Here is a 70,687-nt window from a genome sequence, read left to right as displayed (position 1 = left end):
GCCGGCAAGGAACGCGCCGATGACATCTGAATCGGTGATGTTAGGCAGCTCGGTGCGCTGCTTCGAGAATCGCTGGATGTAGTCCCGGAGAGACTCTCTCGGCTGCTGTCGGCAGCTTCGGAGGTCCCAGGAGTTTCCAGGGCGCACGTACTTGCCCTGGAAATTGCCGGCGAAGGCTTGGACCAGGTCGTCCCAGTTGGAGATCTGCCCCGGAGGCAGGTGCTCCAACCAGGCGCGAGCGGTGTCGGAGAGGAACAAGAGGAGGTTGCGGATGATGAGGTTGTCATCATCCGTTCCACCCAGCTGGCAAGCCAGCCGGTAGTCCGCGAGCCATAGTTCCGGTCTCGTCTCCCCCGAGTACTTGGTGATGGTAGTCGGGGTTCGGAACCGGGTCGGGAACGGCGCCCGTCGTATGGCGCGGCTGAAAGCCTGCGGATCGGGTGGTTCGGGCGAGGGACTCCGATCCTCCCCGCTGTCGTAGCGTCCCCCACGCCTGGGGTGGTAGCCTCGGCGCACCCTCTCATCAAGGTGGGCCCGACGGTTGCGGTGATGGTGCTCGTTGCCGAGGCGACCCGGAGCCGTAGGCGCCGTGTTGCGCGTGCGCCCGGTGTGGACCAAGGCTTCCCGCATGAATCGGGAAGTCGCGGCGCGATGTTCTGAGGGGTACCTAAGAGCACCTAGAGGGGGGTGAATAGGTGATCCTGTAAAACTTCAAAAACTTATAGCCACAAAAACTTGGTTAATTGTTAGCACAATAATTGCCAAGTGGCTAAAGAGGAATCCTCAACAAAACACAATAACCAACAAGGATCAATCACAGAGATGGCACGGTGGTTATCTCGTGGTTCGGCCAAGACCAACGCTTGCCTACTCCACGTTGTGGCGTCCCAACGGACGAGGGTTGCAATCAACCCCTCTCAAGCGGTCCAAAGACCCACTTGAATACCACGGTGTTTTGTTTGCTTTTTCTCAATCCCGTTTGCGAGGAATCTCCACAACTTGGAGCCTCTCGCCCTTACACTTGAAATTTACAAAGAACACGGAGCAAGGGAGGGATTAGCAACGCACACAAGACACAAGAATCAGAGTGTCAACACGCACACAAGTCGCAACAAGAGCTCGCAACACAACTCAATGAGTTCACAACTCCACTAGAGCTCTATATGCTATCACAATGAAAAGAACGCGCGAAATCGATGTCTTGGTGCTTAGAAATGATTAGGAGATGCTTGGTATTCTCCTCCATGCGCCTAGGGGTCCCTTTTATAGCCCCAAGGCAGCTAGGAGCCGTTGAGAGCAATCAGGGAAGGCAATTCTTGCCTTCTGTCGACTGGCGCACCGGACAGTCCGGTGCACACCGGACACTGTCCAGTGCCCGATTTCCTTCCTTAAATAGCGAAGCCGACCGTTGGCAGCCTGAGAGCCGTTGGCGCACCGGACATGTCCGGTGCACACCGGACAGTCCGGTGCCATCTTCTAGCCGTTGGCTCGGCCACGTGTCCCGCGCAGATTGCGCGGCCGACCGTTGGCCCGGCCGACCGTTGGCTCACCGGACAGTCCGGTGCACAACGGACAGTCCAGTGAATTATAGCCGTACGTCGCCGGTGAATTCCCAAGAGCGGCCACTTCGCTCGAGCCAGCCTAGCGCACCGGACACTGTCCGGTGCACCACCGGACAGTCCGGTGCTCCCAGACTCAGCAGATTCTTGGCTGCTCGAGCCAAGACATTTCTAATTGGATTTTTCCTGTTTCCAACACTTAGACACGATACATTAGTCCATAAAACAATGTACTAAGTCTGAGAAACATACCTTTATTCTTGATTTGTACTTTGTCCACCTTTTTACACTTAGGCACTTGTGTTGGACACTAAATCACCAAAACACTTAGAAATGGCCCGAGGGCACATTTCCCTTTCAATCTCCCCCTTTTTGGTGATTTATGCCAACACAACATAAAGCAAGTAGAACAAGTACAAAATCAAATCAAATAAGACCTCAAAATTGTTTTGATTCAATTTTGACATATATGGATCACTCTATGCCACCACTTGGTTTGTTTTTGCAAATCAAACTCAAATTCCTATCTCTAAGTCAAAACCACTTGTAGAGACATAAAGAGAGGTTTTCCAAAGAAATTTGATCAAGAATTTCAAAAACTCCCCCTTTTTCCCATAATCAACACTTCTCCCCACAAGAGGCCAACTTTTGACATAAGAGACAATAAAAGAGTTTTGACAAACCAAAAACTCTAATCTACTATTTTCAAAATTTCTCAAGTGGTAGCTGATCCATCTATTGCTTTGGCCTTTATTTTCTCCCCCTTTGGCATCAAGCACCAAAACGGGATCAATCTTGGCCCTTTAACCCCATTGCCTCACCAAAATTTTCAAATAAGAACACAAAGGCACTAAGAGTATAAAGATGAACTTGGAGAAGTTACTCTTTCTCATCGGAGTGCAGTGGAAGTCTTGCGTGTACTTCGTTTGGGAGATGAAAGTGCCATCCTTGAGTTGCTTCACTTGGAACCCAAGGAAGTAGTTCAACTCGCCCATCATCGACATCTCGAATTTCTACGTCATCACCCTGCTAAACTCTTCACAAGACTTTTGATTAGTAGAACCAAATATTATGTCATCGACATAAATTTGGCATACAAAAAGATCACCGTCGCAAGTCTTAGTAAAAAGAGTTGGATCGGCTTTCCCGACCTTGAAAGCATTAGCAATTAAAAAGTCTCTAAGGCATTCATACCATGCTCTTGGGGCTTGCTTAAGTCCATAGAGCGCCTTAGAGAGCTTACACACGTGGTCGGGGTACCGTTCATCTTCGAAGCCAGGGGGTTGCTCTACGTACACCTCCTCCTTGATCGGCCCGTTGAGGAAAGCGCTCTTCACATCCATTTGGTACAACCAGAAGGAATGGTGAGCGGCATATGCTAGCAAGATACAAATTGATTCTAGCCTAGCCACGGGAGCAAAAGTCTCCTCAAAGTCCAAACCTGCGACTTGGGCAGAACCTTTTGCCACAAGCCGAGCCTTGTTCCTTGTCACCACCCCGTGCTCGTCCTGTTTGTTGCGGAACACCCACTTGGTTCCCACAACATTTTGCTTGGGGCGAGGCACCAGTGTCCAAACTTCATTGCGCTTGAAATTGTTGAGTTCCTCCTGCATGGCCAACACCCAGTCCGGATCTAGCAAGGCCTCTTCTACCTTGAAAGGCTCAATAGAAGAAACAAAAGAGTAATGCTCACAAAAATTAACTAATCTTGAACGAGTAGTTACTCCCTTGCTAATATCACCCAATATCTGGTCGACGGGATGATCCCTTTGAATCGTCGCTCGAACTTGGGTTGGAGGTGCCTGAGGTGCTTCTTCCTCTTCAACTTGAACATCCTGTGCTCCCCCTTGATCATGCGCCTCCACTTGAGGTACCTGTTCGTCATCTTGGGTTGGGGGATGCACCATAGTTGAGGAAGACGGTTGATCTTGCTCCAAATCTTCCTGAGGTCGTACATCTCCAATCGCCATGGTGCGTATCGCGGCCGTTGGAACGTCTTCTTCATCTACATCATCAAGATCAACAACTTGCTCTCTTGGAGAGCCATTAGTCTCATCAAATACAACGTCGCTAGAGACTTCAACCAAACCTGATGATTTGTTGAAGACCCTATACGCCTTTGTATTTGAATCATAACCTAATAAAAACCCTTCTACGGCTTTGGGAGCAAATTTGGAATTCCTACCCTTCTTCACTAGAATGTAGCATTTACTCCCAAATACACGAAAGTACGATACATTGGGTTTGTTACCAGTCAGCAGCTCATATGAAGTCTTCTTAAGGAGGCGGTGAAGGTAGACCCTGTTGATGGCGTGGCAAGCCGTGTTCACGGCTTCCGACCAAAAGCACTCGGGGGTCTTGAACTCTCCAAGCATAGTCCTCGCCATATCTATGAGCGTCCTGTTCTTCCTTTCTACCACACCATTTTGCTGAGGTGTGTAGGGAGCGGAGAACTCGTGCTTGATCCCCTCCTCCTCAAGGAACTCCTCCACTTGAAGGTTCTTGAATTCGGACCCGTTGTCGCTCCTTATCTTCTTCACCTTGAGCTCAAACTCATTTTGAGCTCTCCTTAGGAAGCGCTTGAGGGTCCCTTGGGTTTCAGACTTATCCTGCAAAAAGAACACCCAAGTGAAGCGGGAAAAGTCATCAACAATAACTAGACCATACTTACTTCCTCCTATGCTCAGATAGGCGACGGGTCCGAAGAGGTCCATATGCAGCAGCTCCAGAGGTCTTGACGTGGTCATCACATTCTTGCTGTGATGTGCTCCTCCCACTTGTTTACCTGCTTGACAAGCTGCACAAGGTCTATCTTTTTCGAAATGAACATTGGTTAGACCTATCACGTGTTCTCCCTTTAGAAGCTTGTGGAGGTTCTTCATCCCCACATGTGCTAAGCGGCGATGCCACAACCAGCCCATGCAAGTCTTAGCCATTAAGCATGCATCTAGACCGGCCTCTTCTTTTGCAAAATCAACTAAGTAAAGTTTGCCGTCTAGTACACCCTTAAAAGCTAGTGAACCATCACATCTTCTAAAGACAGACACATCTACATTTGTAAATAAACAATTATATCCCATATTACATAATTGACTAACAGATAGTAAATTATATCCAAGAGACTCCACTAAAAACACATTAGAGATAGAGTGCTCATTGGAGATTGCAATTTTACCTAGCCCTTTTACCTTGCCTTGATTCCCATCACCGAATATTATTGAATCTTGGGAATCTTTGTTTTTGACGTAGGAGGTGAACATCTTCTTCTCCCCCATCATATGGTTTGTGCATCCACTGTCAATAATCCAGCTTGAACCCCCGGATGCATAAACCTGCAAGGCAAATTTAGGCTTGGGTCTTAGGTACCCAACTCATGTTGGGTCCTACAAGGTTAGCACAAATATCCTTAGGGACCCAAATGCAAGTTTTGTCTCCCTTGCATCTTGCCCCTAATTTTCTAGCAACTATCTTCCTATCCTTTCTACAAATAGCAAAAGAAGCATTTAAAGCATGATATATTGTAGAAGGTTCATTTACTTTCCTAGGAACATTAACAACATTTCTCCTAGGCATATTATGAACAACATTTCTCCTACCAACATTTCTATCATGCACATAAGAAGAACTAGAAGCAAACATGGCATGAGAATCAAAGGCATTATATGCATTACAACTCCTATAAGCATTTCTAGATTGTCTCCTATCATGGTACATAAAGGCATGGTTCTTTTGCACACTACTAGCCATAGGAGCCTTCCCTTTCTCCTTGGCGGAGATGGGAGCCTTATGGCTTGTCGAGTTCTTGGCTTCCCTCTTGTAGCCAAGTCCATCCTTAATTGAGGGGTGTCTACCAATCGTGTAGGCATCCCTTGCAAATTTTAGCTTGTCAAATTCATTCTTGCTAGTCTTAAGTTGGGCATTAAGACTAGCTAATTCCTCATTTAATTTGGAAATTGAAACTAAATGATCACTACAAGCATCAATGTCAAAATCTTTACACCTATTACAAGTTTCAACAATTTCTACACAAGAATTAGATTTACTAGCTACTTCTAGTTTAGCATTTAAATCATCATTAAAACTTTTTAACGTAGCAATAGTTTCATGACAAGAAGATAATTCACTAGAGAGCATTTCATTCCTTTTAATTTCTAGAGCAAGAGACTTTTGTGCTTCTACAAATTTATCATGTTCTTCATACAACAAATCCTCTTGCTTTTCTAAAAGCATATTCTTATCATTCAAGGCATCAATCAATTCATTAATTTTGTCTACCTTGGTTCTATCTAGGCCCTTAAACAAACATGAATAATCTATTTCATCCTCATCACTAGATTCGTCCTCACTTGAAGAAGCATAAGTAGAGTTTTGAGTACATACCTTCTTCTCTCTTGCCATAAGGCATGTGTGACGCTCGTTTGGAAAGAGGGCCGATTTGTTGAAGGCGGTGGCGGCGAGTCCCTCATTGTCAGAGTCGGAAGAGGAGCAATCCGAATCCCACTCCTTGCCTAGATGCGCCTCGCCTTTTGCCTTCTTATACTTCTTCTTCTTCTCCCTCTTGTTCCCTTGTTCCTGATCACTATCATTGTCGGGACAGTTAGCAATAAAATGACCAAGCTTACCGCATTTGAAGCATGAGCGCTTCCCCTTGGCTTTGGTCTTGCTTGGCTGTCCCTTGCGACCCTTAAGCGCCGTCTTGAATTTTTTGATGATGAGGGCCATCTCTTCATCATTAAGTCCGGCCGCCTCAATCTGTGCCACCTTGCTAGGTAGCGCCTCCTTGCTTCTTGTTGCCTTGAGAGCAAGGGGTTGCGGCTCGTTGATCGGACCATTCAAGGCGTCGTCCACGTACCTTGCCTCCTTGATCATCATTCGCCCGCTAATGAATTTTCCGAGGACTTCTTCGGGCGACATTTTGGTGTACCTGGGATTCTCACGAATATTATTCACCAAATGAGGATCAAGAACGGTAAAGGACCTTAGCATCAGTCGGACGACGTCGTGGTCCGTCCATCGCGTGCTTCCGTAGCTCCTTATTTTGTTGATAAGGGTCTTGAGCCGGTTGTATGTTTGAGTTGGCTCCTCGCCCCTTATCATCGCGAACCTTCCAAGCTCGCCCTCCACCAACTCCATTTTGGTGAGCAAGGTGACGTCGTTCCCCTCATGAGAGATCTTGAGGGTATCCCAGATCTGCTTGGCACTGTCCAAGCCGCTCACCTTGTGATACTCGTCCCTGCACAAAGAGGCTAGCAACACAGTAGTAGCTTGTGCATTTTTATGAATCTGTTCATTAATAAACACAGGGCTATCCGAGCTATCAAATTTCATTCCACTTTCCACAATCTCCCAAATGCTTGGATGGAGAGAAAACAGGTGAGTACGCATTTTGTGGCTCCAAAATCCGTAGTCCTCTCCATCAAAGTGAGGGGGCTTGCCAAGTGGAATGGGGAGCAATTGAGCATTTGAGCTATGCGGAATGCGCGAATAATCGAAAGAAAAGTTTGAGTTAACCGTCTTTCGTCTGTCGTAGTCGTCGTTGTCCTTTTGGGAGGAGGAAGATTCGTCGCTGTCGTAGTAGACAATTTCCTTGATGCGCCTTGTCTTCTTCTTCCTCCCGTCTTTTCTTTTGTGACCCGAGCCTGAGTCGGTGGGCTTGTCATCATTTGGCTCATTGACGAAGGACTCCTTCTCCTTGTCGTTGATCACCATCCCCTTGCCCTTAGGATCCATCTCTTCGGGCAGTTAGTCCCTTTCTTGAAGAGAACGGCTCTGATACCAATTGAGAGCACCTAGAGGGGGGGGTGAATAGGTGATCCTGTAAAACTTCAAAAACTTATAGCCACAAAAACTTGGTTAATTGTTAGCACAATAATTGCCAAGTGGCTAAAGAGGAATCCTCAACAAAACACAATAACCAACAAGGATCAATCACAGAGATGGCACGGTGGTTATCCCATGGTTCGGCCAAGAGCAACGCTTGCCTACTCCACGTTGTGGCGTCCCAACGGACGAGGGTTGCAATCAACCCCTCTCAAGCGGTCCAAAGACCCACTTGAATACCACGGTGTTTTGTTTGCTTTTTCTCAATCCCGTTTGCGAGGAATCTCCACAACTTGGAGCCTCTCGCCCTTACACTTGAAATTTACAAAGAACACGGAGCAAGGGAGGGATTAGCAACGCACACAAGACACAAGAATCAGAGTGTCAACATGCACACAAGTCGCAACAAGAGCTCGCAACACAACTCAATGAGTTCACAACTCCACTAGAGCTCTATATGCTATCACAATGAAAAGAACGCGCGAAATCGATGTCTTGGTGCTTAGAAATGATTAGGAGATGCTTGGTATTCTCCTCCATGCGCCTAGGGGTCCCTTTTATAGCCCCAAGGCAGCTAGGAGCCGTTGAGAGCAATCAGGGAAGGCAATTCTTGCCTTCTGTCGACTGGCGCACCAGACAGTCCGGTGCACACCGGACACTGTCCGGTGCCCGATTTCCTTCCTTAAATAGCGAAGCCGACCGTTGGCAGCCTGAGAGCCGTTGGCGCACCGGACATGTCCGGTGCACACCGGACAGTCCGGTGCCATCTTCTAGCCGTTGGCTCGGCCACGTGTCCCGCGCAGATTGCGCGGCCGATCGTTGGCCCGGCCGACCGTTGGCTCACCGGACAGTCCGGTGCACACCGGACAGTCCGGTGAATTATAGCCGTACGTCGCCGGTGAATTCCCGAGAGCGGCCACTTCGCTCGAGCCAGCCTGGCGCACCGGACACTGTCCGGTGCACCACCGGACACTGTCCGATGCACCACCGGACAGTCCGGTGCTCCCAGACTCAGCAGATTCTTGGCTGCTCGAGCCAAGACATTTCCAATTGGATTTTTCCTGTTTCCAGCACTTAGACACGATACATTAGTCCATAAAACAATGTACTAAGTCTGAGAAACATACCTTTATTCTTGATTTGTACTTTGTCCACCTTTTTACACTTAGGCACTTGTGTTGGACACTAAATCACCAAAACACTTAGAAATGGCCCGAGGGCACATTTCCCTTTCAGTACCCCTGCCTTTGGGAGGCGGAGCTTTTGGCCCGTTGGACCGCGGCGTCCTCCAGGAGATTCTTGAGCTCTCCCTGAATTCGCCGCCCCTCGGTGGTTGATGGCTCCGGCATCGCGCGGAGAAGCATTGCCGCTGCAGCCAGGTTCTGGCCGACTCCACTGGAAGTGGGTGGCGGCCTTACCCTGACATCGTCGGCGATGCGGTGCTGGATACCCTGGGGTAGATGACGCACTTCTCCGGCCAGAGGTTGGCCCGCCCATTCCTGCCCGACGTCCCGGCGGATCGGCTCAAGTGTTCCTGCTCCCTCGTCGAGCCTGGCCTGCACCCCGTGGATTTGCTCGAGCTGTGGATCATGACCCCCCACCGGAACGGGGACCACAGCTAGCTCCCGTAGGATGTCAACGCGAGGCACAGGCCTAGGGAGATCACCGTTCTCCGGCATACCAAGATGGTTGCCTTCGGAGGGACCCCCTAGATCGATGTGGAAACATTCACAACTTGGGCCGCAGTCCTTGTCGCCGAGGCTGCGGCTACCGTCAGAACAGTCGGAGAGGCAGTAGTCGCATGCGGTCGTGAAGTCCCGCATGGCACTGGTGTTACCAAGTCCGGAGAAATCCCAACAGAAGTCGGGTTCGTCATCTTCCTCGGACCCCGAGGGCTCGTAGGTCGAGACGTCCGTCAGCCGGTCCTAGGGTGACTGCATACGATACCCCAGAGGGTTTGGACTCGCCTCTACGAGAGCGTCCACCGAAGCGAAGTCGCTTGGCGGGTCGAGGCTGAATCCAAAAGGTGTGAGGTGGGAATCGGTTGGTACCTCTTGGTCGATGGGCGGTGACGAAGTCACGTCCGGAGCAGACTGCACCGCCGTCTCAGGTACGAGGGTGACGCCCAGCAAGTCCTTCGCGAGAGTGCTGGCATCGTCCGTTAGCTTGGAGTTGGCGTGTTGCGGGGAGACGGCGCTCGTCTTCATCTCAGGCGCGAGGTTGAAGCCCGACGTGCCCCCCGTTGGGGCGCCGGCGCCGTCGACTCGCTCGACAGCCGACGAGGTGTCGCCTCCTGCTTGGCCTTGGTTGCCCCGCCTCCTCCTCCGTCGGCGGGGGAGGGGACGGGGCGAGCTCGAATGTTGTTCTTCCACCACGCGGGGAAGACGTCGTCGATTCCGCCACCGGCAGGCGGGCTATCGGCCGCCATTGTCGCTGTCGCGCGGCGGGGGAAGGAGTATCATGTCATAGCTGCCGTCGAGGGACATGAACTCAAGACTCCCGAAACGGAGCACCGTCCCGGGCTGGAAAGGTTGCTGGAGACTGCCCATCTGGAGCTTGACGGGAAGCTGTTCGTCAATACGCAGCAGGCCCCTACCTGGCGCGCCAACTGTCGGTGTTTCGAAACCCGAGGGTCCCTGGACCGATGAGTAAATTGTCGCCACGTGCCCCAGCCCAGATGGGTCGGCGCGAGACGGAGCGCGAAGGGGGAGGCAGCCGGAGGGAGACGGGCGTGAGAGGTGGAATCCCGCGGCCTTCGTGTTTGTCCCGCGCCCAGGTCGGGTGCGCTTGCAGTAGGGGGTTACAAGCGTCCACACAGGAGGGAGCGAGCGGCCTCACGCGAGCGCCGTCCCGTCCTTCCCCGCGCGGCCAACCCTCTGTAAGAGGGCCCTGGTCCTTCCTTTTATAGGCGCAAGGAGAGGATCCAGGTGTACAATGGGGGGTGTAGTAGTGTGCTAACGTGTCTAGCGGAGGAGAGCTAGCGCCCTAAGTACATGCCATCGTGGCAGCCGGAGAGGTTTTGGCACCCGGTTCGTGTGGTGTCGTGGCCGTCGGAGGAGCGCTGGAGCCTGGCGGAAGGACAGCTGTCGGGGCTGTCGAGTCCTTGCTGACGTCCTCTTGCTTCCGTAAGGGGGCTGAGAGCCGCCGTCGTCATAGAGCGTGCGGGGCGCCATCATTACTTGTCTGGCGGAGCGAGCCAGATGGGACGCCGGTCTTGTTCCCCGTAGCCTGAGTCAGCTTGGGGTAGGGTAATGATGGTGCCTCCTGTTGACGTGGTCGGTCCGTGCCCTAGGTTGGGCGATGTGGAGGCTCCTCCGAGGTCGAGGTCGAGTCTGTCTTCCGAGGCCGAAGTGGAGTCCGAGCCCCCGGGTCGGGCAAGGCGGAGACCGTCGGCTGAGGCCAGGGCTGAGTCCGAGCCCTGGGGTCGGGCGAAGCGGAGTTCATCATCTTCCGGGGCTGAGCCCGAGTCCGAGCCCTGGGGTCGGGCGAAGCGGAGTTCGTCGTCTTCTGGGGCTGAGCCCGAGTCCGAGCCCTGGGGTCGGGCGAGGCGAAGTTCGTCGTCTTCCGGGGCTGAGCCCGAGTCCGAGCCCTGGGGTCGGGCGGAGCGGAGTTCGTCGTCTTCCAGGGCTGAGCCTGAGTCCGAGCCCTGGGGTCGGGCGGAGCGGAGTTCGTCGTCTTCCGGGGCTGAGCCCGAGTCCGAGCCCTGGGTTGGGCGGAGCGGAGTTCGTCGTCTTACGGGGCTGAGCCCGAGTCCGAGCCCTGGGGTCGGGCGAAGCGGAGTTTCCCATGGCGCCTAGGGCCGGTCTTAGCTGCTGTCAGCCTCACTCTATCGAGTGGCTCAGCAGTCGGTGCAGCGCAGGCGACGCTGTCCTCTTGTCAGACCGGTCAGTGGAGCGGCGAAGTGACTGCGGTCACTTCGGCTCTCTCGACTGGAGGGCGTGCGTCAGGATAAAGGTGTCAGGCCACCTTTGCATTAAATGCCCCTGCGATTTGGTCGGTTGGCGTGGCGATTTGGCCAAGGTTGCTTCTTGGTGAAGACTGGGCCTTGGGCGAGCCGAAGGTGTGTCCGTTGCTGGAGGGGGGCCTCAGGCGAGACGTAGATCCTCCAGGGTCGATTGCCCTTGCCCGAGGCTGGGCTCGGGCGAGGCGTGATCGCGTCCCTCGAATGGACCGATCCTTGACTTAGTCGCACCCATCAGGCCTTTGCAGCTTTGTGCTGATGGGGGTAACCAGCTGAGATTTAGGAGCCTTGAGGGTACCCCTAATTATGATCCCCGACAAAACTGGTATCGAATCTTGGCTAGAATTAGTACTAAGATTAACCTTTGGTACCGGTTCTAGCCAAGAACTAGTACTAAAAGGTTATTTAGTGTCGGTTCTTAGCTAAGAACCGGTACTAAAGTGATTTTATTTTATATATATACAAATTGATATTGATGAATATTATATATATACATGTTCATTAACTAATATGTGTGCATGCAAATATACAAGCAAGTTCTTTCCAAAGAGACATTTTATGAATTGTAATAATAGTTCTTCTCAATGGGACATATGTCCAAATGTACAAGTAATTCATGTTTTCTTCTTAAAGTTGAGAATCATTTTAAAATCCAAAGGTAGTAGTACATATTTTTTCAGAACAAATAGACAATAAAGTTTCTTTTTCATCTTAGTTCATTTTCGCCTCTGTTCATTTTTGTCTTTGTTCCTTATTCGATCCTACTTCCTTTTTTGGTTCACTTCCTTCTTTGTCTCTCGTCGGGGTCTCTAGCCGAGGGTGAAGATGCTCTTAGCAGCCAACCATCCCTTAGTACAGGAACTAAAAAATATATCCAACCAAGGGCTAGTTGGTAGTTTGACGTATTTTCTTATTTCTTGCCTATGAGTTAGTTCATGATTCAAGTTCTTCTCCATTTGACGGAAATCAATGTTAGCACAATACATATGAAAAGCATATAAAATAGAAAAAATAGAGTTTAATGTTGAGATCGAGAATAATTGATGTACATGCTAAAATAAACGATGTAAGCATTATGGACAACATAAAAAAGAAAAAATATGGACAAACATCATTTTGCGAGCGTGTAAAAAATACAAACTCTATAGTGAAGATACATAAGAATAATGCATAATATTTTTCAATGTGCTCACTAGGCTGACGGGGCATCACTAATGCATGTGATGTCCTCAAACTCAGACACTTAGTGATGGTGCTCACAAATAAGAAAGACTTGGGAAGGTTGAATTTATAGGGGGCTCAATTTATAGGGGAATCGAGCAGGAACTAAAAGTTCTAGGCGGGGACCATAGAATATTTAGTTGTTCTTAAAAAGACTTGGTAATAAACCCTTCAGGGGGGAAATCTAGGAGTGACATTTTGTACCAGTTCTTTATAAGAATGATGCTAAAGTAATTTGGATGGGAACCCTAAACTTCTAGGCATGAATTAAAATAACCTTTTAGTTTTGGTTCTTTGCTAGAACTGGTACTAAAGGCGTCTCTTTTTTTGTGCCTGCTTGAGGATCTTGTGTACTGATTAGTGTATCAAATTGGTTCTAAAGAGTTGAACTTTAGTACGAGTTCTTTGCTAGAATTGGTACAAAAGATATCTCTGCACATGAATACATGTTGGTGTCAACTCAGTAGGATTGATGGACCCACCGTACTTCTCTATAAGTTGTGGGTGAAGCTTTTGTGATCATGTCTCCTTCTAGAGCGCTAGGGTGAGTGTTATACAACCATTACCAAAATTATGGGCACCTAAATATCATGACCTATAGGAGTCAAGTTCTTAACTGCTAAGTGCTAATGTGATCTAGTATTTATGAGACTGTGAACTTGTGCTTGTAAGTTGAATGTGAACTTGTGATGTGTGAACATATGAATGCCAATAAAACCTTGAATTTCTTATCTCTGAATGAATCTATATTTTTTGTTATGATGTGGTATAGAGAAATTATTTTAGGTTGTTTAAATGTTACCTGAATGCGGGCTAGCACGACATGTAAATTTGGTCGTACTTCTTGGACTGGCCTAAGCCAAAAAAAAAGGCACATAGTGTTGTGCATGAATAGATGGTAAAGCCCATGCTTCTTAGAGGTATGGCACACAGGGCCCAAAGTGTTGTCTCTAGCCTGGTCATTGTTGGTTATGCCTGGTACAAACTCGTGTCATACCGTGTCGTGTTGGACTGGATGTTCTAGATGAGCATCTATAGCATATTAACATGTGGGATCTGCCAGGTTTGTTATAGCTCATCGATGTGTGGGGTCTACTAAATACACTTTCATAGCATGTCATGTCATGTGATGTCGCTCAACATCTACCCTCTCTCTGTGTGTCTCTTTGTGTGTCAGGTAGGATCTACGATATGCCAGATAAGGCTCAGCTCATCGTCGCGTGAAATCTGCCATGTAAGCTCTCATTCATCAACAGGTAAGATTTGCCAGATAAGCTTCCGCTCATATCACGTGGTATTGCTCAACATCTTTCCTCTCTCTATGTCTATGCTTATTTTGGCTGCCAACGGTATTGGCATCAGTGCTTACATGCATAGCGGTTTTTGAGTTCCTTCTTTTACCATTTGGTATCACTTAGGGGCTGCTTGGTTCCAGGGACTAGACCGTTTTAGTTCGTAGTCCCTCAAGAGATGACTAAAAAGGACTAAACCATATTAATTTCATCGGTTGCCCCTTATTCACTTCCATCGTAGTGGTAGAAGAATGGTAAATGACATTTTGGTCTTTCTACAAGTCATTTAATGAGTTCTGCACACTTTATCGTCGGAAACAAATAGTTAAGGACTAAACTTTAGTCATGAACTAAAATAACCAAACAGACACATAGACTAACCAGCAGGACATAAAGCTTTTCTTTGAATTAAACAAGAGTTCCTTATGCGCAGGCACAATAGAGGACCAGACAGATATAATTGTACTAGTGTTGTATAGATATCCATGAGCTACCACACGTCGAGAACTCGTGTAGGAGCATACAAAGAGGAAGGAAGAGGAAAACAAAAGGGTGAGCATAGCTGTCACCCCATCCAAACCGTCCCCCTCCAGCGCAAACCCACCTGATCATCAGATTCCTCCTCTCCAACGATCATTAAGGCCACCTTGATCACAGCGTGGTTTTATATAGAAGTGGGCTGGCTGGACCGTTTCCAAAACTAAGAGCGAGCGCACGGCACGGCGGCGTGCCGCGGCGCAGGCACAACAGCAGCTCCCTCCGCGCTCCGCCCTCCCTGCTCGCAAGACCAACACCACCAGCAGCAGCAGCAGCACCGCGCCAACGAGGCTTCCCTCCGGTGTGTGTGTGCGCGCGCGCTCGTGATGGCAGCAGCCCCGGCGGCGTCGTCGTCCACGTCGGGGTCGCCGGCCGCCGGCGGGCCGCGGTCGCGGTTCGGCGACACGACGCTGACGAAGGTGTTCGTGGGCGGGCTGGCGTGGGAGACGCCCTCGGAGGGGCTCCGGCAACACTTCGAGCGGTACGGCGACATCCTGGAGGCCGTCGTCATCACGGACCGCCTCACCGGCCGCTCCAAGGGCTACGGATTCGTAAGCCGCCGCACCGGGCCTCCTTACTTCCGCTTGGCGCGCGCGCGCGCGTGCACGTCTCTGAGCCTGACCGAGGTGGCCGGCCGGCCGTCGTGTGTGCGTGCGCAGGTGACGTTCCGGGAGCCGGAGGCGGCGCGGCGCGCGGTGCAGGACCCGAACCCGACGATCGCCGGGCGGCGCGCCAACTGCAACATTGCGTCGCTGGGGCCGCCGCGCCCCACCCAGCCTGGAGGTGAGTGACAAACTGGCAGTCACAAGGAATCCATGAAGTGAAAACGTTAATCTATTTTTTTTTTTTTTGCCGCCTCCACATCCCACATCCCGTCCCCGGCGCTCATCATGGGCAACGCGACAACCCGCGCAAGGATTCCAGATTGGCTACCGCCGCCTTTCGCTCTCCCTTCCGCTAGCACGAGCGGTGGCCGGCCGGGAGCCGGGAGGTAGCCGACGCAAGGCAAGGGGGTGGCATGACGGGTGGGGGGGAAGGAAGGACCGCGCGGGTAAAGCAAGCTACACGCTGGCTGAAGCTGAGAAAAGTCATAGGGGAGTGTGAGCTTGCCCAGGCTGGCCTGTCAGTTCAACCGGGTTCGTGCCGGAGAGCCCCACTCCGGGTGGGCGCTCGTATCCTCCCGACGGATCGCCATTTTTTTTTCTATCGCCGCAGACCAACTGGCAGTTAGAACGGCAGTTATGGGCTCCTTGGATCGGCGGCAGGGGGGGTACTTGCCGCGATTTCTTTTCGAATTCTTTCGGTAGCTCGTTTATTAGTAATATAATCGGTAGGAGGAGCTCTCGCTTTGACTGGACGCCTAGTCGAGGCCGGTGGCGCGCGCGGCCAGTTCACCCCCGTCCGTTGCCAGCGAGAACAAGGTGTAAAAAGTAGAGGCCGTGGCCATGGACGGCGGGCACACGGCCAGGGTGGCGGGCGGCGATCTAGTATAGTGGTGTAGTGGCGGCGTGGGGAGAATCGAGAACGAACGATCTTTTCTCCTCTGGTCGCAGTGGATATAATAGAGAGAGAGAATACTCGACCGCTCCGCAAGTTTGCGCCCTTTTTTTTTGACCACCGATCTGGGGATCAGCAGCTTGCCTGGCGACCGAGAGCGTTGATCCCACGGTGTCCGGTGTCCCTCCCTGACCAACTAATTTACTGTTGCTCCGTAGCACCACCGCCGCGCCCACGCATGCTTGTCTGCGTTGCTTGGCGTTGCAGGCTTGCCAACAACCTACCAGTAGAAGCGAAGCCATGGCACGGACAGAGGTAGTACACGCCTGTTGGCACTTTGGCAGTACTAAGAATGGCGCGGTGCTTTTTACAGTGCTGCCGCTGCCGCTGCCTGTAGGTTTTGTAGCCTTGGCTTGTTTGCTGGCGAGAACTGAAAAGGAACGAGCGCGAAAACAGCGAAGACTAGCGCCAGGCCGGCCGGCCGGCCGGCGAACCGACACCGTCCCAGTCGGTCCCAGTACTCAAAGCAGCGTCGCGCGCGCACACCACGTGCGCAGCGCAGACGCGAAACAGCAGCGCAGCGGCGGCTGTGTCGGTCTTGCCCGCGCTCATGCCCCCCAAAATCCTCTGCGCGCTCTCCGATCCGTCCGCGGACGCGCAGCTCTGGTTTTGTTTTGGCGCCGTCGTTGCTTGCTTCCCGTTTCGCTAGCTCTGCAGCCAATGACATGGCAGGTAATTGTTGTTTGCAGTTGCAGGCAGGGGTGGTCCCTACACCGTGGGACCCCACCACTTGCAGGTCCCGCAGTTCGTTCCCAGGGCGCCGGCCTCTCCTCTCCAGATGATGGTGCCCCAGCAGCAGCAGCAGCACGGTGGTGCCCCAGCAGCTGCTATCTACCCGTCTCCTCAGTTTGGGTTAGTGCCCTGTGCCATCTCTGTGTGTGTGTATATACATTTTCTTCGCTTGCATTGCGCGTGCCAAAAAAATTAAAAAAAAAACTGTCTCCAAATTGCTCGGATTCGTCGTACAGATACGGGTACAGGTGATGGTGGTAGACCATCGGAAGTACTTATGTGTGTACTGTGTAGTAGTAGTGTTTTATTTCAGCTGAGCTCTTAAAAGCCATTCTTGTTTTACAAGTCCGTGCGAGTTACGTTCAGTTCGGACGTTGGTCGCAGTCGAGCTCTGGTCGTCATCGTCGTCGCAGTCGTCCATACATGATGTAGCCCATGCAAATGGTGGCGACACGGCATCCGCTAGGCATTCAACACTGAATCCCTAGATATATAAAGAGCTCGGTCCCCCACTCCCACCACCCAAAACACACACACACAGACCCATTGTTGTGCTAGAGTACTAGTAGGTCTCTTTCGCCATGGCAGCACTCTCTGCTGCTTATTGGCGCGCTGCAGGGTTCAATGTCTGCTGTGCATAAGAAGCATTAACGCGTGCATCGTGCTAGCTATAATGCCTGCTTCCTTATTACTTGTTTCCTTCCAAACTGGATTGCTTTTCGTCGAAAATGCAGTTTGTAGCTCATGATCGCATTATTTTCTATATCATCCTTTTACAACAAGTTGCATGGGAAGGAGTGCTGGTAACTGTTTTGTCTGAACTGAAGGAACTGGGGGGTTGTGGTTACCCTTTTTATTATTATTATTGCGTGTGCTGTCTAAAAAATCTCTCAGTCAAAACTGAAGAAGCTCCACAAACTTTTTGCAGGTACTGCTGGTACCCGCCGGACTTTCAATACCAACAGGTAAGCATGCATGCTCCCTCCCCCCACACACCCCATCCTTCAATTCCCGTCTCCTTTGCTTTCTTCTACCTTCTCCTCACATCACATGCATAACCGCCGGTGCACATGCCTATGGCTACCACCTAGCTCCACCCTACATGCATGCAGCGATACATTTCACTGCTACCTATTTGCACTGAAAACTTCGACTATGGCAATGGCATGCTCGGCCGATTATCTTTTTCATGCTGCAAAACCAGATTTAACATTAGCAATCTGCCATGTTGTTGTTGTTGTTATTGTTGTTGTTTACTCATCATGTGCGATCAACTCGAGGCTAATTTTTGACAACACACGCGAATGTGCGATATTAATGACGACCGAACAGGCCCTAGCCAGCCCGCAAGCGCTGCAGAACTACTACGCCCAGCTGTACGGTCTGACGACCTCGCCTTCGGCGGCGGCGGCGCCCTACCACCACCAGTACCTCGGCTACATGGCGCCGCCGCCTCCAACGCCAAGGATGATACTGCCACCACCACCGCCGCTGGCGGCGCAGCAGGTCACCGCCGTGCAACCGTTGGTGCAGCATCCGCCGCCGCCGGCGCAGCAGGTCACGGTGCAGCCTCTGCTCCAGCATCCCCCGCCACAGATTCATGCCCCTTTCTTCCCGGCTCCCTCGCTCCCGCAGCACAACTTCAGGCTCCATCCGCCGCCGCAAGCTATGGCAGTATTGCCTCCCAACACAACAGGTGTGTATGTTGCTTGTCTTCTCGCCAATTTGTGTATTTTTTGGAACGAAAGGAGCACAAGATAGTAGTAGCAGCAACTGATGCCTGTATTTGCTACTGAACTGTAGCAGGCGGATCGCTGCCACCTGCTGATCAGGCCGCTGCCCCTGCAGCTCGCGCGACAAACGCGAGCAGTACTCGGCCGGGTGCGTGATCCAGAGAGGCTTCAAGGAGAACTCAAGATAAAAAGCATCGGATTCACCATACCTTGAAATTATAACTGACTTTTTTTTTGGGAAAAAGGGGGTGGCGAAGAAAATGAAGTTTCAGTCGATCTACTATGGACGAGGTTGAGGTTTAAGTTACTGATGATCTGTAACTGTAACAGTCTCTCATCATGTTTTGTCTCCAGAACCAAACAAAAGACATTTCGTTTTTTTCTTCCCCCTTTGTCCGTCCTCCGATTTTTTACCAGTTTCGGCGAAGCTCATCGAATCCATTGTAAAAGTGAAAGGTAAAACTGAGAAAAAAAATACGACTAACAATAAAAATGAGTACACCAGCAAAACCGAGGGCATCAGCTTAAAAACCCCTCGTAAAAAACTAGATTCTTTTGAGACATCTAAGGATTTTTTTTCCCTTTTGAAACGGACATCAGAAAAAAAATCCTTTTGAAATGAACATCTAAGCTTTGGAATTTGGATGCGTGTGCATCACATTTCTAGAATCGGTAGCTAGTTAAAGGGCCATTTTGCTCCCCCCCCCCCCCCCCCCCCCTCAACTTGTGCCTAAATTTAGACAACATCCTCAAACTTAAATATGGGACAGCTCAATTGAAAATTAAGAAGCAAAGTTTAAAGTTTACAAAGTAATCTCTTTTTATTTATTTATTTATTTCCTTTTGTAATCTGGAGGGGCTTGAAATTAAGAAGCGAAGTTTAAAGTTTACAAACAAACAGTTCAAGGGACGCCAAAAAAACAAAGAAAATGGACAGGCCCCTACTAATTAACCACAGCAGCGTTTGGATCCATCCATTCATCAAAAGACGCTGAGGATCAAAAGAGGGCAACAGAACTGCACAAGTTCTTTGAAGAAAACACAGCGGCAATTAAGACGTTAAGCTAGGTTGAACACCATAAGGTCATTCCTTGCTATCGCTGTCCAGATTGTCCAACATATAGCAGTATCACTGTTACCATGAAGAATTCTGATTGCAGTCTATCTTTGAAATATCTTGTGACTTCTAGAAATTCTGCGTTAGACAGTATATAAGTATGCTGACAATTCCCAGCATTGCTTTGCAAAAGCTGCAGTAGAGAGACAAATGTTGTAAGGTTTCCTTAGTATCCTGAGTACAAAGGACGCATTTGTAAGACTCTAAATGCATGTTTTTTTCTTCTTAAGATGTTCCTCGTGCTTAGCCTATCCTTGTTGAGCAACCAGAAAAGGACATTGTGCTTTGACTGACAAAAACAATCCCATGGCCACAGATAAAAGACATGTATCTGTGGATGACTGATCAGTGTCTTGTAGGCATCTGAGGGAACAAAGTTGAAGCCCTAAATGTACTTCCAAGCATCACTATCATCGTTCAGCTTTAGATCTTCTACACTCTGCAAGATGACCTGCAACTGTGCAAAGGCTACTTCAAAGATTGGCAACTGGAGAGTGGAGACTCTAATTGAGGTCTTCCTGATTAGATGCCTTTCCAAAAGAGAGGGGTTTTTTTGCAAAAGAGACTAGTGCTGGTGAGCTGATCTTCAGAATTTGATTGCACCAGTTATCTTCAGAATTTGATTGCACCAGTTATCTTCAGAATAGTGTGTTGGCAGCCCGGATGACCGCTCACAGCCTCACAGAGGTCTCGTGACGACAGAGTGGCGGTCCTGAAAGAGGACATATCTGGTGCACATGATGTACATATTAAAACATCACTATCCATTTTAGATCTGACGTCTCTGGTTGATCATTGCAATTTACATATAACACCTTCCACTACTACACCTCACCACGTCGGAGGGTGTCCTTAGAAAATACACAAACAACTATAGACGTTAAATCTAAAATGAGTGGTGCTGATTTAATGTGTACCATGTACACTAAACTTCCATATGCACCAGATATGTTCTCGTCCTGAGATTTTAGGGGCTGAGACAAGTTTTAAAGTAAAGATCTTTCTAATTATTTATATGTATACATGTTACCACTATAAGCACTCAATATATATCTAAAAATATTCATATCAAATAACAAATAAATAATCAAGTACATATTACTGTATTATCTTAAAAGTTCCTTCTAACATATTTAAATATGATTAAGATATGGATATATCGTGCTTGTCAACTCTTCGACAATTCACCACTGAACTATTAGGCGATGAACTAATAGTGTAGCTAATATATTTTTTTTTCTTCGGTATGAATTTGGGTCCAGAGGTATCTAACGGGTTTCTTTCTGTTAGAATAAGTGTAAACGAGACACCGAGAGTAGAAATGAATTGACAGTTGTATTCATCTCATGAAGTGTCAACATATATATATACATAATGAAGGGGTATATCCAAAGGGGTGTGTCCCTTGGGGAAAACTGTCGCACCCCTTGGATTGATCACATATGTAATATTTTGTAACACTCCCCCTTGATCAATCCAACTTCATTTGATCATCTGCAAGTCGTCTTTCAATATATCATCTCCTCAAAAACCCTGTGGAAAAAATAAGGAGTATACAATGTCTTTTGGATTATGAGTAAAACTCATATTAAAGTCCAAAAGAAAATATGCTTGTAATCATCATGTATAAAAACCCCTGTGGAGAAAAGTCAATGATGAAGCATATAGCTTAGTTGATATTCCATTGTTCTCCCATGGACCTCTAGCCCAAAGAACAATAATATGTCTATAGCCATCATTTCAAAAACCCCCGTGGGGAAAATAAATGATGAGACATATAACTCAAACTAATATTTCTCCAAGATAATCTTGCCAGAAAATCTGAGAAATCAACATATCAGCTGAGTCTCCTTAAAAACCCAGTGGGAAAAATAAGGAGAGTAGTCATACTCTATTGTTGATCCATTTGAACTTTTATGGAGATAAACTCATAACCTAGTTCAAATACAACAATAGCTATGTCATAATATATCATCCTCGAAAACCTCAACGGGAAAAATAGATGATACAACATAGGCCTTGTGTTGATGTTGTCTCGTTAAAAACTTTGAATGAGAAACCCAAACAGGGGAAAACTCATGCAAAGAAAAGAGTACAACATGATGTATAAACAAGTTCTTTCGATCAAGAGGAAACTCCCCGTGATCTTTGCAAACTACTAAGTCATCCCATACCTGCTCTCAAACACATTTAAAATGTGGAGTAAGGTAGAGACTTAGTTCGTAACTTGTTTTTCATCTAAACAACACAAAGTAATATTATCTCCATAGATAATAAGGTCAATGATATAAAATCATGACCACCACATATCCTCAGTATGTGGTATATCATTCTGTACAATTCCACGAAGTGTACTATAGAATGATTAGTGTAAGTGACCATTAATCTCTGTTGATCAACATTTATCAAACAGTAGTGTCGGGGACCATAATTAGGGGTACCCTCAAGACTCCTAATTCTCAGCTGGTAACCCCCATCAGCATAAAGCTGCAAAGGCCTGATGGGTGCGATTAAGTCAGGGATCAGTCCATTCGAGCGACTCGATCATGCCTCGCCCGAGCCTAGCCTCGGACAAGGGCAGCCGACCCCGGAGGATTTCCGTCTCGCCCGAGGCCCCCCTCCAACGGCGGACACATCTCCGGCTCGCCCGAGGCCCTGCCTTCGCTAAGAAGCAACCCTGACTAAATCGCCGCACCGACCGACCGAATCGCAGGAGCATTTAACGCAAAGGTGGCCTGACACCTTTATCCTGACGCACGCCCCCCGGCAGAGCCGAAGTGACCGCCGTCACTTCGCCGCTCCACTGACCGGCCTGACAAAAGGACAGCGCCGTCTGTGCCACTCCGACTGCAGTGCCACTTGACAGAGTGAGACTGACAGGTGGTCAGGCCCTGCCAAAGGCACCATAGGAAGCTCCGCTCCGCCCGACCCAGGGCTCGGACTCGGGCTAAGTCCCGGAAGACGGCGAACTCCGCTCCGCCCGACCCAGGGCTCGGACTCGGGCTAGGTCCCGGAAGACGGCGAACTCCGCTCCGCCCGACCCCAGGGCTCGGACTCGGGCTCAGCCCCAGAAGACGACGAACTCCGCTCCGCCCGACCCCAGGGCTCGGACTCGGGCTCAGCCCCAGAAGACTACGAACTCCGCTTCGCCCGACCCCAGGGCTCGGACTCCGCCCTGGCCTCTGCCGAACGACCTCCGCCTCGCCCGACCCGGGGGCTCGGACTCGGCCTCGGCCATGGAAGACAGACTCGACCTCGGCTTCGGAGGAGCCTCCACGTCGCCCAGCCTAGGGCGCAAGCCAGCCACGTCAACAGGAAGCGCCATCATCACCCTACCCCGAGCTGACTCGGGCCGCAGAGAACAAGACCGGCGTCCCATCTGGCTAGCTCCGCCAGATAGGCAATGATGGCGCCCCGCATGCTCTGTGACGACGGCGGCTCTCAGCTCTCTTACGGAAGCGGGAGGACATCAGCAAGGACTCAACCGCTCCGACAGCTGTCCCTCCGCCAGGCTCCGTCGCTCCTCCGACGGCCACGACATCACACCAGCTGGGTGCCAAAATCTCTCCGGCTGCCACATCGGCATGTACTTAGGGCGCTAGCTTTCCCCCGCTAGACACGTAGCACTCTGCTATACCCCCATTGTACACCCGGATCCTCTCCTTACGCCTATAAAAGGAAGGACCAGGGCCCTCTTAGAGAAGGTTGGCCGCGCGGGGACGAGGACGGGACAGGCGCTCTCTTGGGGCCGCTCGCTTCCCTCTCCCGCGTGGACGCTTGTAACCCCCTACTGCAAGCGCACCCGACCTGGGCGCGGGACGAACACGAAGGTCGCGGGATTCCCACCTCTCTCACGCCGGTCTCCGGTCGCCTCGCTCCTTCCCCCCTTCGCGCTCGCCCACGCGCTCGACCCATCTGGGCTGGGGCACGCGGCGACACTCACTCGTCGGCCCGAGGGACCCCCCGGTCTCGAAACACCGACAGTTAGCGCGCCAGGTAGGGGCCTGCTGCGTGTTGACGAACAGCTTCCCGTCAAGCTCCAGATGGGCAGTCTCCAGCAACCTCTCTGGCCCGGGACGGTGCTCCGTTTCGGGCGTCTTGAGTTCATGTCCTTCGACGATAGCTACGACATGATACTCCTTCCACCGCCGCGCGACAACGACAATAGCGGCCGACAGCCCGCCCGCCGGCGGCGGAATCGACGACGTCTTCCCCGCGTGGTGGAAGAACAACGTTCGAGCTCGCCCCGTCCTCTCCCCCGCCAACGAAGGAGGAGGCAGGGCAACCAAGGCCAAGCGGGAGGCTGCGCCTCGTCGGCTGTCGAGCGAGTCGACGTCCCCAGCGCCCCAACGGGGGGCGCGTCGGGCGTCGACCTCGCGTTTGAGACGAAGGCGAGCGCCATCTCCCCGCGACACGCCAATCCCGAGCAAGTGGACGACGCCGGTGCGCTCGCGGAGAGCTTGCAGGACGTCGCCCTCGTACCTGGGACGACGGTGTAATCAGTCCCCGACGTGACTAAGTCGCTGCTCGTCGACCGAAAGGTACCGACCGATTCCCATCCTACGTCATTTGGACTCAGCCTCAACCCGCCTAGCGACCTTGCTTTGGTGGGCGCTCTCGTAGAGGCGAGTTCAAACCCTCTGGGGTTTCGCATGCGGTCGCCTTGGGACCGGCTGACGGACGTCTCGACCTACGGGCCCTCTGGGTCCGAGGAAGATGACGACCCCAACATCTGTTGGGATTTCTCTGGATTTGGCAACCCCAGTGCCATGCGGGACTTCATGACCGCATGTGACTACTGCCTCTCCGACTGTTCCGACGGTAGCCGCAGCCTCGACGGCGAGGACTGCGGCCCAAGCCGCGAATGTTTCCACGTCGATCTAGGGGATCCCTCCGAAGGCAATCATCTCGGCATGCCGGAGGACGGTGATCTCCCTAGGCCGGTGCCTCGCGCTGACATCCCACGGGAGCTAGCTGTGGTCCCCGTTCCGGCGGGGGGTCACGACCCACAGCTCGGGCAAGTCCGCGGGGCGCAGGCCAGACTCGACGAGGGAGCAGGAGCGCTTGAGCCGATCCGCCGGGACGTCGGGCAGGCATGGGCGGGCCAACCCCCGGCCGGAGAAATACGTCACCTGCCCCAGGGTCTCCAGCACCGCGTCGCCAACGACGTCAGGGTCAGGCCGCCTCCCGCATCCAGTGGGGTCGGTCAGAACCTGGCTGCAGCAGCGATGCTTCTCCGCGCGATGCCGGAGCCATCAACCACCGAGGGTCGGCGAATCCAGGGAGAGCTCAAGAATCTCCTGGAAGGCGCTGCGGTCCGACGGGCCGAGAGCTCTGCCTCCCGAAGGCAGGGATACCCCTCGGAACCTCATGCCGGGACTTCCTGATTCATGCGGGAAGCCTCGGTCTACACCGGGCGCACGCGCAACACCGCGCATGCGGCCCCGGGCCACCTCGGCAACGAGCACCATCATCGCGACCGTCGGGCCCACCTCGACGAGAGGGTGCGCCGAGGTTACCACCCCAGGCGTGGGGGACGCTACGACAGCGGGGAGGATCGGAGTCCCTCGCCCGAACCACCTGGTCCGCAGGCCTTCAGCCGGGCCATCCGACGGGCACCGTTCCCGACCCGGTTCCGGCCCCCGACTACTATCACAAAGTACTCGGGGGAAACGAGACCGGAACTGTGGCTCGCGGACTACCGCCTGGCCTGCCAACTGGGTGGAACGGACGACGACAACCTCATCATCCGCAACCTCCCCCTGTTCCTCTCCGACACCGCTCGCGCCTGGTTGGAGCACCTGCCTCAGGGGAAGATCTCCAACTGGGATGACCTGGTCCAAGCCTTCGCCGGCAATTTCCAGGGCACGTACGTGCGCCCCGGGAATTCCTGGGACCTCTGAAGCTGCCGGCAGCAGCCGGGAGAGTCTCTCCGGGACTACATCCGGCGATTCTCGAAGCAGCGCACCGAGCTGCCCAACATCACCGACTCGGATATCATCGGCGCGTTCTTTGCCGGCACCACCTGCCGCGCCCTGGTGAGTAAGTTGGGTCGCAAGACCCCCACCAGGGCGAGCGAGCTGATGGACATCGCCACCAAGTTCGCCTCTGGCCAGGAGGCGGTCGAAGCTATCTTCCGAAAGGACAAGCAGCCCCAGGGCCGCCCATCGGAAGATGCTCCCGAGGCGTCTACTCCGCGCGGCGCCAAGAAGAAAGGCAAGAAGAAGTCGCAAGCGAAACGCGACGCCGCCGACGCGGACCTTGTCGCCGCTGCCGAGTACAAGAACCCTCGGAAGCCCCCCGGAGGTGCCAACCTCTTCGACAAGATGCTCAAGGAGCCGTGCCCCTATCATCAGGGGCCCGTCAAGCACACCCTTGAGGAGTGCGTCATGCTTCGGCGCCACTTCCACAGGGCCGGGCCACCCACGGAGGGTGGCAGGGCCCGCGACGACGACAAGAAGGAAGATCACCAAGCAGGAGAGTTCCCCGAGGTCCGCGACTGCTTCATGATCTACGGTGGGCATGCGGCGAATGCCTCGGCTCGGCATCGCAAGCAAGAGCGCCGGGAGGTCTGCTCGGTGAAGGTGGCGGCGCCAGTCTACCTAGACTGGTCCGACAAGCCCATCACCTTCGACCAAGCTGACCACCCCGACCACGTGCCGAGCCCGGGGAAATACCCGCTCGTCGTCGACCCCATCGTCGGCGACGTCAGGCTCACCAAGGTCCTTATGGACGGGGGCAGCTGCCTCAACATCATCTACGCCGAGACCCTCAGGCTCCTGCGCGTCGATCTGTCCTCCGTCCGAGCAAGCGCTGCGCCCTTCCACGGGATCATTCCTGGGAAGCGCGTCCAGCCCCTCGGACGACTCGACCTTCCCGTCTGCTTCGGAACGCCCTCCAACTTCTGAAGGGAGACTCTGACGTTCGGGGTGGTCGGGTTCCGAGGAACCTACCACGCGGTACTGGGGAGGCCATGCTACGCGAAGTTTATGGTCGTCCCCAACTACACCTACCTGAAGCTCAAGATGTCGGGCCCCAATGGGGTCATCACCGTCGGCCCCACGTACAAACACGCGTTCGAATGCGACGTGGAGTGCGTGGAGTACGCCGAGGCCCTCGCCGAGTCCGAGGCCCTCATCGCCGACCTGGAAAGCCTCTCCAAAGAGGTGCCAGACGTGAAGCGTCATGCCGGCAACTTCGAGCCAGTGGAGACGGTTAAGGCCGTCCCCCTTGACCCCAGTGGCGACGCCTCCAAGCAGATCCGGATCGGTTCCGGGCTCGACCCCAAATAGGAAGCAGTGCTTGTCGACTTTCTCCGCGCGAACGCCGATGTCTTCGTGTGGAGTCCCTCGGACATGCCCAGCATACCAAGGGATGTCGCCGAGCACTCGCTGGATATTCGGGCCGGAGCCCGACCCGTCAAGCAGCCTCTGCGCCGATTCGACGAGGAGAAGCGCAGAGTGATAGGCGAGGAGATCCACAAGCTAACGGCAGCCGGGTTCATCAAAGAGGTATTCCATCCCGAATGGCTTGCCAACCCTGTGCTTGTGAGAAAGAAAGGGGGGAAATGGCGGATGTGTGTAGACTACACTGGTCTCAACAAAGCATGTCCGAAGGTTCCCTACCCTCTGCCTCGCATCGATCAAATCGTGGATTCCACTGCTGGGTGCGAAACCCTGTCTTTCCTCGACGCCTACTCAGGGTATCACCAAATCAGGATGAAAGAGTCCGACCAGCTCGCGACTTCTTTCATCACGCCCTTCGGCATGTACTGCTATGTCACCATGCCGTTCGGTTTGAGGAATGCGGGCGCGACGTATCAGCGGTGCATGAACCATGTGTTCGGCGAACACATCGGTCGCACGGTCGAGGCCTACGTCGATGACATCGTAGTCAAGACGAGGAAAGCTTCCGACCTCCTCTCCGACCTTGAAGTGACATTCTGATGTCTCAAAGCAAAAGGCGTCAAGCTCAATCCCGAGAAGTGTGTCTTCGGGGTGCCCCGGGGCATGCTCTTGGGGTTCATCGTCTCCGAGCGGGGCATCGAAGCCAACCCAGAGAAGATCGCAGCCATCACCAGCATGGGGCCCATCAAGGACTTAAAAGGCGTACAGAGGGTCATGGGATGTCTCGTGGCCCTGAGCCGCTTCATCTCACGCCTCGGCGAAAGAGGTCTGCCTCTGTACCGCCTCTTAAGGAAGGCCGAGTGTTTCGCTTGGACCCCTGAGGCCGAGGAAGCTCTCGGGAACCTGAAGGCGCTCCTCACAAAGGCGCCTATCTTGGTGCCTCCAACTGATGGAGAAGCCCTCTTGGTCTACGTCGCCGCGACCACTCAGGTGGTTAGCGCCGTGATTGTGGTCGAGAGGCAAGAAGAGGGGCACGCATTGCCCGTTCAGAGGCCAGTTTACTTCGTCAGCGAGGTACTGTCCGAGACCAAGATCCGCTACCCACAAGTTCAGAAGCTGCTGTATGCAGTGATCCTGACGAGGTGGAAGTTGCGACACTACTTCGAGTCTCATCCGGTAACTGTGGTGTCATCCTTCCCCTGGGGGAGATCATCCAGTGCCGAGAGGCCTCGGGCAGGATTGCAAAGTGGGCGGTGGAAATCATGGGCGAGACAATCTCGTTCGCCCCTCGGAAGGCCATCAAGTCCCAGGTCTTGGCGGACTTCGTAGCCGAATGGGTCGACACCCAGCTACCGACGGCTCCGATCCAACTGGAGCTCTGGACCATGTTTTTCGACGGGTCGCTGATGAAGACGGGAGCCGGCGCGGGCCTACTCTTCATCTCGCCCCTTGGGAAACACCTACGCTATGTGCTACGCCTCCATTTCCCGGCGTCCAACAATGTGGCTGAGTACGAGGCTCTGGTCAACGGGTTGCAGATCGTCATCGAACTAGGGGTCAGGCGCCTCGACGCCCGCGGTGACTCGCAGCTCGTCATCGACCAAGTCATGAAGAACTCCCACTGCCGCGACCCGAAGATGGAGGCCTACTGCGATGAGGTTCGGCGCCTGGAAGACAAGTTATACGGGCTCGAGCTTAACCACATCGCTCGGCGCTACAACGAGACTGCGGACGAGCTGGCAAAAATAGCCTCGGGGCGAACAACGGTTCCCCCGGACGTCTTCTCCCGGGATCTGCATCAGCCCTCCGTCAAGATCGACGACACGCCCGAGCCTGAGGCGCCCTCGGTCCAGCCCGAGGTACCCTCGGCACAGCCCGAGGCACCCTCAGCTCGGCCCGAGGTACCCTCGGCCTCCGAGGGCGAGGCACTGCGCATCGAGGAGGAGCGGAGCGGGGCCACGCCTGATCGAAATTGGCAGACCCCGTACCTGCAATATCTCCGCCAAGGAGAGCTACCCCTCGACCGAGCCGAGGCTCGGCGGGTAGCGCGACGCGCCAAGTCATTCGTCTTGCTGGGCGATGAGAAGGAGCTCTACCACCGCAGCCCCTCGGGCATCCTCCAGCGATGCATCTCCATCGCCGAAGGTCAGGAACTCCTGCAAGAGATACACTCGGGGGCTTGCGGCCATCACGCAGCGCCTCGAGCCCTTGTCGGGAATGCTTTCCGGCAAGGCTTCTACTGGCCAACGGCGGTGGCTGACGCCACTAGAATTGTCCGCACCTGCGAAGGGTGTCAATTCTATGCGAAGCAGACCCACCTGCCCGCTCAGGCTCTGCAGACGATACCCATCACCTGGCCCTTTGCTGTGTGGGGTCTGGACCTCGTCGGCCCCTTGCAGAAGGCGCCCGGGGGCTACACGCACCTGCTGGTCGCCATCGACAAATTCTCCAAGTGGGTCGAGGTCCGACCTCTAAACAGCATCAGGTCCGAGCAGGCGGTGACGTTCTTCACCAACATCATCCATCGCTTCGGGGTCCCGAACTCCATCATCACCGACAACGGTACCCAGTTCACCGGCAGAAAATTCTTGGACTTCTGCGAGGATCACCACATCCGGGTGGACTGGGCCACCGTGGCTCATCCCATGTCGAATGGGCAAGTAGAGCGTGCCAACGGCATGATTCTACAAGGGCTCAAGCCTCGGATTTACAACAACCTCAACAAGTTCGGCAAGCGATGGATGAAGGAACTCCCCTCGGTGGTCTGGAGCCTAAGGACAACGCTGAGCCGAGCCACGGGTTTCACGCCGTTCTTCCTGGTCTACGGGGCCGAGGCCGTCTTGCCCACTGACCTGGAATACGGCTCCCCGAGGACGAAGGCCTACAGCGATCAAAGCAACCAAGCTAGCCGAGAAGACTCGCTGGACCAGCTGGAAGAGGCTCGGGACAAGGCCTTGCTACACTCGGCGCGGTACCAACAGTCCCTGCGACGCTACCACGCCCGAGGTGTCCGGCCCCGAGACCTCCAGGTGGGCGACCTGGTGCTTCGGCTGCGGCAAGACGCCCGAGGGAGGCACAAGCTCACGCCCCCCTGGGAAGGGCCATTCGTCATCGCCAAAGTTCTGAAGCCCGGAACGTACAAGCTGGCCAACAGTCAAGGCGAGGTCTACGGCAACGCTTGGAACATCCAACAGCTACGTCACTTCTACCCTTAAGATGTTTTCAAGTTGTTCATATACCTCGCACCCACGCAAAGTTTAGTCATCAAGGAAGGGTCGGCCTCGCCTCGGCAAAGCCCGACCCTCCCTCGGGGGCTAAAAGGGGGGGAACCCCCTCTGCGTTGAAATTTTCCTCCAAAAAAGATCTCTTCTGCCAGAATATCTTTCGTGCTTTCTGACTACTTCGAAAAGTGGATCCTGAAAACGACGGAGTACACGTAAGCAGCCAAGGCTGACCGAGCCGAGGGACTCCTATGCCTCCGGGATACGGATACCTCACTCATCACCTTCTGCGATAAGTAACTCGCGTTCGGATAAAGTGATTCCGCAGACCGAACAAGTCTTCACGTTCGGAAGCTCTTCTGCCGAAGCGATCCTTCGAGCCTTCTCGACTGAGTCGGTGACAGGGCCTCATGGACGGGTGAAAGTGCGCGTAAGCGGCAAGGCCGACCGAGCCGAGGGACTCCCACGCCTCCGGGATATGGATACCTCACTCATCACCTTCCGCGAGAAGCAACTCTCGTTCGCACAAACATCCCCGTTACCGACAAAAAAGTCCAGATACTCGAAACAAGAGGAAAGGAGACGCAGCTTTACAACACAGTGAGGGTGTGTATTCTGGCCTCGGCGGCCGCAGAAGGCACACGCTACAAGACACTTTGATCCTGCAGGCTCGGGTCTTGACGATGGAAGGGGGCAGTAGCACCCTCGGCATCAACGACACCTTCAGCGAGGTCCGACCTAGCCTCGGACGGCGACGCGGTCCAGGGATCCCCACTCTGGAGGACGACGTCATCGTCACGCCCAGACAATCGCTGCCAGGGACTTCTCCGGGAATCCGGCCCGAGCAGGCGGCTCGGCCGGTTACCCCTGAGGCCTCGGCCAACCATCTTCCAAGGGCGCCAGCCCGACCCGAGGCCTCGGCTGATCAACTCCGGCGTCGGTCCCGCTAACGGACAACCCGGCTAGGCTCCGGCCAACCAGGTTTCATTTTCGAGCCAACTCCGCCTCTGTTCATGCTGATATCGCTACCCCTGGCCTCGGCTCGTCGAAGAGCGACCAAGGGGTCCCTTTAACTAAGCTAGAGGAGCCTCAGACAACAAGGTCGACCGAGCCGAGGGACTCCTACGCCTCCGGGATACGGATACCTCACTCGTCACCTTGACACGGGGCGACTCATGCTTGGTGAAGCGGTTCAGATAATCAACAGGCGAGTCTTAGTGCTCGAAAATGAGGAAAAAACACGGCTCCGTGCCAAAATTACATACATGTTCAGGCCTCGACAGCCATAATGAACAAAAACACTGGCATTCAAAGTGCCATTACAAACAGAACTCTGGTTCCCCCTCTGCAGGTACGAACAACCCCACTCGATAGGGGTGGGCCTGCGGAGCAACAGAAGACCGACGAACGGCGCGCCGTCACCCGCTCCAGCAGCGGCGACGACGACGACTTCTGCTCCGGGGGGGCGAACAGCGGCAACACTGACCTCAGGGCGGATGCTGCTGCCAGGAGGCCCCCGTCCATGCCCAAACTTGTGAGGCAAGGACGGGCAGAAGGCCGTAGAGTTGGAGGTCGGTCCGTGGCCAACCTTGGCTATCTCGCCGGCGGGAGAACCTCTTCCAGCTGCCGTGGCAGACGCCGGCGCCGCGAGCGGCTCCGAAGCCACTCGCGTCCGAGAGCCAGGCACGGTGCAGCTGCCGGTGCCACGGACGACGGCCGCCCTTTCCTCCGATCACTGAGTGAAGGAGCGGGCCGCCGCCCATGCAGGGGCCGATCCCAACTCGGCACACTCCCCTCCCCAGCCCTGGTGATGAAAATCCTTGAGGCTGAGGGAGGGGTAGAGGCCGCAGCCCGGCTCGCTTTCCCCCACCATCAAGCTGGAGGTCACCATCTTGGGTGACCGCCGGCGGAGGGGTGCAGCCGGGTTGCATGATGAAAATCCTTGAAGCCGAACGATGGCTGAAAGGTACCAACTCCCACGGAGTTGCGTTCCTCCAACGATGAGGCGAAAAGACGGCGGGTATCCCCCATCCGGGGGCTTGGAAGGTGGAAAGACGCGATGCATAAGGGAGCGAGAAGACATGGTCGCCTTCCGAAAGGGGTCACCCTCCTTTTAAAGGCAACTCTCCCTACTTGCGCCCCCAACCGTCACGGGTTGAGTCTTCTCCAACACGCTCCAAGGCCCTCCCCTGCGGCGCGGGGGCTGGGTCCCGCATGTCATGCAAACCGGCTCGGAGCAGAAGAAGCCAAACCGCCGCGCGTGGTGCACACAACCGCCCAGCGGTTACAAGTGACCCTCCACTTTTGCCCAGACCAACGGGCGAAAGAGGCGGGCAGCCATGCAGGCGGCATGCAACCGCGCCAAGTGGACGCGCTTCTCCGACTCCCAACGCGCCCAGCCTGGAGGCCCAGGCCCACGCGTCATGCAACCGGCGCGCCGGATGCTTCATGCAAGCAACTGCACCGCCACTTGCGCCACCACCTCGCCTCCTCGATTGCGGAACCAATACCGCGACTAGAGGCGACCCAGCAGCGCCAGCCTGGCGCGGCGGTCAATGCGGCCGAAAGTGGGCCGGCAGTAATGACGGTGGCAGGCGGGCGGGAGCAGCGGTCACGTCGTCAGCCTAGCTCACGTCCCATCAGGGGGCAGCAAGAGAACCCCCTCTCACGGCGTGAAGACAACGCGCCCGTGATCCGTTCCTCGAACGGCTCGCGCACGCGCGACGGCCGCCCCGCCAACCACTCGCCCCGTCGCATTAACTCCGCGGCGGGACAGGCGGCACCTATGGCAGGAGAAGCGGGCGACGCTTCGCCTTCGCCGTAATAACCGCGCCAAAAAAGGTACGCCGCGTCGTTCAATTTCGTATCCTTTTCCTTTTTTCCTCTTTCTCTATCTCTTGCAACAGGGACCGGGATAGGGGGATACCCCGAAAAGGATCCTTCCCCGTGAAGGAACCGGGCTCCGAGCCTCCCTACTGATCAGAGGTTCGAAGGCTGGCCCCCCGAGGGGTTCAACAGCCGCCTCAGATCGCGTGGGCCCTACACCCACTACTGGTCAAAGGTTCGAAGGCCGGCCCCCCGAAGGGTTCCACGGCCGCCTCAGGCTACTCGGGCTCCGCGCCCATTACTGACCAGGGGTTCGAAGGCTGGCCCCCGAAGGGTTCACAGCCGCCTCAGACGCCGAGCGAGGCATGACCAGGGGTACGTTCGATACATAACCAAGGCTCGGGCTGCGCTCCCGAGGTACCCTAGGACATTTCCGAGACCAGCGGGAGCGATCTTGTAACGGAATCCCATCAGAGGGAGGCATCGAGCCCTCGGACCCCGTCGCCAGGGGACCGGGTCCGGCAGATCACCCGCAGGTACTTTTGGGCGTGCCTCTGGGCCCCTAGCCGACCCCTAACGAACGGGGCACGGACGTCCACTCGGATTACCCGCTTGCAGCTCACCGGAGACACCATGTTCGGCGCCCATCGAGGGTAACATGGCGCTTTCCCCCCTCCTCCTTGCGGAAAGGCGACGCATGGGCGTATGTAAAAAGCCGAGTCTGTCCCTGATCGCCCTCTCACCCTGTGCGGAGGCTCGGGGGCTGCTCTCGCAAACCCGGCTCCGGCTGAACCATTGACAACGTCAACGTACCAGCCCGAGAACTTGGGCCCCGACCGTACACCCGGGCTACGGCCAGTTCGCATGAGGGAACAACCAGACCGGCCGAAGCGTTACGCAAGGCATTAAGACCTCGGAGGAGTGAAACCACTCCTCCGAGGCCTCGGGGGCTACACCCGGCGGGTGCGCTCGCGCGCACCCACCAGAACAAAATGCAACCGAGAAAGGCTGGTCCCCTTGCAAAAAAGTGCGACGAAAGCCTCCAAGCGAGTGCTAACACTCCCTTCGAGGCTCGGGGGCTACTGTCGGGGACCATAATTAGGGGTACCCTCAAGACTCCTAATTCTCAGCTGGTAACCCCCCTCAGCATAAAGCTGCAAAGGCCTGATGGGTGCGATTAAGTCAGGGATCAGTCCATTCGAGCGACTCGATCATGCCTCGCCCGAGCCTAGCCTCAGACAAGGGCAGCCGACCCCGGAGGATTTCCGTCTCACCCGAGGCCCCCCTCCAACGGCGGACACATCTCCGGCTCGCCCGAGGCCCTGCCTTCGCTAAGAAGCAACCCTGACTAAATCGCCGCACCGACCGACCGAATCGCAGGAGCATTTAACGCAAAGGTGGCCTGACACCTTTATCCTGACGCACGCCCCCCGGCAGAGCCGAAGTGACCGCCGTCACTTCGCCGCTCCACTGACCGGCCTAACAAAAGGACAGCGCCGCCTGCGCCACTCCGACTGCAGTGCCACCTGACAGAGTGAGACTAACAGGCGGTCAGGCCCTGCCAAAGGCACCATAGGAAGCTCCGCTCCGCCCGACCCAGGGCTCGGACTCGGGCTAAGTCCCGGAAGACGGCGAACTCCGCTCCGCCCAACCCAGGGCTTGGACTCGGGCTAGGTCCCGGAAGATGGCGAACTCCGCTCCACCCGACCCCAGGGCTCGGACTCGTGCTCAGCCCCAGAAGACGACGAACTCCGCTCCACCCGACCCCAGGGCTCGGACTCGGGCTCAGCCCCAGAAGACGACGAACTCCGCTTCGCCCGACCCCAGGGCTCGGACTCCGCCCTGGCCTCTGCCGAACGACCTCCGCCTCGCCCGACCCGGGGGCTCGGACTCGGCCTCGGCCATGGAAGACAGACTCGACCTCGGCTTCGGAGGAGCCTCCACGTCGCCCAGCCTAGGGCGCAAGCCAGCCACGTCAACAGGAAGCGCCATCATCACCCTACCCCGAGCTGACTCGGGCCGCAGAGAACAAGACCGGCGTCCCATCTGGCTAGCTCCGCCAGATAGGCAATGATGGCGCCCCGCATGCTCTGTGACGACGGCGGCTCTCAGCTCTCTTACGGAAGCGGGAGGACATCAGCAAGGACTCAACCGCTCCGACAGCTGTCCCTCCGCCAGGCTCCGTCGCTCCTCCGACGGCCACGACATCACACCAGCTGGGTGCCAAAATCTCTCCGGCTGCCACATCGGCATGTACTTAGGACGCTAGCTCTCCCCCTCTAGACATGTAGCACTCTGCTATACCCCCATTGTACACCTGGATCCTCTCCTTACGCCTATAAAAGGAAGGACCAGGGCCCTCTTAGAGAAGGTTGGCCGCGCGGGGACGAGGACGGGACAGGCGCTCTCTTGGGGCCGCTCGCTTCCCTCTCCCGCGTGGACGCTTGTAACCCCCTACTGCAAGCGCACCCGACCTGGGCGCGGGACGTACACGAAGGCCGCGGGATTCCCACCTCTCTCACGCCGGTCTCCGGCCGCCTCGCTCCTTCCCCCCTTCGCGCTCGCCCACGCGCTCGACCCATCTGGGCTAGGGCACGCGGCGACACTCACTCGTCGGCCCGAGGGACCCCCCGGTCTCGAAACGCCGACAAGTAGGTCCAACTTACCAAAAGTATGTCATTGATCTTGTACCTGGGGATCTTCTATAGATATCCAAACATAAGGAGAGCATGAGTACATCTGGAGATCATAACTCGATCTCATGTGATGTTAGCTAGCAAATCATTGCAAAGCAATATCCGACCGGATGCTCTTGCAAGATACAATAGCACATCTCATGATCGGAAAGAATCAAATAACAATGATTCTTTCATATTGAATTTCTTCAATATATGTTGGATATAGACAACTTTGTATCTAAGATACTCAAGATAGTTTACTTTGAATTGAAATCTCTTACAATTCATATCCTCTATCTTGAACTCCGTCGATAAGTAATGTATGTTTAAAATATGCTGCACATATTTACACTGAACATACCATACTTTGTGTATCCTTTCAGAAAGAAGGATTCACTAGGTCGAATGTACCATATTTGACCTGGATGCTCTAAGTCACAAAGACTTTCCAAGCATTGCAAATTTGTGATTGGTGATTATGTATTTGGAATCCTTCAAGACTCCATAAATACCATAATCCAGTGACCACATATGCACATGTTGTCACTACATCTATCAACTGCAAAGATAGATGATTTACTGCCCATATTATTGTATCGGAATTTAACTACTCACAGTAGGGGAGAATTTATAGCATTAAAATAATGCTTGGGTTTGCGTATAAACCCAGTTGCTACTAGCCATGCTTTCTCGCCACCTCATTGTTTCCAAGTCCATGAAAACAAACATGTATCCACAGTAAGATACCTTGAAGTGGAAATAATTCAACACTTCTTTCCGGTGAGCAAGGCTATCTCTGCAACATTGTATCACTCAACAAGATCCAATTTGAGCATACTCGTGCTCTGCTATGGCCATAGTCTTTTGGATCACTTGGAGTGCATATACAATTGCTGAGATGTATGTGTCGACACTTGTAGCTTTTAAATAACACAATTCTCCAGTTGACATAAAGTCATTTTTATGTACCCTTATGATTCCTCGTGAAATCCCAAAACGAGAATCAAGGGCTTCTGATAACCTAGCCTCATCAGTGCGCACTGAGCTAGGTTGTGAATGTCCTCCATTCACAGGATAATCAATATCCTTTAGGTGTCCACCAACGTTAGGTTGGTTACCAACGAATAGTTGGTCTGCATTTACTATCTCAGAAGGCCTAGCCTTCAGCTGCTTGCAAGCATCTCAATCCTAGAGTTTGTGACCATACTTCTCCCCCTCTTATTTACAACATCATTGTAATAGGGAGTTGAGTGGTGTTCCATTTAACCACTCTTTCTGGCACTTCCACATAGGATTAATTTGAGTGACACCTCATAGTAAATGCACATGGCAGTCAATTTGCAACTTCTTGCAAATCATTCGAACCCAAAGGTTCAGTTTTAGTACGTGATCCTGAGCCTGAATGCTTAATGCATTCATTATAATTTCCTGGCATTCATTTTGGTACTTGAAATCTCCCCCTAATGCCTGGAAAAGCTCATGATTCAAGCAAGCGTACGGGCCATAAATAGATTCTCATAAAGAGATTCTAAGACTTAATGATCGACGGAGAATGAATTCTCACATAGATCCCCAGCTTTCTATGTGCCCATACATGTACGCTGCGGTGGTGAGATTGGGAAAACATACCCAATGTACGCATGGGAAATCTTTCACGGATTCCCACGTACTAAAAACCATAGGGGAACTTGTACATCCAGTATATGCAGTTAATCACAAGTCAGGAGCGTGCAAAACTTCCTGACTCCAACCATAACCAGTTGGAAATGTCAATTCATTACTGATGGTCATTAATGATCTGAAATTTTCGAATCTATCACAGATTCATCATATCCTTTATGGATATCATTCTGAATACCAAGACAAACAATCATCATTGTAAGCACATTTGGTAAATTCAGTAGTGTGGAGGCTAATGTGCTCAAGCTTGAGACATTATTACTTAATGGTCATGTGTTGTCTGAAGGACACACTTCAGGTCATCATATAGATGCACCAAATAACCATATAAAGACTTCAATGTCCATACCATCTATGTAATGGACCACACTCGTTCCTTTGAAACAATTCAAAGAACTTAACCAATTCAGATCAGATTTTAAGATAAGAGGGACTTAAAATCTCATTCCCAATGATACTCATCAAGTATCCATCTTATGGGAAAAACATGACCAACAAAATTGTCCATAACTTTTCATTTCATCCCAATAATGGAATTACCAATTCAGTCTTACCCAGCATGGTAAGAATCATCACATGAAAAGTTATAATAAATGCAACACTTTGTATGGGAAGATGTATGTAGAATACAGTCCATAAGAAATGTTTTTGAGAAACATATGCAATATCCATCACTATCACCTTGTGTTTCCACATGATAGTAATTTTATGGATATCTCTATAATTTGGTAAGATAAATTAGGATATATCAACACATCCTTGATACTTCCAATACCAAAAGGGGATATGATAATAACATATCATGATATCGCGCGAAGCGATTGTCAAAATATTCTTTCCTCTTTCCAAAGGAATATGAGAATATTTTGTTTCCCCACTTATAGAGTTTGTGGCTCAATTCTCCACATTGCATGTTTCTTCCTCAATTGGAAGAATCCCCGTACAAGTTTGCACAACTCAAATCAATGAGTCATCAACTCCCTTGATGAGTTCGTTCAACTGTAATCGATGAGTTTGTTCAACTCAAATCACATGAGTGATCAACTCCAATCGATGAGTTTGTTTAACTCAAATTCATATGAGTTTTTACACTCAAATCACATGAGTGTGTTCAACTCACATCGCATGAGTTGAACCTATCAATTATGAGATTATACCAAATCTCATGCATCATTTAAATAGTACTCAAAAGCAAATCATCTAACAAAGTGGTCTTCTCTTAGAAAAAGAAGTGTTGTTACATGATTAGTCCAAATCATGAATTACACAACTAACCACTGTTATCATGTCAGATGGAAGATTGAAGTACACTTCATATCTTAGCTTTCATGAGTAGTATGCATCTATTGGGATTTCATATACATGATTAGATGCTTAGGCATACAACACTATACCACGTATAGTGTAATGACAAAAGAGTTTGTCATACTCATTGCCCTTCCCTTTTTAATGTGCTTATATATTTGCTTTCAAGCAAAAATATTTGAATACAAAGTGTTAGTCTACAACATAATGCAGACACATACTCATAGGTCCACAAGTCTTATGATTTTCTTTGCTATTCATTTTGCGCTTGCATATCAAGCCGCAAAAGCACATAAGTTCTTTTCATAAGAACCAAAAGAGAAAGAGAGCATCTTATTTCCTCCAAAATGAAGAGATGAATTCCCATATCATACAAAAAATGAAATGAACATATCCAATGAACATTGAGGATAATTAAGCCCATTAGGCGAGTTCATCAAACTCTATTAAATTATTATCCTTCAAATGGCTTAACCATTTTATCTTGCTGCAAAATATATCATATATTCATATGTTGGAGAAATTCTGGTATCACATAAAGTGTACCAATAGATTTTTGAAAAATTGGTGAACACAACATAGATAATCTCCATGTCATGAAACAATGGAGTAGATCTCCCAGTAGTGGGCAAAACTTTTGCTGCCTGAAAGCATGGTCTCTGGGCTAATATATTCAAGGAACATACCGCAGCCAATGCTTAGGACTCCACTACCCTGTGCTTGACCAAAATTTCAAAAATAAAATGGTAATCACCATAAAGGTGAATAACCAACATCATATCTCCAACATATCTACTTGGGAGAACACATAGGTAATAATCATAACCATATGATGTAGACCTCTTACTGATGGGCAAATAACATTTTGCTGTCTAAAAGCTTGGTCTCAGGGCAAATAAATTCCAAGAACTTATTGCAGCCAAAGCCTAGATCTCCAGCATGTGTTGAATAATCTCCAAGTTGAATATATGGATCATATTTTGCAAGAATTCATCGTTTAATTAAGTAGTACTTAATTAAAAGAATTCTTTTAGTTGTCATCATGACTGCAGCGTCTAGCCTGGCTCCATAGCCCGCGACGTCTGCATGGTCCGTGATCTTTTTGGGTAGCACGTATAGGTAATCATCTCGAAAGATGTAGACCTCATAGTGATAGGCATTTCAAATGCGGCCTAAAGCACGGTCTCTGGGCTACTAAATTCTATAAAGAATTTAGTGCAGCCAGTGCTTAGGACTCCATCACCCTATGCTTTTCCCAAAAAGTAACCTTGTTTTGCATGATGACCATTAAATTTTGACTTAATTATGTGCTATATTTTCCATGCAAACATAAAAGAATGCAAAATAAAAGCACATAGATATTTGTGAATTATAAATACAAAAACAAATATAATTCACGAATAAGTCTGTAATTTTATAATAAAAACATACAAATGTATACAATTACATGTATTATCAGGAGTCTAATTATTTAAATTTAAATACTCAATACTGATGGTAATTGTGTCGGCGTTTCGAGACTGGGGGTCCCTAAGCCGACGAGTGAATGTCGCCGCGTGCCCCAGCCCAGATGGGTCGACGCGAGGCCGAGCGCGAAGGGGGAAGTGAGGCGGCCGGAGATGGGCGTGAGAGAGGTGGAAATCCCGCGGCCTTCGTGTTCGTCCCGCGCCCAGGTCGGGTGCGCTTGCAGTAGGGGGTTACAAGCGTCCACGCGGGAGAGGGAGCGAGCGGCCTCACGCGAGCGCCTGTCTCGTCCTCGTCCCCGCGCGGCCAACCTTCTCTAAGAGGGCCCTGGTCCTTCCTTTTATAAGCGTAAGGAGAGGATCCAGGTGTACAATGGGGGGTATAGCAGAGCGCTACGTGTCTAGCGGAGGAGAGCTAGCGCCCTAAGTACATGCCGTCGTGGCAGCCGGAGAGATTTTGGCACCCAGCTGGTGTGATGTCGTGGCCGTCGGAGGAGCGCTGGAGCCTGGCGGAGGGACAACTGTCGGAGCTGTTGAGTCCTTGCTGACGTCCTCTTGCTTCCGTAAGGGGGCTGGGAGCCGCCGTCGTCACAAAGTATGCGGGGCGCCATCATTGCCCATCTGGCGGAGCGAGCCAGATGGGACGCCGGTCTTGTTCCCCGTGGCCCGAGTCAGCTCGGGGTAGGGTGATGATGGCGCCTCCTGTTGACGTGGTCGGTCCGCGCCCTAGGTTGGGCGATGTGGAAGCTCCTCCGAAGCCGAGGTCGAGTCTGTCTTCCGTGGCCGAGGTCGAGTCCGAGCCCCTGGGTCGGGCGAGGCGAAGACCGTCAGCCGAGGCCAAGGCGGAGTCCGAGCCCTGGGGTCGGGCGAAGCGGAGCTCGTCGTCTTCTGGGGCCGAGCCCGAGTCCGAGCCCTGGGTCGGGCGGAGCGGAGTTCGTCGTCTTCCGGGACTTAGCCCGAGTCCGAGCCCTGGGTCGGGCGGAGCGGAGTTCGTCGTCTTTCGGGACTTAGCCCGAGTCCGAGCCCTGGGTCGGGCGGAGCGGAGTTCGCCGTCTTCCGGGACTTAGCCCGAGTCCGAGCCCTGGGTCGGGCGGAGCGGAGTTCGCCGTCTTCCGGGACTTAGCCCGAGTCCGAGCCCTGGGTCGGGCGAAGCAGAGCTTCCTATGGTGCCTTCGGCCGGGCCTGACTGTCTGTCAGCCTCACTCTGTCAAGTGGCACCGCAGTCGGAGCGGCGCAGGCGGCGCTGTCCTTCTGTCAGGCCGGTCAGTGGAGCGGCAAAGTGACGGCGGTCACTTCGGCTCTGCCGGCTGGGGGGCGCGCGTCAGGATAAAGGTGTCAGGCCACCTTTGCATTAAATGTTCCTGCGATTTGGTCGGTTGGTGCGGCGATTTGGTCAGGGTTGCTTCTTGGCGAAGACAGGGCCTCGGGCGAGCCGGAAATATGTTCGCCGCTGGAGGGGGGCCTCGGGCGAGACGGAGATCCTCCGGGGTCGGCTGCCCTTGTCCGAGGCTAGGCTCGGGCGAGGCGTGATCGAGTCCCTCGAATGGACTGATCCCTGACTAAATCGCACCCATCAGGCCTTTGCAGCTTTATGCTGATGGGGGTTACCAACTGAGAATTAGGAGCCTTGAGGGTACCCCTAATTATGGTCCCCGACAAATTGTGATACAAATAGACACATGGTCTATAATTGCAAAAAAATAGCAATTAAAATGATAAAACATTTGCCTAATCTGCCCAGCCAAACCAAGGTGGTCTATGAGGCCTATTTATGGGAGTCCATATGAACAAACTGTTAGGGTTGGAACCCTAACCGATCGTCATTTCTTCCTGGCGGCGGCGCCCAAGGCCATGACGGCGCGACCTCACGTTGATGCGCTTCGGCCAGGCGTGGCGTCAGCGTGTGGCCAGACTCGTCGTCGTCGCGGCCCCCACGGCGTTGCTCCGGCTCCTTCCCCGGCGGCGGCGCACGGCCCCAAGCCCAAGCTTCACCGGCAGGCACGCAGGCTCGGCCGGTGGGCACCGGAGCGACCCCAGCGGCACGGCGTAGGCCGGCGGCCCGGCACATGAGCGCGGCCCTCGCGCGGGCGCACAGCCGATGGCGCGGCCGCGGCTCGGCGGCGCGGGCACAGCCTCGCGCGCGGCACTCAGTCAGCGTCCCCCGCGGCGGTGTGGGCGGCGAAGCCCCTCGGTGCACGCGGGCGAGCCTCCGGCGGTGGCGCGTGGCCCTCCGGCCCCTCGGTGGCTCGGTGCAGACTGGCGCGGGCCCGTGGCACTCACGGCGGCACAGGCGTCCCGGCGCGGCAGCGGCCCTGCGTGCTGCCTGGCGCGGTCAAGGCGCAGCCACAGCCGCGACAAGGACGTGGCCTGGCCGGCGCGCTGCCCCCGACCTCGGCAGCAGGCTAGGCCCCTCGGGTGCGCGGGCGCAGCCCTTCGACAGCGCAGGTGCGGCGTCCCCAGCCCCAGCCACGACGCTGGTGCTGCGGATCCAGCCCCGACCCCGGTGCGAGAGCGGGTGTGGCGGTCCGGCCCCTGCGCACGGCGCAGCGCGGGCGCGGCCGCCCGGCCATGGTACGCGCGAGCGCGGGCGCGACCGCAGCCTTGGCTCGACGGCAGGCGGCCTCGGCGTGGGATCCAGATCTTGGTGCGGTTAGTCGCTATGATGCTCCCTGCGATGTCGCCAATCACCCAAAGATCCACTCGTGGTATGCATGTCCAACGTGAGAGCATGTCACATCATGCGGCAATCACCACGGCGGTCATGCAGCGGTTGCATGGAGAAGTCCAGGAAGTATGCAAAATGAATCAAGATCCATGGAAGGTAGAATCAGAATATTGTTACCCTATCCAATGGATCATCTTGTATTGATTCTTCATCGGGGGACATCTGCAGTAAGTGGGCGCTCGCCCTTCTTCAACGCAATGGCCGATTAGACTTCGGCGGTAGGCAAAATACTGATAACGTGTTAGAATAAGTGTAAACGAGACACCGAGAGTAGAAAGGAATTGACAGTTGTATTCATCTCATGAAGTGTCAATATATATATATATATATATATATACTAATCCTTAAGGCTGGACGGAGGGCGTCCACCACCGCACCGTGCCCCCGCCTGCGATTTTTGGCCCCCGCGCGCGTCTTCTCCCGCCCGCGAATCACGCACCGCGCGCGTCGCCCTCGCCGCCGGAGGATCACGCCCGCGCCAGCCCCCGCAACGCGCCCCCGCGCAAGCCATCCGGCAACGCCCGCGCCCCCGCCCGCGTTCCTCACCCGCGCGCGTCGCCCTCGCCGCCGATTATTTCTCGCCTCGATTGCATCCCGCGGCATCCATCTCCACCTCACCGCGGCAGATCCCCATTTCTCGCGCCCCCTCCCTCGCGCCTACGACATCCATGCCGCCCTTGCCCTCCCGCTAATCTCGCCGCGGTGAAGGTGGAATCTCCGCGGCCCTCGCCCTCCCGCGCAGATCCCTCGCCTCGATTGCATCCCAGCGACATCCATCTCCACCTCATCGCGACATCCATGGCATGCCGTGCGTGGCCCCGTCTACGTCCCGCGCATCTCGCCGTGCTCCAGTTCCTGCAGAGCGCCAGCCGCGAGCGCGAGGAGATCTCCCAGGCCCGCCTCCAGCAGGTACGAACGATTCGGGTCCTGGCTCTTTGTCTTTGTGATTGGATTTGGGGAAGGCCATCTCTCGGTCGCGGGAGCAGGAAGGAGAAGCGGCGGTCCAGGGACAAGCTGTCGTCGACGGCGGCGGGGGCGGGGGCTGTGAGGACGAGCACCAGTCCAGGTTGCGGAGGCAGCAGTCGTCACGGTCGCTGTGGATGCGGCACGTGAAGGTCATCGTCGCCGTCGACGCCGTCGTCTGCCACTCTGCCTCGTGCTATTCGCGGCCTGGCTGGCGGTGTGCAAGGGGTTCCAGTGTGTGTCCGGGTGATGGTGGTCAGACGTGTACAGTGTTTTGAGGAGAGCTGAGGATGGATTCAATGCAAATTGCCTATTTCGATTGATCAGAAGAGGGTACATGTATGTCTGTTTCCATGGCAGCTTCTATTTTCCTGCTGCAGCTCTTCTGAATGTGAGAACAAAAAAGTGTAGAACCTTCTCGTCGGCGATGGGGGAACTAGATGGTGAGGAGGAGGAAGTGGAGCGCATCCTGTGACGGCGATGCGGGTAGCACTAGGGAAATCCAGCCGCATCTACTCGCCTTCGCTCAGGCTTTTCCCGCTGGCCACAACTCTGGGACCATCCACATCTACTACTGGGACAAGGTAAGCACGGTCTGCATAAAACCCTGAACGACGACGCTCTTGAACTCTGAACCATGACCCCGAGTCGTTTCCTGATTTCAATTCCAGCCGCAAGTGGTCGTCTAGAGCTTGTGCATTACTGAAAAGAAAAATCCCTATACCAAGCCAATCTACTTGGTTCTTTAGTTTGATTTTATTTTATTATTTACTAGAGTTGTTTTGGTTATTAATGTTTCAATTGCTAAAGTTATACTCTGCATCTTGTTACTGCATAACTTACTATTATGTACTACACTGATTCTTAATTTTCAAGTTTGCTAACATTGGAACCCAGTAACTATGCAATCTGAAGGGTGAGATAAAAAGAATTATAACTATTTATCTTTATTTTTCTTCTCATACATTCATGTGATATACTTAGACCTTTTTTGCTCTGGTTCAGTGGTATAATCCGCATCTTAGTCTGGGCGGATATTATTAATGCTCACATAGTTCCTGGAACTGGGATTGTAGATGGCTTGAAGTTGAAGGTACTTTATGACATATATACGTAAGCCTTTTGCAATTACTGAGTTAAAGAGAATAGTCAATGCTACAACTGCTAATATCTAATATATTGCATTTCTCATAGTAACTATTGTGTTCTAATATCTAATATATTGCATTTCTCATAGTAACTATTGTGTTCTGGCATTGAAGGGTTTACCTAAAGGAAAGGGCCTACTTTTGCTTGCTGAAATGAGCTCAGCTGGCAACCTTGCTTGGACTACACTGCTGCGGTTGTAAAGAGTGTCGAGCAACATCCTGCTTTGTAATAGGATGTATATCAGTAAATCCTGCATCTTGGTCTCCAGCGCCGTCGATCCCAACATTCATCCATGCCACTCCTGGAGTTTAGATGGCTGCTGGAGGAGATGCCCTTGGGCAACAATATAATACTCCCATTTTTGTGAGTGCATTTTTGCCATTCGGTTCTCGTTGGATGGCTCACTTGCTTCTTGTCGACTGGGGATTTGGTGTGTTGGGTTGTGGCCACTGGCCGGCGGCAGCTAGGAACAACAACCTGTAGTAGGTGTCAATTGAGGCGACATTGCATCAGGAAGCAGAAGACATGCACGCAATTGGTGAATGACAACTTTGCATCTGTGATTTGTCCCAAGAAAGTCTGTTCTCCTTTGCGTCCAAAATATGTAAGTTTGCTGAATTTCATAAACTCCTTTTATCCTTGACGCAGATTTGTTCTTAACACTTGGTGGGAATAAAAAGGAACAGAGAGATAGTGGTGAGAGAACAACAACTCCACAATTCTTGAGATCATACAATGAACGTTTTGTTGCACAGATGGATGGCCAGGAGAGGCGAGGGCCGCCTCACCGTAGATGGAGCCCACGAGGCGCGCAAGGAGTGGCGCGCCTTCTCCGGCTCCTTGCTCCGCTCCAATGGCGTCAATGTCCACGTGCCACGTCATGGAGCGGATGCAGCACAATTGGCTAGGTACCATTTTCTTTCCAAGCGTAGTATCTCTTTTGTTCTTGTCAAATCATTTTAGTTCACTTGGTTCTTTTTGTTTAGAATATCTTGGAACCAAGTGCAACACTTGTGTGCAGCCTGGTTAGTGTGTCTCCCTGTTCCATGAGTTAAATACATTTTTACTGATTAGTTCCCATTTCTTGCTAGCTGTATACATGCATCTGTTCAATCCGTGGCTTCTCGGCGCTCTCCTAGGTAATTTTCCCGTCTCTTCATTCGAACTCATAGCAGTACTACACAAGTTTTTCTTGATTATTGGTATACTCAGATCAGTGGTAAAATGAAAATCTATTTGTTCCTGGCTAAATTAGTTCGTTTATGCTTTCTTGCCCGTTTTCTGCCATCTTTCTCTCTTGATAATTTTTACCCTCATTGAGCCCTTTGACTTATAAGAAATAACCACACAAGTTTGAACCATTTGTTCTCCTGGTTGTGAAGTGTCCATTTCTTGCTCGTTTTTTGCCCGATTCGATCTATTCATTGCTTGATTCAAGTCTGCAACTAATTTTGTGTCTATAAAATGCATAGATAAAATGGGGTTACACTATTGTAGATTGGCTAGATAGAGATTTTAAATGATCTGAATCTAACTGTTTTCACTACATTAAGTTCTGAATCTAACTGTTTTCACTACATTATTGTTGTTTACCTTCGCATTTGGTTTAAAAAAATGCTGGCGATATCTGCTGCGTTTACATAGCATCATAGATCTTAACATCGGGAATCCTTTTCTGATTAAAGGTTTTGGACTTCAAAACTTTGTAATGGTCAAAGCTAGAAGCTAAATCACAAGCAGAACCATCCGAATTAGCTGGAGCAGTTTCATTTTCAGCAAGTGCTGGTCATTCACTGGTAATCACCAAAAGCTCTTTTCACTCGAGTCTTATTCCAGTTTGTTAGCATATAATTGTATAGTGTATTTGCATCTGGCTTTAATATCTTTCATATTCAATGGGGAAATAAGATCCTATGTCTTGCAGGACATACTAGAAAACCTGCATAAGTCTTAGTGGTTAGGCTAATATTTCACTCATCTTTTGCTATTCATTTATTAGTGTCTTAGTTATTATTAATTATGTGCATTTTATGACAGTTAAGGAGTTTGATCCACAAACCTGCACTTGGTCTACCTTGTGTACTTATGGAAGGTCACTTGTATGACAGTAAAGACACGGGCACCTAACTGAACATGCCCTCAAAGGTTGCAGTTCAGTTTGCATCTCTTCATTTTTACAGTTCCAGGTTGCAGTTTTTCATAGCCTACTTGAGACATTACATTGTCCTACAGCTGAACCTGAAATTATCTTCAACTTGCTACTTCAAGCTAAACTTGAAACCGTGACTAAAGAATTGCAAGCCACAGACCAGGTGCTTCACCGCATTTCTTTCATGCACCACCTCTTTCAGATTATGTTAACTGAAAATAAGTTGCAAACTTCCTCAACGGTGAGGAGGCTGGCAACTGGCTGGACATCAAGTGATCGAGCCACTGGAAATGTTTCTGTGTCAATAAGTTTCTCTCTTTTTTATATAAAAAAGTGTCCAGAACCACTGGTCTGTGGCTTGCAATTCTTTAGTCACGGTTTGACTGCCTACATGTGCCTAAAACAACACACCAATTTCGGCATCCATCCATTCATGTGACTGCTCGCAGAACTAACGAGCTAAGATTCCTCCCCTCACCGGCGCTTGTTCCCATGGTCTCCCAACACCGAGCCGCCAATTATTCCCACTGTCCCCTCACCACGAGATGCTGCCCTTGTGCTCTGCATGCAGATGCAGGTGCTGCCGAGGAAGAGGAGGCGCTCCCGGTCCTGGCTTCTAGACGTTGTGAACCAGATCTTGGTGCGGTTGCCCGAGTAGTTTACTCGTCTAGAGGAGGGGTTTGGTTCTCGACCCGATTTGGTGGGGGCTTCGCCACTGGGATAGGGGGACAGTTTGGCCTGCTGGATCTTTATCGCCAGTTGTTGGTTCTGTCCTTTCCATTGGGCTGGTACTTTCTTGACGGATTGGTTAAGCACTGTCTGTGGGGTTGTTGTGCTGCTCCTCCCTTCATCTCGTTTTGTGGTGATTGGTGGAGGGGGAGGAGGAAGAGCTAGGAGGATTCTCTCGCTTGTTCTTGGGTCAGTTCTTGGCGCGGCAGGATGAAGTATATGAAGCTTGGATCAAAGCCGGATGTCCTTCAGACGGAGGGGAACAATATCAGGTTAGTTCATTCGTTCCTGCCTTAGCACCGCATTTCTTTCAGATTATATACAGAGACATGTACCACCCCTTTTTCTCAGGTGCCTTCCTAATTTGTAGAAAACATGTACCACCCATTTTTCTCAGGTGCCTTCGTGGTCATCATGCGGCGCTCTTGATGGTACATGTTTTGATGGTTTTCATTACATAGGACATGTGAAATACTATTAGAAGAACATCCGCGTATAAATAATTATCTTTTAGATTTTTTGTCTTGTTAGCAGGAGCTCTCTCAAACATTGTCTCTGCAGAGGACTACGATGCTGATTATAAATTATGTGTTGTTTTTCTTACTATAATCATTGTTGGCTAATATTTTAACGAATAGTTTGTGTTCCGTTGCAACGCACGGACACTCACCTAGTATATAATGAAGGGGTATATCTAAAGGGGTGTGTCTCTTGGAGAAAACTGTCGCACCCTTTAGATTGATCACATATGTAATATTTTGTAACACTTTCTATCCGTTGCCGTGTGTACCGGCGCCACATTGGCAGCAGGCAGCCCGAGAAACCATGTGGCCTCGCTCTCGCAGCCTACGGCCGACGACGCGTGGCCAGGGATGGGTCCGCAAGATCGCCGCCGGCCACGTAGACGTATCTCGGGGCGGCCGCGGACAGCCGACACCTTCGTTCTTCCGGCCGGAGCCACATGCAGGACCGCGTTTCTGGTAAAGAAGCGCAACGGGTGTTGCTTTCGTACCGGCCAGAACCGATGGGTTAAGGTGAGGCACCCGAAAGCGACCGGCAGCGACACGTACGGGCGGGCGCGGCCGCCGGCGGGGTCGGTCAGAGCTGAAGGCACTAGTATATATATTATACTAAGCGGCAGGTCGGGAGCTTAGTTAAATGATGATTGATGGTTGCCCGTCGACCGAAAATTCGTTTTGTTTAGTACGAGCAAGCGTGTAGCGGAGCGGTTTCGTCGTGACGAGATGGTGTCAGTCAGTTCCACAGCTGCTTTTGCCCGCCCCGGCCGACCACGCTCAGGCGGCAGCGGGGTGTTTATTGTTATTAAACGGCCATGTCAAAGCGGGTTTGAAGTTTGTTGCTGTTGCTGACCAGAGAGCAAGAGCATGAAATTAGGCGAGTCGGCACATGGTTTTGGAACGACTGCACCGCGCTGTATTATCAGTCAAATTGGCATAGTTCGTCCGGTCACGATGTCTACGTTGACGCGAAAGCAACCAACAGCTACTGGTACACATTACTACTGTATTTTTGCGTGGTCGGAGCGAGACACTGCAAGTACGAAACCAGGTCACTGAACCCTTATTCAGCAACTCCAACTCCTGTAGCCTGACGAGTGACGACATGGAGACGGAAGGAGACGTCCGACGTGAAGTCCGCGTGTGGGCGTGCTACGGTCTCACGGCATCACCTGATCAACGGCGTGGCGGTGGCGAGCTCGGCGTCCTCCTCCCACAGCCGCAGATCATCCACCAGCCTGTCGAGGCTCTCGCACGACGACCCACCGGGCGCCGTGGCCTTCCAGGCCGCGGCCTTCCACTTGGCGGCGCAGCGCCGCATTTCCCTGGCCCTGTCGGTACCGCCGGCCATCAGCTCCTCGACGTGGGCCGCGACCTGCTCCCGGCGCAGCGCCTCGTCCAGGCGCAGCCCGATGCCCCACTCCTCGCACGCGTACCGGCAGTTGATGTACTGGTCGGCGAACCCGGGCCAGCAGACCATCGGCACGCCCGCCCAGATGCTCTCCGCCGTGGAGTTCCAGCCGCTGTGCGTCAGGAACCCGCCCACGGCGCGGTGCCGCAGGACCTGCTCCTGCGCGCACCACTCGGCGATGAAGCACCGGCCCCCGGTCGCGGCCAGGAAGCCCTCGGGCAGCGCGTCGGCGCCGCGGTCCCCGGCCACGAGCCCCGGGCGCACCGCCCAGAGGAACGGCCGGTCGCTGGCCGCCAGGCCCCACGCGAGCTCCGCGACCTGCTCCAGCGACAGCACGGCCAGGGACCCGAAGCTGACGTACAGGACCGACCCGTCCGCCTGCGCGTCCAGCCACGCCACGCACTCGGAGTCCTCCTCCCACAGGCTCAGCGCCCCCGCGGCGGCGGCGGCCAGGGGACCGATGGTGTACACCCGCGGGAACTCGTCCCTCAGCGCGGCGAGGACGTCGTGCTCGAGGTCCTCGAACGTGTTGAGGATGACGCCCCGCGCCCTGGCGCAGCTGTTCGCCTCGTCCTCCTCCACGCGCAGCGCGAAGCACTGCGGGTCCAGCGTCCGGACGAAGCTGGAGATGTCGCCGAGCCGCAGCGTCGGCATCCCCGCGATCCAGTCGATGGGCGTGTCCAGGTACCCGTTCGTCAGGTAGCTCTCGTCTGCCATTAAGAAGAAGAGCATGCAGTCATACGATACGATGGAGTAATCTTCTTGACGTGCAAGTCATGCAAGTGCAACTCGACATGCATGCATGATCATTGAGCGGACCATTGAGCGGCGTGTAGCCCCGCTGCCGGAGCTCCCGCAGGCGGAGCGTGCCGACGAAGCCGCAGGCGCTGGTGCCCCAGAGCACGAACGCCGGCACGCCGACCTCCTCGGCGGCGGAGAGCGCGAAGCTGACGAGGCCGCTGAGCACGACGCAGGTGACGGGCGGCACGAGCCGGCGCGCCAGCTCCGCCAGCGGCGGGCCGCAGCTCCTCCGCAGCGACAGGTACAGCCGGACGGTCCTGTCGGGAGCGACGCGGTCCTCGTCCGCCAGCCCGTCGGGCACCGCCTCGAAGCGGAACCCGCGCCGCCGCTCCCGCCGCAGCCGCTCGTGGTTGTGCTCCGTGTTGACGAAGGTGACGTGCACCCCGCGCGCGTGCAGCAGATCGGCAAGCTTGAGCGTGGGGTTGATGTGGCCCGGGCACGGGAACGGGAACAGCATCGCGTGCGCCCTCCTCTCCATGGCTGCTGGCGTGGCTGCAGCCGCACGTGTGCTGCTGCTAGCTGCTGCTGCGGCTGACTGAGATGGGCTGGCTTCTGCGAGTCTGACTCTGACCCAAGCGTCTGCTCCGTATATATAGGAGGCCAGCACGGCAGCGCGTCCCTGTCGTCGCCGCCGCGGATATATATGTTCGCGCGGGATTTTGGCCGTCGTCGTGGCGATCGAAATATTCACCATCTACTACTAGACAAGATCATATCGTCCAGAATCGTATATCTCTTCTCTCGCTCGGCCAAAAATCCCCTTTCCCGTGCGTGTGACCGAATGCAATGTTGCACCTTGGTGATGAGTCTTGGGCACGTGACCGATCGTCTGACCGGGCCGGGGGGGGGGGGGGGGGGGGGGGGGGGGGGGGTCAGACCTGATGAGTGACCTCACCTGATGGAGCAGGAAACGTTTCCCTCGCCCGTTCTTTAAGATTCACCGGATCAGAGGACCTGATCGACTGACTGCCGTGCCGTGGGCGTGGGCGTGAGTTCACTTTTTTATGCCGGGGCAGGATCCCGTGCGGATCTTGGCCGGATCGGAGGCGTTGGAGGCTTCTGAGACGGCGCGCGGCGATTGTCCACACCGACTCCACATCCACAGCTTGTCAGCTTCTCTTTCTTTGCCTTTCGTATCGAATGGATGTCTGTACAAGTGTAGATATGCAATAATGCAAGTATATAGTACGTGCAATCTCTTTCCTGGTCTACAGCGCCTAGAGTCTGCTGCTGAGGTGTGTAGTAGGATCCGCCGAGACGGATCACGGATACTACGCATTGGTTTTAGTAGTATAGGACTACTCGACCGTCGTAGTGTGAGGACTGGGAGGAGGGCGACCGTAGAGAGATCTCGATATCCACGGAGCGATGAGAAGGCGTGAGAGCAAACCATCGTACTACGTATATCGCGGAAAAGTCTCCTCGACTCCGCTGCGGTCAAAAAGAAAAAAAAAAACTGGCCCAAGTTGCGTTGCGTTGGCCCGCCTCGTTTGCCTCCACGGCGCGGGCCCCAAGTCAAAGATGTTTTCGTTGCCCCCGATATAAATATATTTACCGCTCCAACAAGCCAATCGTGCCCTGCCTGCCTGCCTGCCAGTGGAGGGTTCCAACTTCCAAAGCGCCTCGCTTCGTACCGAATGCCCATCTATCCGGGATCGCCTCGTAGCGGGAAGCCGTCCTCCGCGGCGACGTCGTCGTGGCCGCGCGCGCGCGCGAGCAGCAGGAGGGCGTGGTTGTGTGGTCGGTGCTGACGTCGACGCCGGCGGAGTTCCCCAGCCGTCAAGCCGGCACGGCCATTGGCGTCAGGTGCGGTGGCTTCGGAAATGGATAAGCTAAAACGCGGCGATAATTTCTGTTTCACCCGAACTAGGTGGCGTAGTATTTCCCAATTTTGCTCCTAGGCCATTTTATTTTAAGTTTTGGAAAATAGTTCGCCACCGGCCCATGCTCCAGCAGGTCTAGAATCTTACTCTATCGTCTCTATCATGCCACATCGGCTGTACATGCTCTAATCGTCTCTATCATGCCACATCGGCTGAGATTAATGAAAAAAATCTTACGTGAATCATAATTAGTGAAGAGAGAGAATGTTGTTGTCGTCTCGTCAGGCGCCGGCTCTGGCTTGTGCTCCAAGAATCAGTCGACCCAAAACCAACGTTGTACCAGAAGGATACGAGACAATAACAACATTCATTGTATGTTTGATCAACAAGAGAAATAAAGATCTTAAATGAATTAAATAATACTCAGACACCTTATTAGACCGACTGTTGTATGATTTGTCTTTATTATTGTCTATGTGCACTATCCCAAGCACACGATAGCTGTCTACGCCACTACACATGTCCTTACATGTGTCACTCGTCTTAGAATATAAGGACATGTACAACTCCATTAACTCAACCGTTTTTTAAGGGTGTTGACGCTCATCTGGGCGCCAATCAATACGATGCGTATTGCGACGACGCTCTCTGCTGTAGCGCGGACGGTCCACAGCCGAGGGTCGGACGGTACGCAACCTGGCGCAGAGGCGAGGATTCTACGTCGACGAACCGGACGGTCCCCGCCTGGTGGTCGGACGGTCCGCGCGTGCACACGGGTGGCGAAGTTTGCCAACAACACCTGGATCTTTCTCCCGGGAGGAATCCCGTCAGGAGGAGAGATTTTAGGGTTTGTCTTAGTATCGGCAGGTCACCCAAGACGCATCTATACGACATAGAGTCGAAGAAGTGAAGATTAAAGAGCAAAAGCTGCATTAGTGTCTAATCCTAGAGCAAAAGGTAAATAAAAGAAGATATATTGATTGTTCATCGATTGTTGGTGGTTGCAATCGGTCGTACCCCTTAATATATATATATATATATATATATATATATATATATATATATATATATATATATATATATATATATATATATATATATATATACACACGGGAAGGTCTGAACCTGTTCCTAAACTTCTCCCAATAGCAGCTGCGGGTTTAGAGGGATAAACTCGCGTGGAAAAGCGATTAGTTACGCCAGATCCGATCTAATCGCGGACCGTTCGCGGTCGGACCGTTTGGTCGTGCCCAGTGCCACAAATAGTGTTCAACACATGCCCCCTCCCTTTTGGAGAAGCTGAGCGAACCAAAAGCACCGGTGCAGGCTGAAATCAGCTCGATGTGACCACATGGGTTCTCTTAAGCATCTTGCCATATAATGGGATGATATTGCTTTAGTAAACAACTGTTCAGTGCCTTGGACAAGTCTTCGCCTTGCAATGTTTGCAACATGTAGACGTTACCGGTTATTACCTGTGCGACCTTGTAAGGGTCTTCCCAGCTTGGCAACCATTTCCCGAACTTCTGGTCTCTGCTCCTTAGTGTCAATATGGTCTTCTATATTAGGTCTCTTACCTAAAATGACTTAGCCTTGACCTTCTTATTGTAAACTTTAGCGACACTGATCTTGTCGTTCTCGATCTCTCCTAGAGCTATCAATCTCTTGTCGATCACTTCATCTACATGGCCTATCATCAAATTATAATAATCACCGGCAGTTAGATCGTTCTGCCTGGCGAATATATAGACGTTACCAGTTCTGGATACATTTGTTTGGATGGATGTTAAAAGTTTAAAGTGGTGCTTTATATAGGGTGTAGATAGATATAGATACAGACCCTGTTTGACACAACTTATTTTCAACTTCTTCATAAATTTAAGCAGAAGTTGTGCTAAACAGGTAGCTTCTATAGCAGCTTATCAGTCCAGCTTCTTATCAGAATGAACTAACAAGCAGAAGCTGTTTTTCACCAACTTCTGAGATAATATGTTTTTTAATAAGTAGCGGATCGATGTGCCAAACAGGACCATAGATAACAAAGCCAGGTAGCAAGTCAACATTCGGGCCTAGGCACCATGCATTCGCATCTTATGCTAGGTGCACCCTGCTTCCCCAATTTCAGCATGTGGTACACTAGGCCGCACTGAGGAGTTTGCTCCCAGGGCTTTCTATATCTTTCACGCGAACCATGTCAGTTCATTGTCTTCTGATTTGAGGCTTCACCCGTTACACATGGCCACATGGCTTCACCCGTTACACATGGCCACATGGCTAGTGTTAAGTAATTCTAGTTAGAGTTATGTGAGTAAATACTGATTTTGCTTCTTTGAGGTCTCACATCTCTATATAAAGGAACTCATACCCCCTTATAATATAGTGATGAGAAAGAGATTAGAGCCCCAACCCAACATACTATGCCACGGGTCTTCTCTGAGTGTGTGGATTGCTGAGAAAGGGAACGAGCTTCTATAACTTGTCGTGCCTCTACTGCTGGCGGGAGGGAAGAGAGCGGGATTACTGTGAAGAGAATGAACTTCTATGACTTCTTAACACATTATCAGCACGCTCTACCTCGATGTTGCTGCGGGATTAAATCTGCATCAACTCTTCATCAAATCGGTAGGTCCCAGCTTAGCCGAGCTTAGTCGAACTGTTCTAAGCTAGGCTTTGATTGTCTATCAACACAATTGAGAGGTATGCCTTGTAAGTAGATTAGATCTACTGTTCTTGATCTATTGATAAGGGTACGGTGGCGCCGTGGCACCTACCGCCATCGCCATTGGCCTGCTGCCCTAGTGGCGAGTGCTCACAACTGTCACGCCTCAGCTTTCGCGCCCCCGCGGCGGCGCCCTCCGCAACACTCGCACCACAGCGACGACCCCAGGAAGGAAAGTGCCTGTAGCGGCAGAGATAGCCCGCTTGCGCGCCTGTGTGTCAGCGACGGCTCGCCCTGCTCGCGTCCGACCGCTCGCACTCGCCAGCTCACGCGTCTGTGCAAGTGCTGCGGTTCGCCTGCTCGTGCCCGACCACGGCGGCAGCGACCCTCGCACTTACTCGCGACTGTGCGACCCCGACCCGGGAGCCTCCACAAGCGAGGAAGAAGACGTGTAGGCGTTGATGCACTCCCCATCTGCTCGCCAAATGACACCGCCGCTCCATCCACGGGCCTACAGTACAGCCTGAGGGAGCACAGATGGCGTTCCTCGAAAGCCTGTACACGAACACCATGGGGCTGCACGCCTGCACTACTGCAGAGTGCAGATGCATGCCTTTTCCCTTGCTTGCCTTCCACGGGCCAATGCAGCCTGAAATGCCCGGTCAAAGTGGCAAAAGTGCCCGGCCAAAGTGGATCAAAGCACTCGTATGCGGCTGGCAACTGGCATTGAGAAAAAAGGCATCATTCTCAGATCTCATTTGCATGCATGTGCGGTCAACAGAAAAATAGGAACGACGCCTCCCTGTCTTGAGTGGGCTAGGTGGGGCCCACTCTCTGCATGCAGCCATTTAATGAGTTTGATGTGCGGTTGTGAAAAGAAATAGAATTAAGCATGTTTTCCAATATTAATCACTACCTTAATTAATTTTTTTGTTATAAATAATTAGCATAAAACTAGTAAAAATGTATGTGAATGTTATATTACCTATACTCAAATCGCTTTAAATATTTGTCTTGCGTTTGAGCTTTTGGACTCAAGCCGAGCGATTAAATCTACTCTGTCGCGCCGATCAGTCTACGTTATTAATCGTGCTGAGTTATAACATTGGCTAAGAATTGATTGCTCCCTGGCAACACGGGTGCATTATTTGTGTCGTACGAACTTAGTTGCGCCATATGATTGCTATGTGCCTATGTCGCACTCTCGCTTAATCGGACCGCTCACGTTGAGTCGGACCGTCATCGCCGAGTCACTATTTTTTGCATGCCCTGTACGCTCCTTTGTTATTATCATCGAGCCACAATTACGCTGGTTGCGTATGTTGTCTGGACTTATCTTGTACCCTAACTATTGAACCACAACTACGCGTGTTGCGCTTATTACGAAGGCTTGTTGTGGTGCCGTAGCCCTGATGCCTGAACACACGTTGACATTAGATACGCTAGAGCTTGTACTCGTGTGGATTATGGTGGGTTGTTCAAGGCCCTGAAGTCACATTATTGTGCAACCTTCGTAAACAATTATGTTCAACTCTATATGTTATTTGATTATGTTGTGTGGCATCGTATATTTATATATATACCGCCAAGTGGTCATAACAACTACATCAAACTCTATATTGCCTAGAAATCTAGGAAATTAAATTGAAATACTATGGAACACATATAATATTATCCTCTGCTCTCTCCTCATGCATAAAGTTTTACCCGAAGAACCACAAAGATATATAATATAATGCATGAAAGCCTTTTCGGCATATAAGACATCATAACTTGTGATTTTGTTAGTAAGCAAAGAGACCTTATCAAATGAATAAAGGCTAGCAATCTTAGTTATACATTACTCAACCAGATGTTGGAACATTGCTATTTATCGCTGAACGACATGAAGCAAAATTTGAGATAAATGGTTAGTACCCTAGCAACACGAAGTTGCGAGTACATCGAAAGGTTATTCTGAGAAAAATTTCACTATCTTGGTGTGAAAAACCATTGTGCGTTCCCGCCGAACCACTTTAATCATCCTATATAGGACATCTATGCTTGTGTTGCATATATCTCTTAGAATTGTAAATACTCATAGTCGTTGCAATGACTCGGGATTGTACTTTGACGAATATGGTATACACTGCAAGCCAACTGGTAAATGTCAGTCATGAATGGATATATATCTGGGGTTTTATGTAGTAGAACTACATTGGATTCTACCCCTTGGTATGTTATCGTAATCTACATCTGATCTACCAGAAGTGAGAAGAGTAGACAAATAACTATGAAATCTCACATCACAGAGCTTGAAGCTAAATTGGACATTAATCTATCCTTGGTCATCGACATCGAAAGAGTCATATGTCTTGACCACTAGACTATTAGTGATGGTAATTTGTGATAGAAATGTGTAGATCTTGTGGAGACCTGTTATATCCTCTCAAGTCCTAATGACTTCTTCGTATGAGAGCAGTACTATCTGTCGTCGAAGACTGGTCCTAGATGAATATCAGTCTTCTCTCGCTCTTGCCAAGCAGTTATCATCATTTGTTTTGTCGAAAGCTTAGGAATCGGGTAATTTTTCTCAGACAAAATAAATTCTTGGCCTTGTATGTTCTATTCTAAAGCTTCTCTTTTTGCTGAACAATGAAGAGATCAACATTATGCTTTATAGAACAAGTTGGTATATAATATGAGGAGAAAAGTTTGGCCCGCTGGCAGCTTACATCACAAATAATTGACTATTGTTATAAGTTCTCTCTCAAAATTATAATACCTAAAAATGTTGCATAAATTGATACCCAATTTCAGAGCGGTATGAGTAATTAGGTAAGCCATGGGCAATGATAAAACGAGTTGGACTATACATATCTGCATATAAAAACCTCTGCCTGGCAGCAATGGCTAGATGTCATGCACTTTACTACCAATACACACACACACACACAATTTTCTTATGTGCCTGAAAGCACAATGCGACCAACGGATGTCCTTGTGAGCATTGGACCCTGATGGTCATTGAAAGGGAATTAGGCTTACACCTTTTTCCTAATTAATTTTGGTGGTTGAATTGCCCAACACAAATAATTGGACTAACTAGTTTGCTCTAGATTATGAGTTCTACAGGTGCCAAGGGTTCACAACAAACCAATAAAAAGACCGGAAAAGGATTCAAATATAGAGAGCTAAAGTCAGCCGAAGTGTGCCCTGGTCTGGCGCACCGGACTGTCCGGTGTGCCACCGGACAGTGTCAGTTGCACCAGGGACTCCAACTCCGAACTGCTCACCTTCGGGAATTCTGGAGGCCGCTTCGCTATAATTCACCGGACTGTCCGGTGTGCCAGCGGAGCAACGGCTACTTCGCGCCAACGGTCATCTGCAGAAGGCATTAAATGCGCTACAGTGCGCGCCAGAGTCAGAGCAGAGCCAGATGGCGCACCGGACACTGAACAGTGCCTGTCCGGTGTACCACCGGACTGTCTGGTGGCCCAGAAGACAAAAGCTCCAACGGTCGGAATCCAACAGCCAGGTGACGTGGCAGACGCACCGGACAGTGTCCGGTGCGCCATGCGACAGCAGCCTTCACCAAACGGCTAGTTTGGTGGTTGGGGCTATAAATACCCCAACCACCCACCATTCATGGCATCCAAGTTTTCTGACTTCCCACACCTTACAAGAGCTATAGCATTCAATACAAGACACACCAAAGAGATCAAATCCTCTCCCAAGTCCATAGATCATTCCAAATCAAATAGTGACTAGTGAGAGAGTGACTTGTGTTCATTTGAGCTCTTGCGCTTGGATTGCTTCTTTTTCTCATTCTTTCTTGTGATCAACTAAATTGTAACCAAGGCAAGAGACACCAATTGTGTGGTGGTCCTTGCGGGGACTTTGTGTCCCGTTTGATTGAGAAGAGAAGCTCACTCGGTCTAAGTGACCGTTTGAGAGAGGGAAAGGGTTGAAAGAGACCCGGTCTTTGTGATCACCTCAACGGGGAGTAGGTTTGCAAGATCCGAACCTCGGTAAAACAAATCATCGTGTCTCACTCTTTATTTGCCCACGATTTGTTTTTCACCCTCTCTCTCGGACTCGTTCATATTTCTAACGCTAAATCGGCTTGTAGTTGCGCTTAAGTTTATAAATTTCAGATTCGCCCTGTTCACCCCCCCTCTAGGCGACTTTCAATTGGTATCAGAGCCCGGTGCTTCATTAGAGCTTAACCGCTCGAAGTGATGTCGGGAGATCACGCCAAGAAGATGGTGATCGGTGGTGAGAAGTCTGCTACAAGCCACGGGAAGGCTCCATCAAGGGAGTCCGCCAACAAGAAGAAGGATGGATCCCCTTCACCCATTCGATCGCACAAGAGTGGCGAGAAGAAGAAGAAAATGAAGAAAGTGGTCTACTACGAGACCGATTCTTCCTCGCCCTCTACATCCGGATCCGACGCCACGTCCATCACTTCTAAGCGCCAAGAGCACAAGAAGTATAGTAAGATCCCCCTATGCTATCCTCGCATTCCTAAGCATACTCCATTACTTTCCGTCCCATTAGGCAAACCACCGACATTTGACGGTGAAGATTATTCTAGGTGGAGTGATATGATGAGATATCACCTAACCTCACTCCACAAAATCATATGGGATGTTGTTGAGTTTGGTGTACTGGTACCATTCGTAGGGGATGAAGATTATGATGAGGACGAGGTGGCCCAAATCGTGCACTTCAACTCCCAAGCCACCACTATACTCCTCACCTCTCTAAGTCGAGAGGAGTATAACAAGGTGCAAGGATTGAAGAGTGCCAAGGAGATTTGGGACGTACTCAAGACCGCGCACGAAGGAGACGAGGTGACCAAGATCACCAAGCGGGAGATGATCGAGGGGGAGCTCGGTCGCTTCCGGCTTCGCCAAGGGGAGGAGCCACAAGAGATGTACAACCGGCTCAAGACCTTGGTGAACCAAGTGCGCAACCTCGGGAGCAAAAAATGGGATGACCATGAAATGGTCAAGGTTATTCTTATATCACTCGTTTTTCTTAACCCTACGCAAGTACAATTAATACGTGGTGATCCTAGATACACACTAATGTCTCCCGAGGAAGTAATAGGAAAATTTATGAGCTTTGAATTGATGATCAAAGGCTCAAAGAAAATCATCAAGCAAGATGGCTCCTCCACGCCCGAAGCACAACCGGTCGCATTCAAGGCGACAGAGGAGAAGAAGGAAGAGTCTACATCAAGTAGACTCCCCATCGACGCCTCCAAGCTCGACAATGAGGAAATGGCGCTCATCATCAAGAGCTTCTGCCAAATCCTCAAGCAAAGGAGAGGGAAGGACCACAAATCCCGCTCCAATAAAGTGTGCTACAAGTGTGGTAAGCCCGGTCACTTTATTGCAAAATGTCCATTATCAAGTGATAGTGACAGGGATAACGACAAGAAGGGCAAGAGGAGAGAAAAGAAGAGGTACCACAAGAAGAGGGGCGGTGATGCCCATGTGTGCCGCGAGTGGGACTCCGACGAGAGCTCCACCGACTCCTCCTCCGACGAGGACGCCGCCAACATCGCCGTCACCAAAGGACTCCTCTTCCCCAACGTCGGCCACAAGTGCCTCATGGCAAAAGACGGCAAAAGGAAGAAGGTAAAATCAAGATCCTCCACTAAATATGCATCCTCTAGTGATGAAGATAATTCTAGTGATGAGGAGGATTGTCGGGGACCATAATTAGGGGTACCCTCAAGACTCCTAATTCTCAGCTGGTAACCCCCATCAGCATAAAGCTGCTAAGGCCTGATGGGTGCGATTAAGTCAGGGATCAGTCCATTCGAGCGACTCGATCACGCCTCGCCCGAGCCTAGCCTCGGACAAGGGCAGCCGACCCCGGAGGATTTCCGTCTCGCCCGAGGCCCCCCTCCGACGGCGAACATATTTCCGGCTCGCCCGAGGCCTTGCCTTCGCTAAGAAGCAACCCTGACTAAATCGCCGCACCGACCGACCAAGTCACAGGAGCATTTAATGCAAAGGTAGCCTGACACCTTTATCCTGACGCGCGCCCCCCGGTAGAGCCGAAGTGACCGCCGTCACTTCACCGCTCCACTGACCGGCCTGACAGAAGGACAGCGCCGCCTGCGCCACTCCGACTGCAGTACCACTTGACAGAGTGAGACTGACAGGCAGTCAGGCCCTGCCAAAGGCACCATAGGAAGCTCCGCTTCGCCCGACTCAGGGCTCGGACTTGGGCTCAGCCCCAGAAGACGGCGAACTCCGCTCCGCCCGACCCAGGGCTCGGACTCGGGCTAAGTCCCAGAAGACGGCGAACTCCGCTCCGCCCGACCTAGGGCTCGGACTCGGGCTAAGTCCCGGAAGACGGCGAACTCCGCTTCGCCCGACCCAGGGCTCGGACTCGGGCTCAGCCCCAGAAGACGGCGAACTCCGCTCCGCCCGACCCAGGGCTCGGACTCGGGCTAAGTCCCGGAAGACGGCGAACTCCGCTCTGCCCGACCCAGGGCTCGGACTCGGGCTCAGCCCCAGAAGACGACGAACTCCGCTTCGCCCGACCCCAGGGCTCGGACTCCGTCCTGGCCTCTGCCGACGACCTCCGCCTCGCCCGACCCAGGGGCTCGGACTCGGCCTCGGCCATGGAAGACAGACTCGACCTCGGCTTCGGAGGAGCCTCCACATCGCCCAACCTAGGGCGCAGGCCAGCCACGTCAACAGGAAGCGCCATCGTCACCCTACCCCGAGCTGACTCGGGCCACAGGGAACAAGACCGGTGTCCCATCTGGCTAGCTCCGCCAGATAGGCAATGATGGCGCCCCGCATGCTCTGTGACGACGGCGGCTCTCAGCTCTCTTACGGAAGCAAGAGGACGTCAGCAAGGACTCAACCGCTCCGACAGCTGTCCCTCCGCCAGGCTCCATCGCTCCTCCGACGGCCACGACATCACACCAGTTGGGTGCCAAAATCTCTCTGGCTGCCACATCGGCATGTACTTAGGGCGCTAGCTCTCCCCCGCTAGACACGTAGCACTCTGCTACACCCCCCGTTGTACACCTGGATCCTCTCCTTACGTCTATAAAAGGAAGGACCAGGGCCCTCTTAGAGAAGGTTGGCCGCGTGGGGACGAGGACGAGACAGGCGCTCTCTTGGGGCCGCTCGCTTCCCTCTCCCGCGTGGACGCTTGTAACCCCCTACTGCAAGCGCACCCGACCTGGGCGCGGGACGAACACGAAGGCCGCGGGATTCCCACCTCTCTCACGCCAGTCTCCGGCCGCCTCGCTTCTCCCCCCTTCGCGCTCGCCCTCGCGCTCGACCCATCTGGGCTGGGGCACGCGGCAACACTCACTCGTCGGCCCACGGGACCCCCGGTCTCGGAACGCCGACAGTTGGCGCGCCAGGTAGGGGCCTGCTGCGTGTTGACGAACAGCTTCCCGTCAAGCTCCAGATGGGCAGTCTCCAGCAACCTCTCCAACCCGGGACGGTGCTCCGTTTCTGGAGTCTTGAGTTCATGTCCCTCGACGGCAGCTACGACATGATGCTCCTTCCACCGCCGCGCGACAACGACAATGGCGGCCGACAGCCCGCCCGCCGGCGGCGGAATCGACGACGTCTTCCCCGCGTGGCGGAAGAACAATCTTCGAGCTCGTCCCGCCTTCTTCCCCGTCGGCGGAGGGGAAGGCAGGGCAACCAAGGCCATGCAGGAGGCAGCGCCTCGTCGGCTGTCGAGCGAGTCGACAACGCCGGCACCCCAACGAGGGGCGCACCGGGTATCGACTTCGCGCCTGAGACGAAGACGAGCGCCGTCTCCCCGCGACATGCCAATCCCGAGCAAGTGGACGACGCCAGCGCGCTCGCGGAGAGCTTGCTGGGCGTCACCCTCGTACCTGAGATGACGGTGCAGTCAGTCCTCGACGTGACTTCATCGCCGCTCGTCGACCAAGAGGTACCGACCGATTCCCATCCTACGTCATTTGGATTCAGCCTCAACCCGCCTAGCGACCTCGCTTTGGCGGACGCTCTCATAGAGGCGAGTCCAAACCCTCTGGGGTTTCGCATGCGGTCGCCTTGGGACCGGTTGACGGACGTCTCGACCTACGGGCCCTCTGGGTCCGAGGAAGACGACGACCCCAGCATCTGTTGGGATTTCTCTGGACTTGGCAACCCCAGTGCCATGCGGGACTTCATGACCGCATGTGACTTCTGCCTCTCCGACTGTTCCGACGGTAGCCGCAGCCTCAACGACGAGGACTGCGGCCCAAGTCGTGAATGTTTCCACGTCGATCTAGGGGGTCCCTCCGAAGGCAATCATCTCGGCATGCCGGAGGATGGTGATCTCCCTAGGCCGGTGCCCCGCGTTGACATCCCACGGGAGTTAGCTGTGGTCCCCGTTCAGGCGGGGGGCCATGACCCACAGCTCGAGCAAATCCGCGGGGCGCAGGCTAGGCTCGACGAGGGAGCAGGAGCGCTTAAGCCGATCCGCCGGGACGTCGGGCAGGCATGGGCGGGCCAACCCCCAGCCGGAGAAATACGTCACCTGCCCCAGGGCTTCCAGCACCGCGTCGCCGACGACGCTAGGTTCAGGCCGCCACCCGCATCTAGTGGTGTCGGCCAGAACCTGGCTGCAGCAGTGATGCTCCTCCGCGCGATGCCGGAGCCATCCACCACCGAGGGTCGGCGAATCCAGGGGGAGCTCAAGAATCTCCTGGAAGGCGCCGCGGTCCGACGGGCCGAGAGCTCTGCCTCCTGAAGGCAGGGATACCCCTCGGAACCTCATGCCGCGACTTCCCGATTCATGCGGGAAGCCTCGGTCTACACCGGGCGCACGCGCAACACCGCGCCTGTGGCCTAGGGCCGCCTCGGCAACGAGCACCATCATCGCGACCGTCGGGCCCACCTCGACGAGAGGGTGCACCGAGGCTATCACCCCAGGCGTGGGGGACGCTACGACAGCGGGGAGGATCGGAGTCCCTCGCCCGAACCGCCCGGTCCGCAGGCCTTCAGCCGGGCCATCCGACGGGCACCATTCCCGACCCGGTTCCGACCCCCGACTACTATCACAAAGTACTCGGGGGAGACGAGACCGGAACTATGGCTCGCGGACTACCGTCTGGCATGCCAACTGGGTGGAACGGACGACGACAACCTCATCATCCGCAACCTCCCCCTGTTCCTCTCCGACACCGCGCGCGCCTGGTTGGAGCACCTACCTCCGGGGCAGATCTCCAACTGGGACGACCTGGTCCAAGCTTTCGCCGGCAATTTCCAGGGCACGTACGTGCGCCCCGGGAATTCCTGGGATCTCCGAAGCTGCCGACAGCAGCCGGGAGAGTCCCTCCGGGACTACATCCGGTGATTCTCGAAGCAGCGCACCGAGCTGCCCAATATCACCGACTCGGATGTCATCGGCGCGTTCCTCGCCGGCACCACCTACCGCGACCTGGTGAGCAAGTTGGGTCGCAAGACCCCCACCAGGGCGAGCGAGCTGATGGACATCGCCACCAAGTTTGCCTCTGGCCAGGAGGCGGTCGAGGCTATCTTCCGAAAGGACAAGCAGCCCCAGGGCCGCCCATCGGAAGATGCTCCCGAGGCGTCAACTCAGCGCGGCGCCAAGAAGAGAAGCAAGAAGAAGTCGCAAGCGAAATGTGACGCCGCCGACGCGGACCTTGTCGCCGCCGCCGAGTACAAGAACCCTCGGAAACCCCCCGGAGGTGCCAACCTCTTCGACAAGATGCTCAAGGAGTCGTGCCCCTATCATCAGGGGCCCGTCAAGCACACCCTTGAGGAGTGCGTCATGCTTCGGCGCCACTTCCACAGGGCCGGGCCACCCGCGGAGGGTGGCAGGGCTCGCGACGACGACAAGAAGGAAGATCACCAAGCAGGAGAGTTCCCCGAGGTCCACGACTGCTTCATGATCTACGGTGGGCAAGCGGTGAACGCCTCGGCTCGGCACTGCAAGCAAGAGCGACGGGAGGTCTGCTCGGTAAAGGTGGCGGCGACAGTCTACCTAGACTGGTCCGACAAGCCCATCACCTTCGACCAAGCCGACCATCCCGACCACGTGCCGAGCCCGGGGAAATACCCGCTCGTCGTCGACCCCGTCATCGGCGACGTCAGGCTCACCAAAGTCCTTATGGACGGAGGCAGCAGCCTCAACATCATCTACGCCGAGACCCTCGGGCTCCTGCGCGTCGATCTGTCCTCCGTCCGAGCAGGCGCTGCGCCCTTCCACGGGATCATTCCCGGGAAGCGCGTCCAGCCCCTCGGACTACTCGACCTTCCCGTCTGCTTCGGAACACCCTCTAACTTCCGAAGGGAGACTCTGACATTCGAGGTGGTCGGGTTCCGAGGAACCTACCACACAGTACTGGGAAGGCCATGCTACGCAAAGTTCATAGCCGTCCCCAACTACACCTACCTGAAGCTCAAGATGCCGGGCCCCAACGGGGTCATCACCGTCGGCCCCACGTACAAGCACGCGTTCGAATGCGACGTGGAGTGCGTGGAGTACGCCGAGGCCCTTGCCGAGTCCGAGGCCCTCATAGCCGACCTGGAAAGCCTCTCCAAAGAGGTGCCAGACGTGAAGCGTCATGCCGACAACTTCGAGCCAGTGAAGACGGTCAAGGCCGTCCCCCTCGACCCCAGCGGCGACGCCTCCAAGCAGATCCGGATCGGCTCCGGGCTCGACCCCAAATAGGAAGCAGTGCTCGTCGACTTTCTCCGCGCGAACGCCGACGTCTTCGCGTGGAGTCCCTCGGACATGCCCGACATACCGAGGGATGTCGCCGAGCACTCGCTGGATATTCGGGCCGGAGCCCGACCCATCAAATAGTCTCTTCGCCGATTCAACGAGGAGAAGCGCAGAGCGATAGGCGAGGAGATCCACAAGCTAATGGCGGCGAAGTCCATAAAAGAGGCAAAAAGCGTCAAGCTCAACCCCGAAAGGTGGGTCCTCGGGGTGCCCCACGGCATGGTCTTGGGGTTCATCATCTCCAAGCGGGGCATCGAAGCCAACCCGGAGAAGATCGCGACCATCGCACAGCACCCCGAGCCCTTGCTGGGGGCACCCGGGGGCTACACGCACCCCCGGGAAAGGCCGCTTGTCATCGCCAAAGTTCTGGAGCCCGAAACGTACAAGCTGGCCGGCGGTCAAGGCGAGGTCTATGGCAACGCTTGGAACATCCGACGGCTACGTCGCTTCTACCCTTAAGATGTTTTCAAGCTGTTCGTACACCTCGCTCCCACAAAAGTCCCAGTCGTCAAGGAAGGGTCAGCCTCGCCTCGGCAGAGCCCGACCCTCCCTCGGGGGCTAAAAAGGGGGGAACCCCTCTGCGTCAAGATTGGGCGTACCTCTCCGCGTCCAAAATTTTCGGTCAAAAAGGCTTTTGCGTTCTCCCGGCTATGTCAGAGACAGGGCCCCAAGGAGCGAACGTGGGTGCATGTAAGTGGCAAGGCCGACTGAGCCGAGGAATTCCTATGCCTCCGGGTTAGGGACACCTTCACTCATCACCCGCCACGAAAAATGACCCCTACTCGGGAAGCCACCCTGTTATTGACAGGCAAAGCCGGACACGCAAAATAAAAGGAAGAGGAGTACGACTTCATGCAATGGAAACAAAGTGTTCAGGCCTCGGCGGCCGCAGAAAGACACACGTGCATCCAACAGAAACTGTTCCAACGGAGTTAGGCGTCGCCTCGGGAAGGAGCCGCGCCTTCAGCTCCATCCCCGCCTTCGGTAAAGTCCATCACGGCTTCCGGCGACGGCGCAGGAGGGAGGATCTCCTCCTCAAAGGTGGTCGCCAGCACTGCGCTCGGACCCGCGGCGACCGCGTCGAGCCGCTGGACTTCTGCCAGGGCAGCTTCGTCTTCATCAGGAAGACAATACCCCTCACTAACTCGCTCCAGGTCCACAACGTAGTGGGAAGCGAGCACGGCGAAGGCCCGCCTGACGCTGTGGTGTAGCGCCTCGCGGAGTCTGCCGCGCACGTGATCACCCAAGGCTTGAAGGCGACTTTGAGGGGAGCTTCCTGAGGGGACGTCGCCGAAGCCAAGGATCCGATAAACGTCCGAGACGGCTTCGGACATGGCCGCGTGGTCGGCCTCCCTCTGCTCGGCCGCCCCGGCAAGCGCCTCGGCAAGCGCCTTGGCGGACTCATCAAGGGCGGACTCGAGCTCTGCGAACAGCCAGAAGAAAGATCTCAAACACAAGCAAAGGGAACAAACGGGAACGAGAACCAAGGATGGCCAAGGCGTACCTCTGGCTTGGGCACGCTGCTCCGAGGCCGCGACCTGGGCTACGGCTAAGTCGGCTGCAAGGGTTTCAGCCCAACTTTCGGCCTCGGCAGCCCGGCCCCGAGATTGGTCCCGCTCCTTGACGACCCGGTCGAACTCCGACCGCTGCCGTTGCGCTTCTGCGCGCGCCGCGGCCGCCTCCGCACGCGCCGCTGCCGCCTCGGCCCTCAGGTCAGTATAGAGCAACTGGAGGTCCGCTACCTCGGCACCCTGCCGAGAAAGTCGCGCAGTAGCCCCGGCGAGCGAGGTCCTCTGGGATCGCAGCGAGCCCCAGACGTCGACCTCGCGGCGGATGAACGACGACTTGGCGGCGCTCCGATCCGTCAGATCCTGAGGGAAGGAAGCGGGGCGTCACGAAGAACGCCTCGGTCACGGAAGAGAGAAGGTATGCCTGAAACCGTTACCTGGAGGATTTTGGGGACGTCCCTGCAGAAAACCTCCAGCGACGACCGGAGCGACCCCACCGTTGCTTCAGCACACTCGCGGAGCTCATCCCAGGACTGGTCCTCCCGTTCATCGTCGAGAACGAGGACGGGGTCCGAGGCCTCGCGGGTCCGGAACCGGAGCAACTGGCGCCGGCCCTCGGAGCTCTGCCGCACAGCGACGAGGCTGCCGCCCGGCGGGACGGATCGCGCCTCCACGCCCTCCTCTTCCGAGGCACCAAGCGCCGACGCATCCGCCGTCTCGACGTCGGCAGCAACCGGTCGCTCTCTGGCTGGGACGGCGGCGACTTCGGTAGCGGCAGGCGCCGACATGGCCGGCACGTCCGGTGGGCTCGGGACCACGTCAGCGTCAGCCGCCTCCCCTATCACAATGGCCGCCTCGGCAGAGGAGCCAGCCTCAGGAACCTGCTCCACGGCGACCGGTGCCGCCCGAGCCCCCTGAGGTGGAATGCCTTGCGAGAGGGTCGGCTGAACGGCAAGGCCCGGAGCGGCGCTGGCCGCACAGGCCGGCGTCGTCTTAAGGGCCTTCCGGGGTGCCAGGCCGGTCAGGCCATGGCTTCGCTTGCTGAGGAGAAAAGAAAAATCACGGCCGGGACATATGAATGGAAAGCCAGGACGAAGACATTCCGAGATACTTACCCGCTCCGGGCCATGATCCACCGTGCCTGGGGGGAAGTCTCTTGGATCCCGGCCCCCGGAACCGCCACCGAGGTCCGCTTCGCCGGCAACTTCGGCACCACCCTCGCTTTGGACGCCCGGGGGGCAGATTGCCCAGACACTGTCACGGTGACCTGAGGGTCGCCTCCCTGCGCTGCCGGCGCGAGCGGCGGCTCCCGGGGAGCAGACGCCCTGGCCTGGCCCCCCGGGGTCATCTCAGCTCCTCCAGCCGAGGGGTCAGGTGCCCTCTCGGGTTGCCCCCGCCCCTCAGGCCGGGACCCCGACGTCCCGACTCCGGGGACTGACGGCGTCAGCCCGCTCGGGGGCTGGCTTGACGGCTCCTGGCCAAACCCGAAGCCGGGGCTGAGGCCAAGGCGGGCGACCATGTCGTCCTCCTCGTCATCATCTTCATCATCGTCGTCGTCGTCGAGCGTTTCCGGCGACGGCTCCCTCGGGAGCCCCTCCCTCTCCTGCTGGCGACGGAGCTTTTCCAAGGCGTCTCGAGCCCTCCTCCGCTCGCGGGCCCGGGCCTTCTCCGCGTCCTTCTTCTTCTTCTTCTCCTCCGCGGCGACCCGCCGCGCTGCTCGGTCCACCGCGTCCTGCGGGACCCGTGGCAGGGAAGGCTTGTGCCACCCCACCTCCTGAAGAAGGGGGGAAAAACCCTGATCGTAAGAACCAGGAGCAACCTGATGTATGAAGAAGGAAGAAGCGGACACTCACCAGAGTCACGCACCCTCGGTCGGGGCGCATCAAAAGCTGGGAGAAGGCGTGGGGGTCCGGCTTCCCCAACACAACGGACACCCGCCATTGGAGGGCGTCGAAGGGAAGAGGATCAGGGGACATCCGCGAGCCCTCCCAGTCAGCCTCCGGGGTCATCTCCCAAAGCGACAGCCGTCGCTCCGCCAAGGGAAGCACCCTCCGACGGTGGATGGCGGCAATCACTCCCGCGGCGGTGAGTCCCCCCTTCCGCAACGCCTCCAAGGCCTGGAGAAGGGGTTCGAGGTTCTTCTGTCTTTCGTGCGGGGTCCTGTGGCGCCAAGCGTCGGTGGCAGCAGTGACTACTCGCTGGGAGAACGGCGGGAGCAATTCGCCGTCGTTCCGGAGGTAGAACCACCGGCGCTGCCACCCCTTGTTCGAGGACGCGAGGATGGCAGGAATATACAGCGACGCCCGCGACTGCCTCAGCAGGAGGGTGCAGCCGCCGGCCCGCACCGCTGCGCGGACTTTCCTCTCCCCCGTCGGCGAGGCAAAAAGCTCCGCGAAAAAGAGATGGGTCCACAAATCCCAATGGGGGGCGATCCCCAAGTACCCCTCGCACACCGCTACGAAGATGGCGGCCTGCGAGATGGAGTTAGGGGTGAGGTTGTGCAACTCCACCCCATAGTGGTACAGGATCGCCCGCATGAAGCGGCCCGCCGGCACACCGAATCCCCGCTCGTGGAAGGAGACGAAGCTCACGATGTACCCCGGCGGTGGGGACGGAGCGGCTCCGCCCACGGGAGGAATCCATTCCGGTCGCTGCTCATCGGTGAGAGGACGAAGCAAACCCTCGCCGACCAGATCCTCCAGATCACTCGCTGTCACCGTGGAAAAGGGCCATGGATCGTGCGGCGAGATGATGGTCACCCGGTCAGCCATCACCGAGCGGAAGGGATGGCGGCGCAAGGGGCAGGAAGGGCGGTTTCCTCTTCTCTGGCTAAGTCTCCCGGGTTGCGAAAACCTAAGAGGGAGGCAGGAAGCGGAGCAAAGAACCGTCACCAGACCCTCTCCCGGGTATATAAAGACCAAGGCGAGACCGGTTCCAACGTTCCGCCCGGACCGTACGCGGGATTCAAAAACGCGAAGCGAAACAGCCGTTCCTCGAACGGCTCGCGCACGCGCAATGACCGCCCCACCAACCACTCGCCCTGTCGCATTAACTCCGCGGCGGGACATGCGGCGCTTCTGGCTGGAGAAGCGGGCGACGCTTCGCCTTCGCCGTAATAACCGCACCAAAAAAGGTACGCTGCGTCGTTCGACTTCGTATCCTTTTCCTTTTTTCCTCTTTCTCTCTCTCTTGCAACAGGGACCGGGAAAGGGGGATACCCCGAAAAGGATCCTTCCCCGTGAAGGAACCAGGCTCCGAGCCTCCCTACTGATCAGAGGTTCGAAGGCTGGCCCCCCGAAGGGTTTGACAGCCGCCTCAGATCGCGTGGGCCCTACACCCACTACTGGTCAGAGGTTCGAAGGCCGGCCCCCCGAAGGGTTCCACGGCCGCCTCAGGCTACTCGGGCTCCGCGCCCATTACTGATCAGGGGTTTGAAGGTTGGCCCCCGAAGGGTTCACAGCCGCCTCAGA

The 70,687-nt window shown here is 53.9% G+C and overlaps 2 protein-coding genes and 1 long non-coding RNA gene across 5 annotated transcripts; 2 read left to right on the top strand and 1 right to left on the bottom strand.

The window, feature by feature from the left end:
- The first annotated feature begins 13,736 nt into the window (after nucleotides 1-13,736).
- LOC100280521 (RNA-binding region-containing protein 1) lies at nucleotides 13,737-18,799 on the top strand. Of its 2 annotated transcripts, none has more exons than XM_035959556.1 (6): nucleotides 13,737-14,941; nucleotides 15,050-15,173; nucleotides 16,637-16,799; nucleotides 17,608-17,644; nucleotides 18,012-18,375; nucleotides 18,486-18,799. In XM_035959556.1, exons 1-6 carry the CDS (start codon nucleotides 14,717-14,719, stop codon nucleotides 18,566-18,568), a joined length of 996 nt encoding a protein of 331 aa, XP_035815449.1. In that variant the 5' UTR covers nucleotides 13,737-14,716; the 3' UTR covers nucleotides 18,569-18,799. The 2 variants fall into 2 exon arrangements, with proteins under 2 accessions (XP_035815449.1, NP_001169821.1); NM_001176350.1 differs by having other exon boundaries at nucleotides 14,571-14,941; nucleotides 18,483-18,796.
- Nucleotides 18,800-44,978: 26,179 nt separating this feature from the next.
- On the top strand, nucleotides 44,979-47,733 carry LOC109940198 (uncharacterized). Of its 2 annotated transcripts, none has more exons than XR_002262804.2 (6): nucleotides 44,979-45,489; nucleotides 45,641-45,793; nucleotides 45,977-46,024; nucleotides 46,571-46,681; nucleotides 46,923-47,030; nucleotides 47,606-47,733. It is a non-coding gene; the product is annotated as an uncharacterized lncRNA (long non-coding RNA). The 2 variants fall into 2 exon arrangements; XR_002262803.2 differs by having other exon boundaries at nucleotides 44,979-45,581.
- A 1,383-nt stretch (nucleotides 47,734-49,116) lies between these two features.
- On the bottom strand, nucleotides 49,117-51,298 carry LOC103629923 (UDP-glycosyltransferase 85A2). Its single transcript, XM_008651025.3, has 2 exons — nucleotides 50,512-51,298; nucleotides 49,117-50,402 (listed from the first exon to the last, which is right to left on the bottom strand). The coding sequence occupies exons 1-2, from the start codon at nucleotides 51,185-51,187 to the stop codon at nucleotides 49,450-49,452; spliced, it is 1,629 nt and encodes a 542-aa protein (XP_008649247.2). The 5' UTR covers nucleotides 51,188-51,298; the 3' UTR covers nucleotides 49,117-49,449.
- Between the last annotated feature and the right edge of the window lie 19,389 nt (nucleotides 51,299-70,687).

The sequence above is a fragment of the Zea mays genome, chromosome 6 (assembly GCF_902167145.1).
Source record: "Zea mays cultivar B73 chromosome 6, Zm-B73-REFERENCE-NAM-5.0, whole genome shotgun sequence".
In the NCBI taxonomy this organism is placed as follows: Eukaryota; Viridiplantae; Streptophyta; class Magnoliopsida; order Poales; family Poaceae; genus Zea; species Zea mays.
Note: the sequence above shows the minus strand (reverse complement) of the source record. Positions and strands in the feature narration are given on the sequence as shown.

Bases quoted from the DNA above. Each gene is read 5' to 3' on its own strand.
- LOC100280521 (NM_001176350.1), top strand. From the start codon at position 14,717: ATGGCAGCAGCCCCGGCGGCGTCGTCGTCCACGTCGGGGTCGCCGGCC. The intron at 15,174-16,636 runs GTGAGTGACAAA...TGTTGTTTGCAG, and splicing joins GCGCCCCACCCAGCCTGGAG to TTGCAGGCAGGGGTGGTCCC. The intron at 18,376-18,482 runs GTGTGTATGTTG...ACTGAACTGTAG, and splicing joins ATTGCCTCCCAACACAACAG to CAGGCGGATCGCTGCCACCT.
- LOC103629923 (XM_008651025.3), bottom strand. From the start codon at position 51,187: ATGGTGAATATTTCGATCGCCACGACGACGGCCAAAATCCCGCGCGAA. The intron at 50,403-50,511 runs GTCCGCTCAATG...TCTTAATGGCAG, and splicing joins GGGCTACACGCCGCTCAATG to ACGAGAGCTACCTGACGAAC.